The sequence below is a fragment of the Gallinula chloropus genome (assembly GCF_964237585.1).
Source record: "Gallinula chloropus genome assembly, chromosome: 12".
NCBI lineage: Eukaryota > Metazoa > Chordata > Aves > Gruiformes > Rallidae > Gallinula > Gallinula chloropus.
In genome coordinates, this window is record NC_140097.1 from 16,440,375 (window position 1) to 16,512,463 (window position 72,089).

At 44.5% G+C, this 72,089-nt stretch overlaps 1 protein-coding gene across 1 annotated transcript; it reads left to right on the top strand.

The window, feature by feature from the left end:
- Window positions 1-13,246: 13,246 nt before the first annotated feature.
- Window positions 13,247-48,154, top strand: WNT7A (Wnt family member 7A; the record flags this gene model as incomplete). The annotated part of the gene is made up of 4 exons (XM_084269665.1): window positions 13,247-13,317; window positions 14,288-14,514; window positions 25,890-26,161; window positions 47,675-48,154. The coding sequence occupies 4 exons, from the start codon at window positions 13,247-13,249 to the stop codon at window positions 48,152-48,154; spliced, it is 1,050 nt and encodes a 349-aa protein (XP_084125791.1).
- Window positions 48,155-72,089: the final 23,935 nt, after the last annotated feature.

Here is a 72,089-nt window from a genome sequence, read left to right on the forward strand (position 1 = left end):
GAAATTTTCCAGCATAACAACAGAGGCACCGGTGTCATCGTCCCCCAGCCCCACGTGAAACACAAATGAATGCTACCTGACCACCCTGTGCAGCCCCACAAACCTTCACCCACGTGATAGGCACATCCCATAGGTGATGCACGAAGCCTCCCGCGTAACGTGCCGAGGTTAGCCAGCCTGGCTGTGTCTGACCTTTAAATCCATCTTGTCTTGTCTGTGTGCCCAAGAGGAAGTCACATGTGTGGCACGAGCCTGACCCAGGAATATTGCAGGGAGCAGGATATTTTGTGTGAATAAGGAAGGGCAGGGTCTGCAAGATGAATCACCGAAACAATAATTATCCTGAGGAAAAACCTTGGAGGGTGGATTAACCATGATAACTGCCCTTTCAAGGTAACAACAATGCGAGCCGTCAGCTCTTCTCAGTGGTGAGGAGGAGCAGAAAATGCTTCAGCACAAAACAAAAATAAAAATGATGGAAGTTCACAAGAAGAGATTGACCAAGGCGGCATCCTTCACTTCCCAACCACTCTGACTTCACCCCGCGATTGTTTTACAATCCAACACATGAATTGCTCCAAAAATTATTTTTAGTGCTCCAGTGGCTTTCAGTGAAAATAAATAAAGGGACAGACAGTTGCTATAAAGACAGGAAATAAACTTTAGAAGCTATTTGGCTTTTGGCTGAGCAGGGCGACTGAATTACACAGTTCCTGAGTGTGTATGATAGTCTCAGATAAGATGAGCTCCAAATGATAATTTTCTTCTCTTTCCTCTGATCAGCCCAGTTATAACGTTGCAGTTGGTGCTTTGCAATAGCTCCACACCTGGGGCAACCCCCAAATCTGGGAATGTCAGGGGCTGCAGTCTTTGCGTCATGGTGTGTGGGGATGGTGTGCATTTCCCTTGGCTGCATCAAATCCAACTGCAATGCACTGGCACGGCATTGGTGGGCAGCATCTCCCATTAGCAGTATCTGTAGCACCATGCTGCTCCCTGTCCTGTGGGCAGCCCCCCTGGCCATAGCTCGTTCCTGGAGCAGCAGCAGCATCCTCCTTTCTACCTTCCTTCCTTCCTTCCATTAGTGCCACCGGGAAGAGTGGGATAACTATGATTGTGTTGCACTTAGGCTGCTCAGAGTGGCTTCAAGCATCCCAGGGAGAGGCAGAGCCATGGTGGCAGCGAGGGACACGGGACATGTTCTTCCACTGGAGATGGGAAGAGTGACAGCAGCTCTAGGGCTACGTTATGGGGAGCAGGGGCTGGCAGAAGCCATCAGTAAAAATGAGCTGCGGGTACTCAAACATTCCCTGCACTGAGAGAGGCAAAGGCCCACCTCAGTCTCCCAACTGGACCAATACTCCCATTTTTGTTAACGAACCAGCCTTGTGCCCAGCTCCAGTTACCTCAGCTAGGAGCTCCTGGATGACCTGCTGCCAGAGCTGGCGGCCAGGATGGCATTATTTTGCTGCCTTTCAGTTTTTCAACCACTAACTCTCTCAAAACTCCTCTGAGCATCAGAGCAGCTACAGACTGGTTGGTGCTTCATCCCCAACTGCCCCTCAAGGGCTTCACCCCCCATCTGCGCCCAGGTTGGTGACAGCATTGGCACTGCTCCTACACACGCTGCAAGGCACAGATGCCTGTGGGTGCTTCTTGGTGTGAAAAAACTCATCTGGGGGTCATTCAGTTCCCATCTGAACAGAAAAGCTTGCTGCAGTGACACCGTTTGGGGTAAATAAGCCTGAATGTGGAAGATAAAACCACAGGCAATCCGTGCTCAGCAAAGGTTGCTATATGCAGAGCATGAGTGCTTGGCTGTCCATTCCTTGCCAGACAGGGAAGCTGCTGCCTCGAGCGCGCTGTCAGGCTCGCACCGGGTGTACGCGGAGGAAGGGCTCTTCCCCAGACCAGCTGAACAGCTGCCAGCAGTGAACGCAGAGACGGACACCGAAAGTGAAACCACAGCACCATGGGGAGAGAAAGCTGGGAGGAGGAGAAGGTGCTGCTTGGGCAATGCTCTTTTGCTCTGGTACCAAGGGCTTGAGTTACTGCAAAATGGTGCCCTTTGTGATTGGTGGAACAACAACAACAACAACAACAACACTATCCTTGTTCCAATGTTCATGGATGCCTTTCCAGCTCCCTGCTCCTGAATTATGAGAAAGTAAATATGATGGTTGAAACTTCCCATTACTAGAGTGGTTCGCTGTGTTACATACCTCTGCCACTGCTGCCCGACCCAGGCAGCCAGTGTCCCCTCGTCTCTCCCCACAAGCCTTCTCCAAAAGCTTCGGGAGGCTGTTGTTTCCAGATGGGTCCATCAGCCTTTGAAGGGTGGTCTAGGGGTAAGGGGAGATGAAATTACTTAAACACTCTATGATTCTATTTGCTTGTTTAGCTGTATACGGGGTTCCCTACCGACCACAGCAACATCTCTCCCTTTGGTTTTCAATTTCAGGTTTAACAAAAGGATTTTCATATTTGTGTGTCCCCAACACATAATAAAACCACGTTCAGCCTGGACTCAGTCATGCCTCTCTGTGACAGAGCAGGAGCAGAGCACGTTATCAATTTGAACAGATCAGTTTCCTCTATGGTGGAGTTGTTTTCAGCGTGCCATGATCTGTATTACAAAAGCCAAAGATATAAATGATCAACTGGAAGCTTGAGTTAATTTTTCCTCGTGTCTAAATTAGGAGGGTGAGTAATTGCTGCAGTAATCACAAGCAGAGCCTGTTTATCAATGCCGGTGAATAATTGGCTATTAAACAATAGTGCACTTTGCTTTTGAAAATTCACAACACTCGAACAGGAAGCATGCTGCCAGTTTTCTATTAGCCGGGTGATGGATGAGAGGAGTGGCAGGATTACAAACGCGGTTTGGGGAAAAAGCTTTCTGACATTTCTCCCCCCAAAAGCATCCCTACGCCTAACAAGTTATCCTCACTGCAAGGATAAGCACACAGTGGGCTTGGATTACAGTGTCTGAAGTCACAGGGCCAAAATAGCGCAAGCCTAATTCCGTAATCAATCACTGTTGATTGCAGGCGGCCAAGCGCCGTACCTAGAAACCACAGGCAGGAGCTGCCTCTTGTTTTCTGTTTTCGTACACACGTCCGTCTGCCACTCAGGCGCTGCTCTGACCTCACCCTTTGTTCACAGCAGCGTCTGCCCCTGTTATCTTCCTTGTGCCTGCCCATTTTCCATGCCAAGCCTATCCTCTTCCCACCATGCTCCTCATCCCTTCCTTTTACAACTCTGGACCAAGTCCCTGTCCTCCTGTACCGCTGCTACACCCAGCTACACCGAGCCCTCACCTCCACCTGCCTATCAGTGCCACCACTGCATTTCTTCCCTCTCCCAGCTGTTTCTGGGCTCTGCATGCTTACCCCAGCACTCATAGCTCCTCCAGCTCTCAGGACCTCACCCGTCTTCTCGTCCTTTTCGATCCATCTTCCTTTCTCTGAACTCCCTGAATGAGGAGCAGATATGGTGGTATCAGTTAGCCATCCCTCCCACTCCTACTGCTTCCAAGCCCTTTCTCTTACCCGGCCTCTCCCCATCCTCCCCCTCTGTGCTTGATCCAAAGCTTTTTTTCCTCCTCCCAGATTCCCATACTCACTCTCAGTGGTGTCAGCTTCTGACGTGACAACCCAACCAATTTCTTACATTGGCATCTCCGTACCCTTGTGCCTTCAGACAGTCTGCAGCTCCTGTCTGACCCAGTCACTCTGAAGTGGTTCACCTGCCACGTTTCTCTTCTAGCACTGCTCTTCCTTGCCTCTCCGCTCTGCAGATTCCCCCTCTGGTCACTGCTCATCCAGGTAATTCAATTACCTTTTCTTTCCTCCTCTGTTTGCAGACCTCTCCTCCCCGTCCTTTTCTCAATTTGGAAATTGCTCATTTGCTTTCAGGCTTCATTTCAGTCTGGTCTAGACTGCCTTCCCAGAGGCTGGCCCACTGACTTCATTTCACTCCCCCGCCCTGAGCTATTAACACAGCAGCAGATTCAAATTCATTCTCTCCACCTCTCCATGCTGTCACCTTCCCAGTGAAGCAGCCGTAAGATCCCTGAGTCTGAAGAAGGGTATCTGCAGCTCTGGCTGATGCAGCTTCTCAAACGCTTTCTTCTCCTGGTTCCCCTGTTCTCACAGGAAATACAAGCCAGCTGGTTTCCATCCTCTCTGTGGCAGGGTACCAGTCTGTTTTCCCTTCCGACAGCATCACCATGCCATCTCATTTTCTTTCATCCCTTTTAATTCTGATTAACCTTAACCCTCTTCATTTGACCTTTAATTCTGCAATTTCCCCTTCACTGACATTCTTAGACCACCACCACCCTGACTGAGACCCCCCAAAACAACCCCAACACCCTGTGGCCTGATATTGAGCTACCTCCTCATTACATCTTTCCAACTCTACAAGTACATGCTAGAACACGATCATGCTGCTCTCTAGATCATTAGACCCCCAACAGTTCACAATTAGATGCCTGATAACTTTATTTACTCCACAATTACTGTTAGGAAATACATATCTGAAGACATTATGGGGCCCACAGTAAACAGCTGTGCTCTAAGTGTCTGTACAGGCAGCATTTCCAAAACCACAGATTAGCTCAGTCAAGCATTTTTGACAGATCAGTTAATATTGTTTACATAATTTAAAATGAAATATTGAATGAAAACCTGTTTTGCCTTACATCTTGACATAAAATATAACTCTGCCTAGGTGGATAGGGAAAAGTTCCTGGTTCTGCAAGGAGATAGGGAATTATTGATCAGAGCTCTGATAGCTGCAATACAATCCTCTTTCCTAGGGTTCGCAGAAATCCCCCAAAGCTCTCCTATTAGCAAACACTGTTTGAAAAAAAACTTGGCCAGAAAACAAAATCTTTCAGTACTTTTCCTTTTATTTAAAAAAAAAAAACAAAAAGCACCACCCCACAGTGCTATTTTAAGACCAGTTTTATGGTTTAGGCAAAGGCTAAAACAGAAGGGGGAAAAAAAAAAGGACAATATTTCATAAAGTTTATGTGCACTGCTCATAACTCTCTCTCACACCATGATATCACTGTGGCCCCATGCGTTTCTAGTGATCCCTTTGACATCAGCCATGTAAAAGCACATCTCAAAACTCTGAATAGAGAGGGGGAAGAAGGGAAGCTGAGTTTTGGAGGAAGGCAGGTTTTGATTTCTATTGTTTTAGCTGTAATCATGGTGATACAGATCTCATCGCTTGTGGTAATAGTCTCAAAACGCCTGCTGCTGCCTGTCAGGTTTGTAAATATGCACCAGCCCAAGGTCAGTCTTTGTCAGAACAAAAAGGGGACCCGTGTCTGCCTGTGCCTTCCCCCCACCACTCCACTTTCTCCACCCTTTCTCTCCTTCCTGCCACGGACACGAGCTTGCTTCCCCTCATCTCCACATGATTTCCTCATGCTGTTTGTTACCCCTTCCCATACACGATTTTGTGACTCCGCCCTGCGCCCATTCGGGGAACGGACAACACCCTTGTTGTCCACGCTGCTGCTCCCCACCCAGCCACACGAGCTGCCCGCTCCGTGCATCACCGTGCTCCTCTCGCAGCGACTGGTCCCACGCACGGCACCGCTCCATCCCTTGCTGCCCCAGTGCTGCGAGCTGCTGGTACCCAGCAGGTATCACCACCGAAAGGTACCTGGGTAACTGCGATGGCGTTTGACACCTGGTCCCGTGACACCGCTCCCTTCCCTTCCATTGCTGCTCCACCTCGCTGTAGACTTGGGGAAAACTGGACAACTTTGGAAATACCTTCTTTTAACTGCATCCGCGGTTCTCCAGTCCTTGTGCTGCCTGGAGGCCCATGTCCTGTTTTCTGGATCAGAGCCGTGGTGTTTAAGACTTTTCTTTGGCAACAAATAATCTGCTTTAACAGTTCATCTTTTCACCTCTGTGTCCATTAATAAATGCTTAAAGGAAATGTCAGTTGTTTTTTTTTTTTTAAAAAAAAGCAAAAAATAGCATTTGCCTGAGCACACATGGTGATAACTGGGGAATAATATTTTTTGCAAATGCAACATATTCCCCAGGGGGTTGTAATTAATAACTTGTTATGGGGTAGGCTCAGAAGATTCTTACAGAGGAAAGCAAGAAGCCTGGATGAGCAGCATCCCTATGATCACATAGCTGTGTTTGTGTGTTTATACCTGCCATGGGACAAAAGGTTAAAAAAAAGAAAAAAAAAGAAAGAAAAAAAGAGTTGTGGTAGAACTGGAGGTCTTCATGTGACATGCAGCAGGTCCCTGGTGATACTTCACAGATTCACAGAATTGTAGGGGTTAGAAAGGATCTCCAGAGATTGACTCCAACCCCCCTGCCAAAGCAGGTTCCTTAGGACAGGTCGCACAGGTAGGCATTCAGATGGGTCTTGAATACCTCCAGAGGAAACCCCACAGCCCCCGTGGGCAGCCTGTTCCAGTGCTCTGTCACCCTCACTGTTAAAAAGTTCTTCTGCATATTGGTGTGGAACTTCCCATGCTCCAACTTGAGGCCATTTGCCCTTGTTCTGTCCCCACAGACCACTGAGAAGAGGCTGGCTATTTCCCTCTGTCTCCCACATTTCAGATATTTATAAACATTAATCAGATCCCCTCTCAGTCTTCTTCAGGCTGAACAGTCCCAGCTCACTCAACCTTTCCTCGCAGAAGAGATGCTCCAGACCCTTAATCATCGTCTTTGTAGCCCTCTGCTGGACTCTTTCCAGGCCCAAACTCGAAGCAGCTCAGGTGATATCAGGGGGCACAGGCAGCAGCCGTTGGGATGCAGCCCCAATATCAGGCACGGTCCACACTGGCATGTGGCTGCAGGAACACAGGAAACACTTGTACAGCAACAGTGAGTTGCTTACATAAAAAAGATGAAGGCATTTTCCAAACAGCTACAACCAACCTCCCAGTCCCACTACCTGTAGCTTTTTCATGCTCAATAGCATCAACAATCACATCTTTGCATGGGGGTTGCTCCTCAACTCTGAGACCTACAAATTTTGCCCCAAAACTGGACTCAGTGGGATCCAGCAGCTGAGGCTTCAGGCAGCTCCATCAGCCTGTTACTTAGTTGTAATGTAAAGTATTCCTTCATACACACCAAGATTAGAAAGCCTGAGCAAACACAAACACAAAGAAATCCTGGACTTGCAGACCTTGGTTTCAGAAGCTCCTCAAGCAACATCTAACTCCAAAACCAGGAGACAAGTTGGAGGCTGCAGCAGGGAAACAAGAAATTCCCATCTAGGTCCTGACACAAAGACACAGCACTGCAACACATTAGCATCAAATCACAGCCATCTTCCAAGTCACCAAGTACCCAGCAGAGCCCTGAATGATCCAAACAGCACAACTCCTTCCTTACCTCAAACCTTCTACTGACCTCCAGTCATCCATCTCTCCACCCAGCTCCTAGAACACCCTAAGCCCATCAGTTACTAACTAGATGAAGCTGCAGATCATTAGCTCCCAAGGCCATGGTGCTTGCTAAATGACTTTCACCAGCTGGTTTGCCTTAACTGCTGAGTTCATCATCTGCCTGGCTTGGATGTACCTCACCTGGAGCATCCCTCAGCAGGACCTGGACAGTTGAGCTTCCCCTGAAGGGCTGCAGTCCCCCCTCCCCCTGGATCTCTCAGACCCCCACCCTCAGCTTGCCAGACACTGTTTAGATCACCAAGGTGATCGATCACAAGGCGATCGATGACAGCAAGGGGTGTGTTGGCTTTATATTGCCACAAGTGTTCAAACCCAGACAGGACTTACTCTGGAGAGTGGCGCGGTCAGCCCTGCCAGGCAGGGAAAGCGGCTCTCGCCCTTCCTGAGCTACTTGTGTAATTTACTCCTCGTGGAGAGAAACTCAGCAGTGGGCTATTTATTGCTCGTTTGTGTGGTCCTGTTAATACATCTGTAAGCTGAGAAGTTACTGTGGTTGCTGATGTTATGAGACATTGCAGGAGCAGGACAAGAAGGGCCCGGGAAATTAGCTAGTGTTGTGGATGCTATTTATTTATTATAATTCCAACCCCAACCCCCACCCCAAGCATCCTTTTAGGAGGTAGGAGATTCTTAATATGAGGAGTGTTGGTATATGAACCTCACGGTTTTGCCACTGAAAGGACTCTCTGGTCTGATTTTTGCAGAAGATGTTTTGACAACAAAACAGTGCAGCTATGATTAGCCTGATAAAAGGGAGCTGGAGTTGGAGCACTGATGGTATGTGCATCTAGGATCTAGTTACAAAATGGGCTTTTAACCACATTCTCCCTCGTGAATTTGTGTTATCAGAGACCATCTTAAAAATAAAGGAAAGAAAAAGAGAAAAAGAAAAAGAGAAAAAGAAAAGGTAGCCAACCTTTCTTTTTCATTTTATGTGGGCATGTTTCTTGTATTTCTTTATGTTTATGAAAAATGAGACATTAATAACCTTGACCAGAGCCACACAGTGAGCAGACAGGCCTTGTGCAAACTTCAGCAACTCACATCAGTGCAGAGACTGAGAGTAGTGGTGACTCTCTTGCACCAGGGTGAACTGCTGGATCCGGCTGTGGGTTTGCAAGGGAGTCCAGAAAGGTTGTGTTGAGATCCACAGACAAGCTTGGTGGGGTTTTTTTTCCTAATTTATTTTGAGAATACTTTTTCAGAGCCGATTAGTTAGCGTACTAAATCACTGCACCGCCTAACCCCAAAAAGAAGCCCTGACAAACAATTAACAATAGAAACACCATTGTGGCAATGCATGATGGATGGCTCAAGGGTGTAGCTTGGGCCTCGTCTTTGTTCAGAAGAAAGTTGCTGCTGCTAAATAAAGAATTGGGCAGTAAAAGGTGAGAGTGAGGAGATCATATCTGGAATAAAACTATTCGCTCTGCTTGCAGATATGTTTCCTCAGAGCAGTGAGCATCTTGGGATGAAACAGCCTGTCGAGGTTTCTCCTCTTTCACTGTGGCAAAATAAGCCATCTGCTTGCCTGCAGGCTGGTGCTGAGGTGGGGTGACTGTCCTGGGATACGTTCACCTCTCTGCCTCCCTCGGACCTCTGCCGCGAATGCCTGTCTGGGTATCTCAGTCCAGCTGCCAGCCCACCCCTGCCAGAGCCACATCTTGGTCCAGCTGGGCTGCCCGGCATCTGCTCCGTGCACTGGGTACCTTCCCCACCAGCAGGGCAAGCTGGGTGCTCCTAGATCCCTCGGACCCTTGGAGAAAGTAAGTTCCTGCAAAGAGACCATGCTGTTCTCCCAAGTGAAGGGTCCAAAGAGCTGGATTTTTATGTGCAGGCATCTTATGAACCAGGAGCTCTGGGATGTCATCTTAACCCACTCAAGAGCATGGTCTCAAGTTCATTTCTATTGCCACAGGAGACTTCCCGATTCCTAATTTTCTGTCATTAATTTCTAATTGTTGTTCCAAGTTTTGTATTAACTTAACAATTTGCCTGTAACTTATTGCTGTACTCTGTTTAAAGAAATAATCTATCATAATGCCTCCTATGGATTTCATTGCTCAGAGATGAGAAAGGAATAAATATAGAGTGGGAAAAAAAGGAGGGTGGATACCAACGCACTGTAAAACAGGCGTTAGGTAAGCATGAGTTACTACAGACCACTGGAAAGACCATGTGGTCGGAAGGACCATTTAAGGTCTACAGCACTTTCAATGGTGATTAAAACGTTGGAGAAACTTTGCCAAACAAGACAAACTACCCTTCAGTAATCTGCACAGGAATGTTATTTTATGTATGCTTCACGTGCGCATGCACACACGCACACATGCTCACAATGTATCTAGGTCACAATTTCTTTAGGAGCAAGCAAAGGAAGAGAAAGTCATTGATTAGTCTGGTAAATTATTTATCTGCATTTTCTGAGGAGGCTTTGCCATTTTCTGCTCTTACTGAAGCCTAAGACAATTTACTCAGCCTTGACCTATCCCATACCCCTCTGCTGTGTCAAACGGCCGACTCATTGAGGTTGAATCAGACAAAATATCTCTAGCTTCAGCATCAGAAGTACAAAAGAAGCAAACCCAAGGCTGCACAAGCTCCTTGACTGTGTTTGATGTGCCAGATCACCATAGTGGGGAATATGGACCGAAACCCTGATGGAAATTTAAAATGACCTCCCAGTTCTTTCAGTGTTCAGAGGTTCACTTTGGGGGTAGATTTGTTCTTTGGAAAGCAGGTTTAGCTTCAGGATGAGACTCCTGAGACTGTGTCCATTTATGTCCAAGGACTATCGAACCGTCATGACCAATCATACTAAGAGCAACAAAAAAAGCAGCAAACCCCACCTCCACCCTGAGGCCTCTCCAGCAGCAGCACTACTGCTCACCTGCAGGGTTTTGGTGGTTGTTTTGGTTGCCCCAGCCCTCCAGAGCCCAGGTGGCAGGTCAGAATGTCATTGTACTAAGCTATACATGGAGCAAAAATTAAAAACCCCCACCCTTCATTCTCAAAATCTGAACAGGCAAAGTGTGTGCTTTGGTGATGGGCTGTGATGATGGGAATGTTCTGTCACTTGGGACAATTCTGCTTGCTGTGCAAAGGGGACAGTGCATTGAGCATGTCCACGCTTCCCAACTCATCTGATAAAACTTATGCTGTGGTGATGCTTCATGCAGGGCCATCCCACCTCACCTGAACCGACAGCCTATGTACCTCACAAGAGCTAGGGGAACATCTCTGTATGTATTTGCTGTAGTTGTGTGTGGGGTGCACCAGCTCTCCAAAATCCTCTGGTTGTTACATACCTATCCCCATTGCTTCCCCAGGCGTACAGTGGTGGTGGTGTGGGTACTCAGTGCAGGGTGCCTGTCCCAGCGTGATGTCTGGGGCTGGACTCACTGCTAGCATCAATGCCGGGGATGATAGGCACATGGGAATAGCGCCTTTCTGCCTCTTGTAATGGCACTTTCCTGTTCTTGGGGGTTTCCACCCCACCCAAAGAGGATACGCCTTGAATTCCCTTCTCCTGAGTGCACATCCACACGTGCAGGCTGTGCCCTGCCGCACTGGTCTGTGTCTGGTGCGGGGTGAGCTGCAGGGCTGGGCGATGGCTGTGCCCCACTTCGGGATGCAAAAACCTCGGGCGGCTGCTCCCACCGCTCCTGAACGCCTTGGAGGTGCCGGGGGCTGCCCGCGCTGCCTTATCCGTCCTCCCTTGCCCTGCCAGTCCTTCCCTGCCCACCCTGCCCGCTCTGCCCTGCCTGTCCTTCCGTGCCCTGCCCGCTCTGCCCTACCTGTCCTTCCCTGCCCTGCCCGGCCCTGCCCTGCCCGGCCCGCCCGGCGCCGCAGCTGGTGGCCCCGGTGCCGCCCGCCAGGTGGCGCCCTGACCAAGAGGTAGCGGCCGCGCTGCCCGCGGGGCTCGCGTCGCTGCCTCCCACCCCGCAGCCCCAGCGCCACGGCGGGCCCCGCACACGGCCGGCCGCTGGCTCCGGGTGCCCGTGGGGAGGATGGCCCGGCCCGGCCCACGGCGGGAGCCGGCAGGGCGGAAAGGTGATGTGAAAGCATCTGCTGAGCTGGGAAAGCTCTGAGCGGTGGGGAGGGGGGTGGAGGGCGAGCGGCCGGGGGGGGGGGGGTAGCCCTGAGAGCTCTTGGCAGCACTGCTCCCCGCTCGCCCGCCCTCCAGGGCCGGTTGTCCCCCGATCACCCCCCCTTCTGGGGCGGTGACGGGGAGCGGCGGCGGGTCCGTGCGGACGCACCGGCGGGGTCTGGCCGCCGCTCCGCTCCGCTCGCTGCCCCGCGAGAGGGACTCCACACCGGGCTCCTAGGAGGGGTGCCGCGTGCCTGTCACCGGCGTTTTGTTTTCAGGCAGACACTATCAGCAGAACAATTCCCGCACCACACCCCTGTTATCATTTAGGTAACCTCCCTGTTTGAAATATTTTAAGTGGATAATAAAATAGTCACCATATCCGTGCAAATTCCCGCAACGAGGAGCTGGGATACTCCTCTCTCGGCCGGGCCGCCCCCCTTCCTCCTCCCCCGCGGCAGGAAGGCGGCCCGGCAGCCGCAGCCGTTTGCTTCCCCCGTGGGGGTCGGACCCGTGGCGGCCAAGTCCCACGAACACCTGTTGTGAGCCCACTGCCACGCAGGGTCCGGCGGGACACCCGGCTGCGAGCGGCAAAGCGTCCCTGTCTATGCCGTTGGAAGGCTCGGTCGAAAAATAAGCGGTGAGGGCACCGCAGGTACACAGGGCAACGCGCTAGCGGCCGGAGGTGGGGCAGCGGCCGCCCCCCCGTACCTGCCGGTACCCCCTAAGCCGCGCCGGTGCGGGACGAAGCGGCTGTCCCTCCCGGGCGCACACGCTGCGGGCTGCCCGGGGCTCGCCCCGCCGCGCCGGCTCGGAAACCGTGAGGGAGAGGAGCAGCAGCACGTTCCCCGCGGGGAGGCAGAGCGAGGGGAGGAGCGTCGGGGCCGGGGCAAACGCATAAAACCAGCCCCAGGTGCTCAGCAGCCCCGGCGAACGGACGGCAATCGCGGAGTAAAAACTTCAGCCCCTCACCCCCGCCCCTCCGCGGTACCTGACGGCGCGGAGCAGCGCGGGGTGCGGGAGGAGCGCGGCGGCCCCATGCCGCCCGGCGGGCCGGGGCCAGCCCCGGGGGCACCCCCCGGTGACACCCCCCGGAGCCCCTGCCGCTTTCCCGCGGGCTGCGCCCGCAGGAGGAACCGCGCTGTCCTCCCGAGCAGGATCGCCGTGAGCCTTCTGGCAGGCAGGTGATCCGTCTGCCATTGCTGGTTACCCTTCTTCCCACCTCCCCCGCCTTTCTTCCCCCCCGGCTGGACAACTCCCTCCTTTGGAGAACACGCCCAAGTAGCTGAAGAAGAGGAAAGGGGGGGAAAAAAAAAAGAGGAAAAAAAAAAAAAAGGAGAGAGAGGGAGATAGTTAACATTGAACCTGGGGGGAGCGCCCGGAGCCGCTGCCGCTCAGGAGGATCCCGCAGCCCGCAATAAAGCGCTCCGTGTGACAGGCATACAGATCCGGGAGAGAGGGGAAGGAGAGCCAGAGGGGCAGGCGGACAGGCAGAGCGGAGAGCCCCGGAGAGGGACATGGTGAGTGCCTGCGGGGGCTCGCCAGCGCGCAGCGGCGGGGCGCGGCGGGGGCTGCCCCTCTTGGCCGCGCTGCCGTGACCCGCGGCGGCTCCGCCAGAAACGGCCCCGGGCCAGGAGCGCGGCACGCATCGTTTCGCATGTTGGGCTGAGACACGGCAAGCAAGGAATATGAACAGGAAAACAAGGCGCTGGATCTTCCACATCTTCCTGAGCCTGGGGATTGTCTATATCAAGATCGGGTAAGTAACTTTTTTTTTTTTCTTTTATAACAATTGAGCTCTCTCTCGCTCTCCGCCCAACCTGCCCGGACCTGTTACTATTTAACTCGGGAAGTCACAAAAAAAAACCCCAAACCAACAACCCAACCCCCCAAAAAAACCCCAACAAAAAAGACGACGGTAGTGATCACGATTATTTCTTAAAATACAGGTAGACTCCCCGCCTTCGAGTGACCCTCAGGGCTGCAGCCTCTGGCGGGGTGAGGCGTCTGCCCCCGCGATGAGTGGAGCTTTGGGGGGCCGGGCGGCGGCCCCTGCCGCCGGAGGTGGGAGGGGGACACGACCCAGGGGGACCCCGCGGGGCAGCCGGCCCTTCTCCGCCCCGGGCTGCGGTGCCGCGGCCGCCCTCGCCCTGCTCCCGCAACTACCTGCCCGGGCTCGGAGCTGGCTTCCGCCTCCCCTCTGGGAAATCCCTCGGCGGCTGCAGCCGGAGGAGACACCGCCGCCTGCACTGAAAGGCCAACGGGGAGGGTGGCGGCTCTCCGGCCTCGCAGCATCCCTGGCCCGGCCCGAGCCGCCGCGGCGCTGCCCGTCCAGGTGCGCCCGGCTGCGGGGCGGGGAGGAGGCGCAGCCCCGGGGCAGAGAGCGCGGGTCGTCCCCTTCCCTTCCCTCCTGCCTCCAACTGCTCAGCTGGAGAGGGAAAACCCTCCCAGCCCGTTGCCTGTGCGTGGCCCGGGCACGCAACGCCGCTGCATGCGCTTTAATTCACGAACGAGGAAGTCGGGTCCCGTTTGGGCAGGAGCCCGAGCGCTCCTTATCTCTGCTCTGGCTTGCGGAGAGAGGGAGAGGGAAGCGGTAGGGAGAAAAGGCGGGTGCTTTCCGGGGTCACCTGCCAAAGCTGGACCCCGCAGCGCGGGAAGGTGGTGGGGGTGCTATGTCTGCTTTCGGAGCAAGTCTCCCCCCAGCCACCCCTGGTGTCTTGTCGTTGCAGGGGTTTTTCCTCTGTGGTGGCCCTGGGAGCCAGCATCATCTGTAACAAGATCCCGGGTCTTGCCCCCCGGCAGCGGGCGATCTGCCAGAGCAGGCCCGACGCTATTATCGTCATCGGGGAAGGGTCCCAGATGGGCATCAACGAGTGCCAGTTCCAGTTTCGCAACGGGCGCTGGAACTGCTCTGCCCTGGGAGAGAGGACCGTCTTCGGGAAGGAGCTGAAAGTGGGTATGTTGCCTCTCTGCTTGCTACTGACCAGCTCCCACCCGCGTGATGCCAGAAGGGGGGCACATGGGGAGCATCACAGGGCAGAGCTGTTGGTGTTGGGAAGGACCAGCTAGCTCACGCAGCTTGTGCCAGCTCAGGCAGGACCCTCACCTTGAGGGTGTTCACTTGGACACTACGGCTGTCGTCACCAATGTGACGGACGTCTGTGCTGTCCCCTGGCAGGGTGCCTGCCACAGTCCTTGCTGTGGGTCAGGAGAGCGCTTCCAGCACAGTATTTCACTGTCCTGCTCTCACAAATCCTTTCTGAAAGATGTTCCATCTGCATGTGCAGGACAGCAGCCTTATTTGTGTGTGTGAGGATGTGAAAAAAGTGTTTGGTTCTGGTTAAAGGTGGTGGCCAGAGACCAAATGGGGTTAGAATTATGTTTCTGGGGTGCAGACACCTCAGTGATACAGGCCTGATGTCTCTACCTGTTGGGATTGAGGTCAAGCAGTCAGTCTCATTAGAAGAGGTTCCCACCATATGAAGTAGTTACAGCTGCTCTCTCTAGTGCCCTCTCTCCTGTGTGTGTGCTCAGACTTGAGGTGTCAGGGCATTTGGAGGTGGGCTGCTCCCACCAACAGGCAGAAGATCCCATTTCCAGTTTCCATTTTTTTTCCTTTTTCCATTTATTGCAACACTACAAAACACATTGCAATTCTTAACTAAAGCAGGCATTAATAGTGACAACCACCAATACCTCAGGAAACAGAGCTGAGCTTAAAACTCTCACAGCCCTGTATTGCAAAACATGTAGTAGTGGAGCCTACTCAGCGTTTGCTGATTCCACAGCACTTAAAGCGTGAGAAAAAGTCTTTTCCAAATATGGGTATGGCCATTTTTAGAGCCACCACTGAAAGCCAATTGCTCACAGAATGGCGTTCTGCATCCAGAAGTCAAAGTTGAGATCTGCGGTTTCCAGCCTTCGGGTCTTTTTGCCTCCTCCCCATCTAAAATGTAGATGGAAAACCCAAAAAGTAAACCAGCAAAATGCTGCTCAGTGCGGTAGGAAACACGGATGTTTCATGAGAACGGAGGAAGTGACCAAGGGCAGAAGCTAGAAGAGCCCCGAGCAGTGGTGCTGTGCACCACTTCTGGCTTGTTGGGAAAGCCTCTGGACTGGCCTGGCTCCAGGTGCCGTTCAGTTATAGACAGACGGCAGGGTACGGCTCTAGTGCCTCATTCCTCACATTCCCACGAAACGCAGAGATACAGCACTGCTGCTCCGCTCCGGAACTCCCGAGAACGCCTGCTCTTGACCCAACGTATGCTTTACCACGTGGGCACGCCAATGGGTGTGTTTTCCAAAACTTGGAGGTGTTTTAAGGAAAGACCAGAAAAAGAACAAGACGACTAAATTCGAAAGCCCCGCGTGAATGACCAGGTCTTTCAACACCTTTGATAATCAAACGCAGCCAGTCAAGTAGGGAATGTAAAAACCACCCCGTGCAGCACTGCGAAACATCTGAGGACGGACCATTTATTCAGATTAGCTCATTGTTTCTATTCCTTGAGCTGAGCTGTTCCTGTCAGTGATCCGTGCAAGTGTTTGCCACTTATGTCAGTGAAGAGTCCATTTGGACGGCTGACAGGTTTGGGCTCATTTAGTCTTAGAGTAACATTTCCTTAAACAGAAAATGTGAGAAGAAGGATTTCTTTTTCTCCAACAAATCATAAAACTGCAGAGTTATTGTGGTCTGTTGTACAAACATGCACTCAGTTCTTCCCCCCCCCCCCCCCCAAAAAAAATTGAATTATTTAGCTAGCAGGTTATATTTAGGACCTTTTAAAGAAAGTCAATATTAAAGGAAGTAGACTTTGATCTGTCTTTGAGGTGATAAGTCTTAATACGTTCTATCTGTCCATTACGAGGCTAAGATGGATAGGGAAAATTCATCGCTGGTTTCAGAACACTGAGAAGCATTGAACGGCATCCAAATGATAAAGCTAATTTAAAGAATAACTGAAAACTTCAAATTTAATCAGGTCATACATTTATATTTGAAAATAAACTTCAATGAAAATCATGCAGCTTTGAAATCTGCAATGGTGACTTCCGCTTGTGTGCAAGGCACAAGTGGTGTCCTGAGGATAAAAATACTCAAACACCATGAAATACTAACTAGCATAACCGCTCCTGCTCCTTGTTCTTCCTCTTCTTCCCTGTCAGCAAGTATAGAAACCTAGAATATCCGGCACAGCTCACCTTTTGATGGATATGGGGTAAAAGCATCTCTCTCCTACGTTCTCTTCTTTTTGCCGTTGAAGGAAATACTTTGTTCTGGTTAAAAAGGGTAAAACCTGTGTGCCAGAAAGCTCTAAGCCAAATTTGGTGCCCACAACCAGGCCTGTGTGCCTTACCCTGATGGGAAGACAGAGAGATGTGATGTGAAGGATCGTATAACCTGTAGGATGTGTTTTAATGTTGGAGCAATCTGGGTTAACGTCAGGGCAGACACTGTACCCTCATAGCTTCTTAATTAGCAGTGCCACCTCTAGGTTCTTCATCTTCTGACACCTTTCAAACAGCATCTAATATATTAGTACCTTTGCTATCTCACTGTATTTCCTGGCCAACGTCATCCTTAAAGTTATTACCTCAGAAGTACAGAGGGCACCTTCGTCTCACCCCTTGCCATAAAGTCAGTGGGACCACACGTGACCCCATCCCACTCTGTCTATTAGAGGCTTGGCTCTGGAGAGGCACTGGTGGACTTGGTCTATGATTGGGGTATGACTTTAGAATGACAGCGATGTGGCTGGCCTTGCCATGGCACTGCTGAACATGTGTGGGGAGCACTTTTAGTGTCAGTTTGGGGGGATGTGTGTAAGTAACTCTCACGGCAATGGATTTGCATGGGTTAGTTCTCATGGATTCTTCTGAACTGTTTCCCAACCCGTGATTTTGATGCACAAAAGCTAAAGCTCTGCAAAACCCAGGTTACATGGCTTTCACCTTCACTGCCTAATCTGTATGATGGGTGTTATGCAAAAGTACCTGGGTTATTTAGATGATCTTGTTGATACTGCAGGGTGATTCAGGGGGATCTGAGTTCTCATGGCTCTGCCGGTGTGTGGCCAAGGGACTGTGGCACCTTCCTCCTCTGTGCTTCTCCTTTCCTATTTTCAAAGGGATGCTGCCTTGGTGAAACACTCCCCAGTCAGTAGAAGGAAAGCACCAAACAGAATTTTCCTCTTCTAATCTGTAGCATGTGCCTACCCATATTTTAACAAATTTACATTTAATTAATCTTCCAGGGATAATTTAGTTGTAGAACTATAGTTAGCACCATTTAAATTCAGCCATGCTTCATACGGCGCATTCATGGTCACAGACTTGAGTTTCCAGCACCTTACAGGATCCTTCCAACCAATGCACAGCAGGTATTCTCCCTTCCTTGTGTAATTTCACCGAGTCTGTCCTTTGACAGAGGGATTCCTCCCTACTGACATACCATGGATATCTGTCCTGGCTAAACCACAACAGTATCTTATCGTGACAGCTGGTGACAACAGCACCAATAACACAGGAATAACAGTTCACTTCAGCTGAGGACTTGGTCCAATTACGACAGGAAGTGATAAAACCACATTCAGGATCAAGAGAAGGATTTCTTTTCTAGACAGTTCTGTAGACACCTTATTAATAATGTAAAGTCACAAAGAGAATTTCTAAACCAACTGTGGAGATGACGCAACGCTGCAGTTACGGACACTTTAAAAACAAGTGTGTTTGTTACAGTGGTCAGCAGTTTTGTTCCTGGAGATGGCCACAAACAAAACGGAGGTTTTAAAGCAGGATAGACCAAAAATCTGCTTATGTCCTTTCAGGTGTAATGTGGTTCAAGCCTAAATATCTGAGCACCCCAAGATGCCTTTGATAGAATCTGGAAATGAGATTTGGGCTCTGATGGATGCAGAGCAGCTATTTCTGCAGTATGGCCCTTGTGAACAGGTGGTCAACAGCAACTTTGCTGTTTGTGGTAGCTGGCAGCTAAGGGGTAATGATCTCAAATACTTCCCTTAGGATACAGACTGTGTTAGGTAGGCAGGGACCTTCAAAGGCCGTAGAGTCCAGCCCCCCTGCAGTGAGCAGGGACACCTTTCACTAGATCAGGTTGCTCAGAGATCCATCAAGCCTGCCCTCGAATGTCTCCAGGGATGGGGCCTCTACCACCTCTCTGAGAAACCTGTCCCAGTGTCTCACCAGCCCCAGAGTGAAGAACTTCTTCCTAATGTCTGATCTAAACTTGCCCTACTCTAGTTTAAAGGCATTGCCCCTCGTCCCATCACTACATGCCCTTGCAAACAGTCCCTCCCCAGCTTTCCTGTGGGTTCCTTTCAGTGACTGGAAGGGGCTCTGAGATCTCCCCAGAGCCTTCTCTTCTCCTGGCTGAACAGGCCCAACTCTCTCAGCCTGTCTTTGTAGAAGAGGTGCTCCAGCTCTTGGATCATCCTCACGACCTCCTCTGGACCCACTCCAAGATGTCCATGTGCTGAGGGCTCTGGAGCTGGACACAGCACTGCAGGTGGTGTCTCACCAGAGCAGAGCAGCATGGCGTACATTTCATGATATCTAGAGGACAGCACCATTTAGGCATCATAGGGCAAAAATACAAAAACTTGTCCCTTTGTCGTAATGGAGCCACAGTGCCGTCATTAAATGAGACTTCCCAAGTAAAAATAATGCAAACTGTTTTGCTGCATCTCTATGAAGTGCCATGGCAAAGTGGAAACTCATTTCAGTGCAGATCTTTGAAAAGAAAGGTACTACAGCCTTGCAGAAGCCATTGTGGGACCTGCTAGTGAGAGGATGGAGGGAATCAGGCAAGGGGTGTGAAGAGAATTGGTGGTCTCCAAAAAACATTATAGCAAAAGTGGTTTTAACCAAGTTTTCATCCTGGTCTTACTAAAACGCACCCATTCTTTAGCTGCTTCTACACTGAGGGATGTTTCAGTGTAATCGCATTGATGTGGTGGCCTGACCCTGGCTGGAGGCCAGATGCCCACCAAAGCCTTCCTGTGGCTCCCCTGCTCAGCTGGACAGGGGATTTCGGGTCAAGATGCAGACAGGGAGGGATCATTCAGCAATTAACATCACAGGCAAAACAGATTCAACATGGAATAAAATGCATCTCATTTATTATCCAACCAAAAGGGAGCTAAAACCCGTGAGCATGGCAGGCCGGCGCGGCGTTGTGTGCAGCGCCTCTGACGCGGGATCCTTACAGATACACGGCTGTTACCTTGCCTTTCTACCCGGCACTATTAGCTCCGCGCTGCCCGCTGCACTGAGCGTAGCAGTGATTTATTTTCCATACATTAAAATCAGCTTTTCTTCCACGGCTTCAGCAACGTAAAGCGAGAGGGGCCATTCCCACGCTTGCCTATTGAAATGCGTGACAACTGTCCTGCAAGCTGAACTCTTAACTAGCCTGTCCAGCAGCTCTCAGGAACACTGTCTTTTGGTAGTATGCTAAAGAGAGGAAGATGTAGCTCATTCTTCCATCTCGTCTGGTGGATTTAAAAGAAGAATACTAGAGTTAAGCTTTGTTTTGTCACTGTGTTAAAGACAAATGCTTTTGAAATCATCGCGGTGTGTTCAAGAGAGGATTTAACCTTGAATAATTTTCTAGAGCTTTTTTGTAATTTTAAAACCAGTGTGTTTTAAATCCTCTCATGTCAGGTTTTGAGTCTGTGAATTACAGACCAAGTAAATAACTGCTGGTAGATCACCATGAAAACACGTGCTGCTTTGGCATCGTGTGGAAGATTCTCCGCCTGAGTCTGTGGGAAACTAGGCTTGAAGTGCTGCCACACCACTCAATGCAGTTGATATTAAGAGGAAAGGTTGATAAATACTCTGTTTGCTGAAGCGGTGGTGTTATGACCTGTCGTCCCCCCCCCCCCCAAGATACACAGGAAAGAAATCCTGCAGGTAACAGAAGTCTTGCTATCTACTCACGCCAGGTCAGAATTTGCATCTCTGCACTAAGTTTACAGCCCTTACAACTGGTTTTTAATGTCAGGATCTTGCATGAGAACAGTTGTTTGCAGGCAAAACAGAGGCCAGGCTGAAATGTGGCCTGAACCTCCAAACCCAGCACGCTGCTTTATGCCAAGAAGTCAATCTTTCTCGGCAGGGACTGTCACAGGAAGATAAAACATTGCCCCAAGGTCACTGCAGTTGGAATTCCCATCAGGAGGTTTTCATACCTGCCTTCAGAGGTGTCTTGTGAATACATGTTTCAGAGAAACAAAAAGATCACAGTCAGAAAGGTAGAAGAGCTATCTCCTATTGCCTTCCCAGATAAAGTGTCGGTGTGGAGGGATCAGAGCCCTCTGAGGAGGGGAAGCTGTTGTTTGAATCCCAAAGTGCTGCCTGTGACTTCTGCCACGCACATGCCTGGAGTAGTGACTTTATAAGTTTGAAGAAGGTATTTTGAAAAATACACCTGGAGTGTTTCCTCTCCAGGAATTGCATGTATTGACAAAACAACATTTAGCTTCTGAAAGTGGGCAGTGACTGAACTCCCCACAGTTTCAGATGCCTCCTAGAGCAGCTCTGCTTATTTTAGGTATGGGTCCCAATCCTTGCAAAGAACAGGCTGTTGATTCGCAGGGAGCCACCTTTTTAATTTCAAGTCATTGCAATATTTTAAGGCATCAAACCCCTTTAAAACTTTGAGCCATTACAGAAGAGGGAAGGAAAGTAGGAGAGGATGCTACAATGATTTTTTTAAAGCTCCCATTTTTATTAATCACACATGGTAGGTTAAAGAAAGATAAAAATAAAAAAACCCTCAACCCTCAAGACCATACATAGACTACCAAGGAAGGAGGAGGCACACCCCAAAGTAGGCAGGGGATGAGTGCTGCTCTTCGTTTTTCCTAGCTATGAGTTATGACCTCTATAGAGAGATGTGCAGTAATGTTAGCTATGGCACATAATTGGCAAGGTACGTTGTATTTTCCATCTTTATATTTTCACAATCATATTTCAGCTCATGTCACTGTGGATAACTCCCTCTCTGACCCTTTGGCTTCAAACAGCAGAAAATACAACCCATCTTTTCCAGAGAGATAAATAGAAATTTGTCTTTTTTATTTCACAGCTTAGTCAATTTATGAGGGGGACTGATAGGGCGGGCTGGGCTGTCTAGAAACATACCTAGATCCTGAGAGGTACCCAGCTGCCAAGCACCTACCGACTTCCTGCAAGTACAGTTGCTCTGTATCTCGTAGGCTTAGGTCCCATTTCCTGTGTGCCATCGAGGTATTGTGCTTGCTTTTAAAACTAAGCTCTTGTTTCTGATCAGTGGGAATGAAGTTTTTATACAAACTCTTCATGTTTTAAGATGAAACTTAAAAAATAAGTTAGCAGTTGAATTAAAACTAGAATGCAGACATAGATAGACAGGTGATAGGCTAGCAGGCAACTTGCTGATCATCCAAAACCCAGCCTCACCAACTTCTCTACACAAGGGCAGAGATGGGCACGTGAATGTATGCAGGGTTAATGTTCCAAGGGGTACACACACTGTGTATGCTCAGTGACTGTGCTGGTCATATTTAATTTTGCACTTACCTGTGATAATCTTAGTGCTTCCACCAGAGTGTCTGCACTGAGCTTGAACATCGCTTATGGCAACACAGTGATTATGCTTGGAAATGCTGCCATGGTTGGAGACCAGTTGAGCTCCAGCATGTTTAGCCTGCATGTGTTGGAGGCTGTGAGCAAAGCCTGTCTTTCAGGAGCTGGAATGACAGTGTACAGTTCTTGTACGCATGTAGCTAACTGCCCACCTTTCTCTACAACTCCTGTAGGTCTCAGGCATTCTTTCTTTGGCCAGTTTATTTGTCACAAGTGGTTTTATGTACACCCTTGCAAGACACTGGCTGTAAAAAGTCTCCACAAAAACCTCTTAAGTGTACCCAGCATCTGGGATCATGATTTACACCAAATCTCCACAAAGACCAACTGATCTTTTCACTGTCTGCATTTTGAAATTGATTTGCTGCACTTTTTTTCCCAAATACTATAAAAAAAAAATCATAGTGTTAAGCCCAGTTTCAGTATAAGGATGGATTCAGTGGGAATTGACTGCAAGTAGATTTACTTCCTGGGTCTCCACCCAATACCTCTAGCAAATGGGTCAGAAAATAGTTCGAGAGACAGTTTGAGTAGCTCATTCCAATTTTATTTAAATGCTGTCCAAAGGTCTTTTCTGATCTCACTGCTGAAAACATACCAGTTTGGTCTTCCAGCTACTGTGTGACCTTTCTAGCTGTCTAGAGAAGGTGATGACTGCAGATTAGCTTTTTCTACACCGTTTCAGTTATGCAGAGGAGCTGATCCCTTGACGTTACTATCAGCTTACTATCTATTTTTGCTAGGAAATAAGTGTTTTGTTTATTCTGGTTATGAAGCAAAGTGTCTCATGGGGTGATGCGTGGCTGGTAGTTCTTTCCTTACGCTATATTTTATGCCAAGTCACCTGCTCTGCTAGCTTTCTTGGTCTTCCTTGAACCTGAAGTGCTGTTTCCACCTATGAAGTATTTTGTCACCATCTCAAAGTCAGTACAAGAGAGTCTCAGTATTGTGTTGATATTAAAGCCTGACCCTTTTCTAAAGTTCTCAAATTTTTTACCTCAAAATTTTCAGAGAGAAACTAAGGCACAGGTCTGAGTTGCCTGGCAGATGAGCACAAAAACTGTAGGGTGAAAAGTAAACAAGAAAGAAAAACATAGGATCCAATTATTCTGGCTTCCACAAATCATGAACAAAGAGTTCATCTTTGGGAACCCTGAAATTACGCAGCTGTGCCTTTCAACCTACCCATATTTTGAGGCTGGACTGAATGTGGAGCAGTACCTCCCTTACCAGGCTGCTTTAGAGCATCAGCAGAAGCTCAGAGGAAACAAACTGTTGCCTGCAAGGTGTAGCTGTCTGAGCGTACCTCCTTGCAGCAGCGTGTGCTTCCCTCTCACATCCTCCAGGAATTTCTGCTGAAATCAGGAGAGCACCAGCATTCAGTATTTAAAAGCAGCAGGAAAACACATCCTCTCGTGTTATCCTACTCAGCTACAAAAGCCCTATCACACTGCTTTGGTATCTAAAGCACGGCTGCAGAAGAGGCTGGAAATGAACCAAGCCTAACCCTACCCTGTACGCTGACATTTCAGTGTGCCAGACAAGGGTAGTGAAGCTTAAAGAAGTGAATCATTTATGGAAAACAGGGATTGCTTGATGCAGATGTGACAAGCCTGCGCCACTTTTATCAATGCTGCACAAGTGCCAAGGAATTTCCTACCTGGATCAATTCCTCCAGACTTTGTTTACCTTGTAATCGCCGAACTTTTAGTTTGAAAAAGCTGATAAACTTCCCCTCCCCCCCAAGACAAACTTATAAAATAACTTACTTTGTGGAATATAGTTTATGATCAAGCCTGACTTTGGATTCTCTTTCTGCCCGTGCTGGTTTTGTACCCCCCTGCATTGCATTTTGTTTCCCTCTAAGAAGCAAGTGTGATCCTTGGAAGTGACGATGCTGAGCACGGCAGATGAAAATGCTCTCCCAGTGGTTTTTATTTGAGATCTTGAAAACAACTTGTGCTAGATCAGAAACCACCTAACCAAAGGGAGAACAGAAGCAGATTTCAACTAAACTTTTGGTTTTGTTGATGATTCCCCATTTTTGCTGCTTCATGAAATGGAAATCTGGTGCAATGCCTTGTTCCCCTCTGAGCAGAGAACCCAGAGCTTCTTGTTGCATCTTCATTTATCAGCACATTTTTCATAGCATTGTATGTAAAATAACAATAGCATTGTTGAGGATAAACTGGAGGTGAAACTAGCAGGATGCCCTGGCTGGTCCTTGTGAGTTTGCTCTGGAGCAGGACCACACTTCCAGCTACCTCCTCTGCAGTGCAGAGCAGTATCAATGGGAATCTTGCTAATGCTAATAAAAGGGCACGAAGTTGCCTATTAACAAATTCTGATTACGTCACCTTGTTTTCCATTTTACTTCCTTGCCATAAGGAAGAGAGTATTTTCCATTAAAAGAACCACTTAATGACAAGTACAGAAATTAGATCATACGTGCAAAATGGATGTAGATGAGAATGAAATACTTGTGAGATTGCTTTCCAAAGTGATTTTTTTTCACATGAGCATCAGAAATGTCCTTGTTTCATGTAGAATAAATGGTTGCCAGCAGTTGAGATCTGCCAGAACTTAACTGGCGGGTGCTTGGATATGGGAAGCTGGGCTTTCCATCTGCCTTTTCCTAACGAAGAGCCTGATTCAGATCGTAGTGTTTTGTCATTGGGGAAACAAGAGTAGGGATGTTTGATATAACATGGACAACCTCTGCCAACCTCCTTGTGTTTAGAAGAGCTTCTCTCTCAGCAGAATTGGTTCCAATAGCTTCATGGGTACCATGGGACCTGCACGTGGCAGGTCCCCGCACCAGCATGCAAGAAGGCTTTGAGAAGATAAAATTAAATTGCAGATTTAAAGTGAGAACCACCCCAGTAAACAGCAGCCTGTCATTACAGCCACGCTGCACAAAACAGTGTTGGCTTCACCACTTCCCCTCAGCCCTCCGGCGAGGCTGTTACTGTGCTTTGCTTTTGCTGTGGTACCTCCAATAGTTGTTTTTTTCTATCCCACCCTGCAAGAAATTTTGAAATTAAACCCAAAACTCATTTCACTGAGTTTGCACAAATGTCCATGTTGAAACCTTTGTGACTCCTACAATGTAAAAAAATCTTCCAGTTCAGCTATAACATTTTCAGAACAAGCTTTTTAATGAGTTGGGTTTTTTCCTTGTAAAAATACCTTTTAGCGTAGAATTAAATTTCTAAATAGAAACCCATTTCTGAACTAATTTAAAAAAAAAATTGAATATGGATCTTTTCTCAACTTCACCCTCAATTCCACCTATTTTCTTTTTTTTCTTTTTGAGCTAGAGCATTTGCCTCCCCACCGTTTTGCTATAAAAATGTTTAGCTTGACTACTGCTAATACCATCTGGAAATACATATATATACACATATATGTGTTTTTCTAAATATATGAAGTTTCCTAACCAATACTTCAACTCCTACTACCTTATGGAGAGCTATCATTTTAGAGAGTGAACATCCACAGAAATCAATACTTAGAAGAGCAGCGTCCTGCTTATGCCTGCAGATTTACAGCACTTCTAATAATAGCCTTCTGATGTTTGCACCGCTGGAATGTACCTATCATAATCTAACCAATGTCACTGTGTTGTATCATGTATTTACATGATATTTGCATGTATTCACAGCACTGTTTTAATTTCAGGTAGCAGAGAAGCAGCGTTCACATACGCCATCATTGCTGCTGGAGTAGCACATGCAATCACGGCTGCCTGTACGCAGGGCAACCTGAGCGACTGCGGTTGTGACAAAGAAAAACAAGGACAGTACCATAAAGAGGAAGGATGGAAATGGGGAGGCTGCTCTGCTGACATCAGATACGGAATAGGATTTGCCAAAGTGTTTGTGGATGCCCGGGAGATAAAGCAAAACGCAAGGACGCTCATGAACCTGCACAACAACGAGGCCGGGCGGAAGGTAAGTGCCTCTGCTCCATCCCTGGTGTGGCTGTCTCCAGCCTAGGATGGGAGATGGGGCTGGATCACGTGCGGTGTGTGAGAGCAACAGTGCGCTTTAGTGCTTCCCTCTGTTTGCAGTAGACAGATAGGCACCTTCGCGAGTTATACGAGCCTGCCGGACCGTCTGTCCGGCACATATTTGTCTAAATGTTACTCTTTACAACTGTAAAAAGGGGAAAAAAAAAGCCAACAAACATTTTATCTGCAAAGCTGAATGGTACTTGTGATAAAAAGCTTTCCTGCTACTGTGTGGGTGAATGGGATTCTCGTCAGGTTCAGACATGAACTTCTCGCTCATTTGAGAAGGGATCATTTTCACCCCACTCTCTAAACCTCGCTCTTTGTGTGAGGACTGCCTCTACATGGAGAAAAATGCTTCAGCAAAAAGGCCACAGCCTAGTTTATTGTTACACCATAGCATGGGTCCAGCTTGTCACTTGGCACAGCAACACCTACCCCCCACAGTTCTCTGGGATGAGGTAGCTGGAAGCATCTATTGCAGGACCAGTGCCCGGGGCAACAGCTCCAGTGCCCCTTCCTGGAGAGAAGGACAAAGCCAGGGCTTTGCTGCCTTTGCTGTTGGCTGCATTTGGCCACTTCTCTGATTGCCCATGGTGGTCACTGTGGATGCAAGACCCAAGGGTCAGGCACTCCCCAGCGCACCTTGGAGCAGGCTCCGTGGCTCTGGCTTACCCCAGCCAGGGGTTGTCTCTGTGCCCACTCCTCGTACAGCTGTGTGTAGGTGCCGTCCAGCACCGCTCTCCACACAGGAGTCACCGTGCTATCGATTGCATCCTGTGGAACGAGTGTAGATCCCTTTGCTTTCCAACACTCTCTATTTCACATTCTCCTCTGTGCTCCTGGGCATTAGTACTGATTACTGCTAGGGTGACTTAGAAGCAAATGGGAGAAGGAAATTAGGAGCAGTGGGTAATTTGTGTAGACTATTTTTGTTGTGGTAATTACCTGTAGGCTCTGAGACATCTCCACTTATGCTGGAGCCGAGCAGATGACATTGAAAAAAAGCCATTTCCACCCCAAACAAAAGCCTAACTTTTCTTTTGCTTAATGCCACTGTAGCACTTTCATATGATGGTGTTTACTCAGCCTGCTGTCCCAAATGCCCATTCCTGGCTCTCTGGTGCATACATGGTACTTCAAAACACCATCAAAATTAACACTGAATTCTGAGAGTATTGCAATGAACAACCATTAATCTTTTAAAATCAAATGACCTCTGGTATCTTTCATACGTGGCTTCTGAAAGCACATCCTGAAGAGCATGGTAAAGCACCAAGGCCCACAGGCTGCTCTGCTATGCAAGCACAAATCCACCAAAATGAAAAAGAGTGGGGGAGTTTCACCTTTCTGGGAAAGCTATTTCCCTGAAAGCTCTGCTTTTATTTGGTAGGTGCTGGCAGTAAAAGATTGCCAGGAAATGACACACCAGCCTATCGAGGGCTGCAAACATAAGTGGAACAAGCTACTATTGTAGAAAATAGTTTCCATTACAAAGCTCACAGATACGGACAAAGAAGAAAGTCCCATTGAGCCACCAATGGGCGCTCGCAGCCCACAAGGCCAATCGCATCCTGAGCTGCATCACAAGAACTGCGGCCAGCAGATCGAGACAGGGGATTATCCCCCTCTACTCTGCTCTGGTGAGATCCCACCTGCAGTGCTGTGTCCAGCTCTGGAGCCCTCAGCACAAGAAGGACATGGACCTCTTGGAGCAGGTCCAGAAGAGGTCATGAGGATGATCCAAGGGCTGGAGCACCTCTCCTATGAAGAAGGTTGAGAGTGTTGGGCTTCTTCAGCCAGGAGAAGAGAAGGCTCTGGGGAGATCTCAGAGCCCCTTCCAGTCCCCGAAGGGACCCACAGGAAAGCTGGGGAGGGACTGTTTGCAAGGGCATGTAGTGATGGGATGAGGGGCAATGGCTTTAAACTAGAGTAGGGCAAGTTTAGATCAGACATTAGGAAGAAGTTCTTCACTCTGAGGCTGGTGAGACACTGGGACAGGTTTCTCAGAGAGGTGGTAGAGGCCCCATCCCTGGAGACATTTGAGGTCAGGCTCGATGGATCTCTGAGCAACCTGATCTAGTGAAAAGTGTCCCTGCTCACTGCAGGGGGGCTGGACTCAATGGCCTTTGAAGGTCCCTGCCAACCAAACAGTCTGTGATTCTATGATCTGCTATCACCCAGATATGGACAGGAATGGAGGAGGAGGGAAACTCATCCTGGAGCTGGCCTGTTGGAAGGCAAAGCATTCAGCAGCCTCCCCTTGAGGACACAAGCTCCTCGAGTTTCTCACCTATGTATGCATTATTTGCTGTCCCAAAAGATCATGCCTGGAAGACTCAGCTCTACACGTTGTTATCTGGGAGAACGGTGGTGTGTCCTATCTCTGGCAATCTGCCATTTTTCCAGCAGGCTCAGGAACTGTTCTGATCTAGAGATATTTCTACGCTTCTTCCTGCATCCCTTACAGAGCAAAATTACTGATCTTTGTTCGAACAAATCTCTGTTTGAAATCTTCAGGGGAAAGAAAGAGCAACGCGACTGCGGAGAGGGCGGAGAGGCATGTTACTCCTGTACAGAGTGAATAAATGATGTTTTTGCTAGAGAGATTCCTTTCAGGCTTCGCTCTTATGTGAAAGATCACAGTATTTAAAGACAATTGGCAGAGGGAGGCCATTATGGGTATTTGGCAAGCTAGGTCTCTCACAACCTAAACCTTTCACAACAAAGACTGTCTTGTTTTGAGGTGGTGCTCTCCCTTTTGGAGCAATATGGATCTTATCAGCCTCTACACAATCTGTTCTTGGTGGCTTTCCTCTGGGCTACAAATTCTTGTCTAGTTTTACTTGCCCATGGCTAGGTTTTTGATGATATTTATGCACCTAGGAGACAGACTGGCACCTACCGTGCTTCCAAAAATAAACCAGATGTTCAATTTGTATTGATTTGCTGTCTTCACCTGTAGGCACCACTAAGGCAGTTCAAAAGTCAGTCCTCTCTACTTCTCTGGCCTTGCCATGTGAAGGGGCACTGTGTGCACTATGCTCATGCCCATGGGTGCTCACAAATGACCCGTGAAAGGGTCCTTCTTTAGGATGATCCCAGCTGCTGAAGATTCAGAATCCACTCTGGTAAATCTAACATGCGTTATTATTTAGTTGTCTTCTTAATAATTGCTAATATACTAACATGTCCCATCTCCAGTCTCTTTGGAGACCTCACTTCAAGACTTACCACCTTCTCCTAGTCTTGTTTTACCCAGGCAGATGTGTCTCAGTGCCAACAACATTCTCTCTGAACTTACTGAATGAGTGACTGTCAGAGCAGTAGTACAAGCATCTGTCAGCTCTTTCTAGAAGCAACTTAAAAACTAGCTGTGTCAGACGTGGCGGATTTGAGAGGTCATAGGTGGAGAACATCCATGCTGCTATTCCCTTTCCTGAACAGCCCAGCCAGTCCAACGCTTGAAAAACACTTGTGTGCACACCCAGGATGCAGCAAGAAGCAGTCCCACCCGAGACGAGCATGTGAAACATCTCTGTTTCCAGCTGCTCCTACACTCCAAACTAATGCCAGCGATGCCAGTGGTTCCTGCAGAGCGAGCACTCGTGCTACTCGATGAGTAGCACTCTTCCTTGCAGTTCAAGTACAGGGCTCCTCTCTCTGTCATGGGACAGACCACCAAGACTCAGGTCTGTAGCACTTCGGCACAACTTCAACGTTACTTGGAGGGGAAGGAGCAGACTTCAAAACAGGGGTCGCATAAACCCTGCAAAACTGGCCCCAAGCAGCCCGAGAAGCCTCACATCATTTGTCAAACAGCTACTTCTGACCTCCAGAAGCAGAGTTTAGGGTGTCTTTCCTCTTTGAATTAGTGTTTCCTGAAATGCTGATTCACTGCAGGAAGAAGCAAGCAGCACAGAGAGCACAGGAGGAGAATTCATAACAGTTGGGTCAGAAGAGACAGATAAAGCTTGAATTAATTTAAAGGCATAATCCTGATTTGCCCTGAAAACATCCATGTGAGGGGTTATAATTGCAAGGCTGAACTGTCTGTTAGCAAATTTGTCTTCTCAAGTACAAAGTTAATTAAATTACTGTAAGTAACACAATAACATATGTCTGAGAGATATTTATGCTCCAGGAAATAAAAATGTTATTCTCTGAGTTACTCTGCTAAAAAATAGTGAAGTGGGTACTGAAAGCTTCTACATATTTTGGCTGTAAACTCTTCATTCTGACAGCACGTAAGGTACATGACCAGATTGCTCTCTCCTCTCTTTTTCTCTGTGACATTGAAATTCCACGAATGGCATCTTGCATCAGCGTTACATCATATTAAGTATAATGCAATATTATGAGTCATTGTTATAAATCACAGGCACAGGCTGCATTAGAAGGCTTTTGCAATTCAAGAGCACATCAAGGTGGATTTTTTTTCAGCATTTCTCTTTGGAGGCTTACCTAGGTGCACTAACTTTGTAATGTATCTTCATCCTCTGCATCAGTAGGACTTTGGTTTTCCCACTCAGCTGTAGGGCTGCTAGGAGGAGTGCAGGACACACCTAAAGGAGTCACTGCACATATCAAGCAAAGCTATGAGAAACCAGAAGGTATTTCTGAGGCTGATCATGCAACGATCATAACAGACTAAAGTGTTTACTGTAATAATGTGGAAGCATTTGGAAAGCCAGGAGTCCAGGAGTTCTCCCAAGCTGTTCTGCAATGTCTACACTGGTGACACTCTTTATTTGCTAGCATCTCTGACCTCAGAAGGAGACTGCTGCTGTGTAACTTTTCCTGAACTTCTTCCAGTGCTTGCATAGCGTGCAGTCACCATGCCACTGCAAGAATTTAACTGTCTGCTGGAGGAAACAGCTATCTCTGTTTCGTTCAAGACATCTTATATGCGGAAGAACTTTTTCAGTCAGGGTGACAGAGCCCTGGGACAGGCTGCCTAGGGGGCTGTGAAGTCTCCATCTCTGGAGATATTCAAGACCTGTCTGGATGCCAACCTGTGCGATATGTCCTAGGGAACCTGCTTTGGCAGGGGGGTTGGACCTGATGATCTCTGGAGGTCCCTTCCAACCCCTATAATTCTGATTCTGTGATCTTTTACTTGAACTAGCCTGTTAGCCTGACTACACTAAGCAGCAGAGAATGCAAGCTCTGGTGGATGAACTCCTTGAAAGGCTGTAAGCATCTAGTGCATTGTTAGATAAGACTAATAAGAGAGACTGCCAAAAAATTAACATTTATAATTTTCCTGAATATAGGCATGAAATTCTGGAGATTTAATAGCATGCACACAGCACAACGGGCGAATCGTAACCAAACCCATGTGCTTATGTATTCTGCTGTGTCTCAGCTCCAAGAGAAAGAATGCCTCTAATGGCATACGCACACCAGAATAAAGCTTGCCCATGTCTGGAGCTGCTGGAAATTACCATAGACTCCAGAGAGTCTAGGAGACCAGCTTCGAGCAGAACAGAACTGGGTGAGGCTGCCCTGATACTCCTGGCACCCGCAATCAAGTGATATTACAGAATCAGCAGCACAGCTGCATGTTCCTTGGAGTTCAGAACTCAGCAGTGTCCTTGCAATTGCACTGCACATTTTCTAGTGGTTTTTCACCTGCGTTTTTTTGGGACAGGCACAATGATATTCCTGATTTTTTTTGTATTCAGAAGCTTCTAGTTCTTAATATAAGGGATGCTCCTTACACACCAACCAGATAAATGACTTTCCTCTTTACTGGTAGATGCTAACTACTGCTGAAGCCATCACAGCTGTGGTAAATTCCTGACCTAGAGTGGCCTGTTGTTGGAAGGTATCTTTTCAGGAGTAATCTTCCACTAGTTACAAGTTCCTGTGAGGTAGAGAAGCGTACCCAGGGCTCGTTGGGATACCTGTTAGTTAAGGAGCTTGTGCATTTGCCTCCAGGTCCCTCACTTGGACCTCCATCTTCAATAGATGTGTTGAGCGTGTAAGAGCAGCAAGCACCACACTTAGCCCAGTGCTGCACCAGCACTGCACATCTGCCTGAGACCTTTCTGAGGTTATTTGCCCAGCTGATAAGAGACCAGGAAATGTTCCCCCATGCATCCATTCCTGTAAGAAGATGGGGAGCTCTGTCTGTTGGCAGGCAGGTGCCCCTTACTGATAGTTGGCAGTAGCAGTTCTGACAGATGAGATTGTTAGACACGTGAACGCAGAGCCTGCCAGCGGAGAATGGGGCAGAGCAACACCACAACTGAATACAGCAGACGGTAATGGAGAGAACCAGGCGGAAAGCACCATGAGAATGTTCTTCAGCCAAAACAGATTAACACAATACTTCCACTCACAAAGCAATAATGGTCTTAAATTAAAAATGTGGCTCTGCTGCTAAAATGTCATGTCACATCTAGAAAATCTGGTGTTAGGTGCACCAAATATGCCTATGTAGAACATCCTGGTAGCTCTCTTGCTTAATTTATCTGAAGAATATTTTGCCCAGTTTAAACTGGGCAGATGGAGAAGGTCTAGGAGAAGGTTTATACATGTGGCTTGTGCCTCCCTGTGAGCAGATGCCATATGTAAAAACCACTACTGATGGGATGTCAAAAAATGCTACTGAGAGATCTCAGGCATGGCTGGCTGGGCAAAGAGAAGGAGCATCCGTGCACAAACCTGTGTCTGGTTAAAACACGTTAACACTGTCCCCTGCTGCAGTGCCAGTGCTTCCCAGCCCTCTTGCTCGAAGTACCTCCGATCACCCCAAGCACTCTAGCCTGAAGGCCTGGCACCACAGCTCTAGCCCAATGCAATTAGAAAAGCAGCAGTAGATGCAACAGGCTTCCCTGGCAACTTTGTCACCGCTCGTTTGCTGGGGGGCAGCAGGATTTCCAGAAAGGCCAAGCATGGAACTTGGAGGAAATCCAATTCAGTGAGTGGGAAAACTCCCATTCAGCTTGGTGGGACCACAGGACACGTCTGAGTGCTTCCAAAAACCCTGTCCCTACTGAGTGTTTGCAGTGCGCAACGAGTCTCTACTGGATAATTTCCTAGGTGTGAAAAAATATATACATCCTGTACACTCTCACAGTGTTTTGTTTGCACTTGAAAGGATCAAAGTTCTATTTTATGGCTTTCCTACTTTTTTTAGATAATAGTCTTAAAACAAGTCCAAACTTGACAGACAAGCTCTGCATCTTCTCAACAGCCCAGAGGTAAGATAAAGGGAACGTTAATGTTAGTCTAAATTATGAGGGGGATTTGGACTGCACAAGGACTGTAATCCACAAGAATGAATTTTCATTCCACTTGTCCTCCACTTTCAGCTAATCAGAAATCGTGATACATGGTCCCACTTGTATTTTGGCTTTCAACTCCCTCCTATATCTTATGTGGTTGAAAACTGAATTCCTGATTTATGCTGAAGATTAGGGAATGATAAATGCTATCACTTACCTGCAGTCGCAATTTTAGAAGATTCTGGCATTATGAGCAAAACATGCATTTCATGTATATGATTACTAGAGCTGACAATCTGTCATGCTGCTGACAAAGATAGCCGAGACCGAGGGCTAGGGTCTGCTAATAAATAACAGAGATCTCAAATTCCAAATTTTATATCGTGCACCTTTTGTAACTGAAATAATCAGATGCTTGCTGTAGTGATTAATTTGCTCAGCAAAGCCACTGGCTGGGTCACATGTTTTTGGACATTTTTAAATTTAATTCAGTCTTTCTCTTTGGACAGTTAGCAACGTTTCCCACAGGGCATATGCTTGTCATTCAGAACATCCTCTGGATGGAAATAGCTGCTGTGTGGATTATTCAGGTCTCCCACTCTTTTCAGCACCTTTGGATGGGACCCTTGGTAGAGTCTTCAGCATGTCTGTCCTGTTGTAGAACAAACCCCTTAATTTCTAAACAAACACAACTGATTTGAAAGGCACACAGCTATCACAAAACATAAGCATTTCAAAGCAAACACGGGCTATGTTTGGGTATTGTAAAACTTCTGCTGATTGCATAACAGAAGTTGTAAGAAAGTGAAAACATAGCACCTGTTAGCCTTAACTTTGACCTATGAACATGTTTTGCCTTGGACCATAACTTTCAACCTGCATTTTTTGATGTTTTATTGAGAAATTAAATGTGTCTCCAACATTTTTTGAGCTTAGTGCCTAAATTCAAGTTGGTGCAAAATTTTCAGAAATTGCTGCGGAGCACAGTTCTGCTTCTCCTGTATTCCCCAAATGACGTTCATCAAACTTCAAATTTAGGTTTCCAAATCTAAAACTGGATGAGTTACATAAAACTAGACACTTCTATAGCCATAATTTAGCAATTTAAGTAAAAAACAATAGAAGACAGGTACTTGTCAAGTTAGCCTGGGTATATTTTTAATTTACAAAGGGGCAGTGTGTATACCACACACAAAGTTTACACCAAATTCTGTTGGAAATCTCACACTGTGCTGTCTCATTTGTTACATCTCTGACTAAGTATCCCCATTCATTACTTACTTCAATGTTTCTGTGGGCAAATCTCTGCAACCATGCTGTGTCAACAGAGATAGAAAAGGGAATCTTCAGCAGTTACAACCTGAACCTCTAAAGCACTATTTCAGTAGTATCCTCAGAGTACCCCCAGGAACACTTCCAAGAGCCTTGCAATTCTGAGTCAGTAACCTGGTTAGTTGGAGCAATCCATAACAGATTTTGCTAAAGACGAAAGTTAAACCAAGGTTTGGTTAAAATACTTTAACAGGCAGAAAACTCTGAAGTCATGAAGCTCTGAATGCTCACCAAAAGCAATAACTGCTAGCATTTGCTGTGCAAATGGAACAGCTGTTTGCTTTAATGGAAAGAATTTCCAGGTATTTTGAAGTAAACAATTAAAAAATCGATTAAATGAAGAACAACCTTTTAGTCCAAGGACACAAACAAGGCCTGTTTTGGTACTGGAAGAATGCAGAATGGATCTATTAAAGGATAAGGGTTTCAGGTAATTGCAGAGAGGATGCTTGGCTCTGCATGCCCAATTAGTGCCAAAAGGCACTAGTATTAATTTGTATTAGAACTGGTTATTGAAATGACCCTGAGCCTTCTGGTGCTTAAAAGTGAGCTGCACCTAATGGACTATACTTGTTCCCCCGGGATAAACAGAAGGAAAGCATCAATATTCATGGACTCTAAGCAGATGTAAACCTAGGTTCTCTTGGTAGCATCGGCTGGTGTCCCACACTAAGGAAACTAGCCTTGCCTTAAGCATACAGGATCTTACTCTAAACATAAGAGCACACAGCGCTATGAGTACAACCATGTATTCTCTTACAGGGCTATTCCCACATGAGATTTTAATTGAGTCACAGCACATATCGTTATCTCTGTGTACATAAATCCTGCAGTCATGAAACAATTAACTGTGGAGATAGCACAGTAGTTAGTGTGTAAATAAAGAAGTTCAATAAGGAGTCAAGAATGTGTCCAAAAGGCTTGAGTTAACACCTTGGTTAAAAAAGCAAGGCTCCAGGAAATATAAATAGTGGAGATGATGTTCTCCTGCAAAAGCATGTCTTACAGGTGATTGCAAGCTCTATGTGAATTGCCCAGGATCTAACAGCAGCAGCCTTCACACTGCACCTGAAGTATTTGTAGAATCTGAATCCTCCACATGACCTTTAATTTCACAGGAGTTTCTTCAAAAAGTCTGTCCTTTGTCATCTTTGCTAGAAAGATGCAGCCAAAACCAATGGGATGTGAGAAGATAGGAAGGCAGAAAGGAGACAGACATGAAGTGAGACAGGCTTTGTTTTCTCAAGAGATCGGCCAGGCTATAGATGGAGCAGATTTAGGCTAAAAAGGGTAATCAAAATCCTAAAATATTTTCCAGAACATTCTAGATTTAATACCTTAGCATTAAGATTTTTTTTTAATTTTGTTATTCTATTTAACAGAATTACACTTTATACATTAAAGGTGTGCTGCTGACGTGCACAGTTTCTTTTATTAACAGGTTATGTAGTAGCGAAGCTGATGCTTAGAAGCGATTGTTACAGGCATCCTATGACCTTCTGAACTGAAGACCTAGAGCAGTCAGTTAACTGTTAAAAACACAAATCTTGATATCAAGACTCATTTATATGTGGCTTATAAAGAGGAACTGTTAATGGTAGTGTTGGATGTTGATATTTAACGTTTCTAAGTAGTAAACAGGTAGAACTATGACCCAAAAGCAACAACCATTATGTGCATCAATATGGTGAACCTTGAGCCCGAATTTTCTGTAAATACATGGCAAAACAAAAGCTTCAACTATCGCTTAAAATACCTGTTAGAATGAAAAGGAGAAGAATTCAATATGCCAGGTAAGCAAGGCAGAAAACCAAAGAGGTTAAGCAAACCTCTTTGCTTAGGCATAGGCATTATGCACAAAATTAGGAAATTCCACTTTCTTCTGTATAGGAGGAAATTTTCATTGACAACAGGCCAGAAGATCCTTGTTAAAATTCTTGGCTTGGATACGGGCATGCTGATCTTGGCAGCTGCTAGGCTACGGAGATAGGCTCTGCTGGTAGGATCTTATCTCTGATAAGTGGAAGCTATTTGAAAACATGGAAGTGTGGATCTATTGTCCCAGCTGCAACTGGAGGGGAAAAGCTCTTATGTGTAGAAATTAATTCAAAAGTAATTTTTTGTGGAATAATTATTCTCATAAGAATGTTACAATTAACACCAAAACCATGCTTCTCTAATAATGGGAATATTTTTGCGTAGTAAACACGAACTGTGTGGAAATACATTCACAACACACAGTGTGTTATTGTGATCAAGTTTCTACCTTTTGATAACTCAAATAATTGCATGTGGATTAGCTAGAGGACCAACAGGAAATTTCTCTTAAAATGACAAGCATAGCCATGACTTTCCTGAGCTTGATGTGCCAGCATGGCCATATCCCACCCAGGCTACAACCAGCCTTGGCAATAGGCTTGAAGCCTCTGCCACAGTCTGGATGGTGTTATCTCTGTGAAATAGCATGACTGAAGGAAATGGCAGTGAGTTTGAGAGAGCTCAGGAGCTGAATCAGCAGCAGGCAGGTACAGTGGGCAGTGGGTACAGCTCCAGGGTCATTTACCAAGTTGTGAGAAGCATGTTAGGAATTAGGATTGAAGCTTAGAGGTGCCTGTCCATGAATCAGACGTGAAGGTACCTGGTGCTTCTTTCCAGACCAAAAGTGTTAATGACGAAGTTAAGCTAAGAAACACTGTGTTTTTATAAAGGCAGTATTGAAGAATTAATGTAGAAGTGCTTGTAAATCACCCCTAAAATCTTGACAGAAAGAGAAAACATCCTTTGCTTACTAAAAGTGCTGTCTTGGGGAAGCAAAGCTTTTCTAAGTTTTTCAGCAGGAGAAACATACTTTTCATAGCATTACTGGCTGAGTACCTAAGGGTTAACTCTCATGGTTTGGTATGCAACTAAATGAGCCTATAATTAACTGTGTGTGGCTATTGGTTAAAAATGTTTGGAAGCAATATGAAGTGATTACATTTTGCAACTAGTACTCATGCCAGTACCTGGCTTTATTAGTTTAGCACATGAGGTGTTTTCTGATGAGTTGTCTGGAACAAGTAAGAGTATTCTTTTGGTTTCTATCACTCTTTGGAAATGTTTCTGTCAGCATTTTATGCATTTGTCAAAATGCTCTACCTGGTAGCTCCCAGTTCCTTACTGCCAGCACCACTTCCTTGAGTTCTTCATCATGAGTGGGGAGAGTTTCGTGGACGATGAAGTTCAGTGGGAATGAGTCAACCCTGTACCATTCCTCTATCTGTGTACATTAGCTGTGGTGAGGATGAATTCCAGTCGTGTCATTTCCTGTTTTGCCTACGTAATTTTACATGAAGAATGACTCAGGCTCCATGACATAGCCCAAAGTGATTGGTCAGCAGTGACATCCCTGCCTGAATAACCCCCAAGACTTTAACTCATTGTGTTCCCAAACTGAATAGCATAAATTTTAGTTCATCTTGCCTGGGAGTACTTCCAATTTCTTCAGAAATCTCATGCTAAAGTATAAGCTATAAGCACAATCACTTTCTTTTTAAAGAAAAAAACCCCAACAAACCAAACCATCACTCCATCCTACGTTTTAATGGCAGCTTGATGCATTGCCATTTGGAAGCCCAGAGTATGGGTGAAGATCCTGATCCCAAGATCAAAACTGAAAACAAACACTGTGGGCATAGAATACTGGAAGAATTGTATTGACTTTGTAGAGGTCCAGGTCGGCAGACCTCACTCAGTTGAGATTTCATTGACTTCATTACTCTGATCCATACATTGACTGCAGGACTGAGCTCCTAGACTGAAGCAGGGATTAGGGAAAGCAGCATTTTTAACAATGGACATTCATCATGGCAAAGTACCACATAGATAACTATTTTAGAGAGGCCTGTTTTAGAACTATCAGTATTTTGAAGCGATATTTCTAATTTGTGACCACAGAGTAGGGAAGGTAGGTAGAATCTAAGAAGAAATGTTATGTTGGTTACGTGTCTAAATCCAGAAAAACTGCTGTCTCATCTACTTTGTAAAATGCCTTAGTGTCAGTAAATGCCATGTTGTTTCTTCATTTTCAAAATTTCATGATCATCATCTTTTATTCATTTCTGGCATCGACATGCTACCCAGTATCTTTTTGGAAAGGAAGATACATACTGTGGAAAACTTCTATAGTGATAGGAAGGTAAATGAGATAATATAACCAATAACTCTGTCTGTAATTCTGTTAACACCATGCCCCTTGCCAGTCTATTTTAGCTGTGTTGTACAAAGTGCCTGGGTAGACCAGACAACAGACTATTCAGTATTTCATAAGCCAAAATCCATCATATTCACAGTGTCAGTTCTGCTTGGACAGCAGCAAATAATGAGCCTAGATAAATTTTCTCTGTCTCAGAATCCTGTGTCAGTAAGGGGATAGGAAATCACACGTTTGCTTAAACAAATCTAGAATACAAAATAACACAGTGAATGTCTTGAAGACAATTCAGCTATATTCCACTGACAGTGGACGAAAGCACATTAAAAGAAACCAGAGGGTATTTTTTTTTCAGAACTATTTTTTCCAAGTTCCTTTATATGACTGATCTTTAAACTTCCTACATGATGACACTTACTTGGCACTGCATGGATCCAGTCTAATCTAGGTGATAATGGGTCTCCCAAAAGTTATTTTTAAAAAACAAGTAGCTTATAAAACACAACACATTAACAAGTTATGTTTTCCAATTATTTCCTTTTGTTTTTTTCCTATTAAAATATTTGCCTTGCTTTTAAACAGGGAAAACACTAACCCAGAACGCAGGCTGATGTACCAGGAAAGTGTCACAGCAGTAACTCCTCAGTACACTGCCAAAGCAGCTTTCAAGTACTGAGCTTTTGTCACTAGCTGCTTGAAAGACAAAAAGCCAGACCACAAGAAGCCCCCATGTCACAGCCTGATTGCCCCTAGTGCAGTAGGAACATACTCATTTCAGTCTATTTCCTGATATAAAACTTAAGCATTACTTTGATAAGTCATAGTTGAAAACCCCAAACTTTCAAAAGAGGACTTCCTGCCAAAAGAAGGAAGGGCAGGTAAGAAAGGTTTTATATCTGATATTACACAGAAAACTTTGTCACCAACCACATCCCTTAAGAGTGTGTGAAACTCAACCTGAAGCTCACAGTTTCAGCTCGTGAATCAGTGGTTTCGATTTACATTTTGATGACCAGAGAGAGAGAGAGAGAGTAGGGCGCAGGTACTTTCTCTCTGGGGAAAACTGGAATGTGTTCATGAGACGTAAAAAGGCAAGGAATCCCACAGACAAGCTCACGGCTGTTATCAGATATGCTGGAAAAGGGAGGGGGTGAGGGAGAAGAGAATACCTGGCATGAGACTTGCTCTGAGGAGGGACTGACGTGGCAGTGTGGATTTCTGCGTGTATCATTCCTCTCACATCCCTATCAGATTTTGCTGAGCTATTAACATCAGGTGTTGCCACATCATGCCCACTATCTCTGCAAGCAGTATCTTGATGAAGATAAATAAAAACTTAAGAACTTTATTCGACTTTCATGGGCCTTGATTAGATTTGCAGAGCTGTCAGGGAAAAATATTGAGGAACAAGTGAGCTAGGTACAGAATCTGAGCCACATACATGGAATCCACTTTCATAGGTGCTTTTGCAAAACAAAGAGGGGTTTGGCAGAAGTTTGTACTAGGAGTGGCCTCTGTGGGATGGAAGGTGTCCTGGAAGGACCCCTCAGTGACCAAAAGCAGAAGCATTACGACACCTTGTTGTATTTCTCATAACAATTCCTACAGTTTGAAAAAAGGCAATGGTCTTTTGAGGTTTAATTTGAGAAGGGCATAATTAGGTTGTGTTGAAAATCCGTCTCATTTTTTTTTTTTTAAAGCAGCAATGTCCTTTTTATCCTAAATCCAACTATTCTTCAGAAATAACAGTTCCAAAAGAATCCCGTGCCATCTCTTTTCTACTGCTCTTTTGGGCTTTTGGTCCCAGAAGCGGCGATGAATTGATTTAGTACATGGCAAGCCTTGAAGGTTATCAGAAGTATAAGAAAAAAATGTTGGAGAAAATACTTTTTGCTGCATTCCTCTCAGCTTTTACTGGCCTTGCCCTCAGACTTCTGCATTTGTTTGCTGTTCTGCACAGTGCTAGTCATTGAGCAAAGGGTAAGAGGTCTTCTGCCCTCTAAACAATACTAGTTACCCAGGAAAGGAGAAGAACTTCTCGTTTAGCTCGTGTGTGCTGGCAAGCATGCACGAGTATGATGACCATACTAGAAGACTAATATTTTTTTCTTTACTCATGTGATATATAAATATAGAAGTTGCATTTAGAAAATAATTACTGTGATGTGGTCAATTTTTTTTTTATAAAGCTGAAGTAAAGGGCAACAAATATTCCAGGACAGGAAGTATAAAAATAATTATGAAATTCTATAAAGTGCCCTTAGGAATTGTAAGGAACCTCCTGTTTTGTGGCGGCATAGGGAGAAGGCAGAAATGGTACACCAAAGGTTAAACTTAGGAGAGTGCAAAATTTCTGAAGTCTACATTTTTAAGGGTATCGTGAGTTAGAATATGGAAAAAAGTATTTCTGGTCTTTCAAATAAGGTATCCATTATTAAAGGTAGATGGTGGTATTGGGAAATAGCACCCGTCTCTGATGTTTCTAGCATTATGTCATTTATCAGCATTCTTCAGCTGTCTTCATAATTACTCCCCAGACCAGCATGTCGCCTGATTTTCTTTTGACAACTATTCTGAGGAAAGTGGGATGGGGATTTGATTGACGTAGGTCACATGCTGTGGTGATTTCCCAGCCTTTATTTATTTGAAACAAAACATTTCTTATAATGAGAAGGATGGTTCAACCTGCCAGGGGTAGCTGTATTTCTGGGATAGTTATGGCTCAGGGCATTCAATGTATCAAATATGTTTGATACCGACTTCAGATATTATTCTTTTGCATGAATTTACTCATCAAAAACACAAGAAAAATAATTCTTTTGGCTGTGCTTAGTAAGGTCTTCATAATACATTCAGCTGAAATATGAAAGACTGGGATTAATCACTCTTCATATGGGACACAATCGGTTCCAAACTCATCCATGGTTAAGTTTGCCATAGGATATTAATGCAAAATACGTTATGTTTCTCCAGAACACATTTTATAACAGCTCCATTAATATAGTAAGTGAACATCCACCAATAACATTTTCTATTTAAATATGCCTTTTCTCACTTTAAACTCGCATTTGGGTACTTTTTTATTATGCTGTTGCTCACATTCCTTGAAGGTTTCACGGGGCTTGTCTTTAATGTCAATGTTTTTCTTTTGTGCTCACTCATTTTCATTTTTGGTTCCTGATGAAAGAGCACCAGGTATTATTTATACTTTCCTAATGTGTCAGACAGTCCTACAAGTTACTTAAACAGTAGCATCCTTTTGAGATTACGGTCACACTTGAATATAAAACAAAAGTGCCAGAGTCATTTCCTAGTCGTTTTAATTAGACATAGACCTTTTACTGCCTGTCAGATCAATCTTACGTATGCATCCACAGCCCTTTCCAATGCCTAGTCTCACCCTAGACCTCACTGCCAATTGCACTAGATAAGGTTTGGTTCTCAAGTTAAGTCTTGAGAGACTGAATAGGATAAAGATTTATTATATTACCGTAAAACATTATTTTTACTTGGTAAATCCTTCCTCAAAAGCAAAGCCTGTACCTCTAATGTTGTTCATGAAGTTTGAGGAGCTTTGTCTTACAGCTACAATTGCATCAGAAAGTAATATAAAATCATAAATCCTAAAATATAAATGATAAATACTCCTCTATCATAAACTGAAAGGGGCAGGTTTGCATTCTGCCCACAGAAATGTCATGACCATTCTCTCAGCCCTCTCTAGAGTGACAAATTCACTCTTGTTTTGCCAATAGCTGTGTTTTCTTTGACCTATAGTGAAAGTATGTGTACAGGCACCTGTAGCAAACAGGTATTTCCTGACCCAGATGATCTGATGTCAGACAAAATTAGGAAAGATTATGGCCTTGGTGGGATAGGAATCAGTGTCTGTTGTCTCCCTAATTACATCTGCTTCACATGTAGGCTGGAGCCTTAGTTACTTCTGAGGAAGCAAAGAAGAGTCCCTGGCCTTGGGGGCTATGGTGTTAGCAGTGCACTGACTGTGCCACAGGATCCTGTTGGTTGGTGAGGGAGAACGCACATGCTGGAGGTGTGATGGTCACTCCATTTCATGCTGTAGGTCCTCCAGGACAGCTTTGGCATCGAGCATGTTAGCGTTCTGCTGAACAAACCCAGGGCTGTGCAGTGCCTGAGTGGGCGTGCAAGGTCCCACACAGCCCTGGCAGATGAGTTTGCAAAGCCAGCTGACTTCAGATGCTGGAAACGGAGGGAGGTACAGACCACTGACTGACTCAGCAGAGACATAGCCAAGAAAACCCACCGCACACAGGTGTCAGTATTCCTGAGCACGCCAGCCCCACAACAAGCTCTCCATTTGCCCAGACGTGAGCACCCATGGCACCCATCCCACCCAGGGTGCACGCCTCTGATGAAGCTGCAGGGCAGCCTTGGCCACGCTCATAAGCAAATGCCGCTCCAGCACTAAGTTGCACCAGCCAGCACGTCCTGCTGGTTTCACTGGAAACCAGGACAGTTAGCCCAGCCAGCCCCTAGCCAGGGTATGGTACCTTGTACCTCTGCTCATTGCTGCCCGCTGCAGGACCACGGTGCTGGGACCAGCCCGTACAGCTCCGTGGTCCTGCCAGGTTCTCCAGAGCTTGCCACCCTCACCTGATGCACCCTGTGCATTCTCTGCAAAACTAAAGGCGAAGAAAAAACATGTTAAGTTCCTGATGGCAGTGCCCAAAGGTACTGCATCTGAAGATAACATCAATGGAGAGAGCCAGAGCAAGTTCTCTTCACACAAACTATTTCCCAGAGGCTAATGGCAAGGCAGAGAGAGAGAGAGAGAAACAAGTACTGACAGTTTACTGTAGGAGCTCAAAGAAAAGTGGACAAAGCTAAAAGAACTCCAGCTCTTTGTTCGCATTTAATCCAGTGCAGAGCATTCACTGGCGCATACAGATTTACTTCCCATGGCTGCCGGAGCTGGATATAGTCATTTGGTAAGAAACAGGGGCTCTGGGATTTTAAATTTTGTAGCCTTCAGGCTCTTACATTTTAGAAAAAGTCAATCTGTAACATAATTATGAAGTTTTAGTCTAACATAAAAAGTGTGAGCTGCTGGCTAATACCTTCAAAGAAACAAATCCTGACTTGGTAATGTGAAGAACACTTTCTGATTTTAACAGAACAGGGGCAGAGCACTTCTTTTGGCTCATGGAAACCAAGGGAAAGACCAGGGGCTCCTGTTCTACACAGAGAATACCCTATTTTATTTCCCTCCTTCTCTTTTCAATTCACGTCCTGAATTTATAAAGGCACTGATTTATCAGATGCTATAGTACTCTAATGTAACAGTATTGAAGTACCACTGTCCACATATTTTAATGCAAAATGAATAGTCCAAGCACCTGATATCACAGTACAATAAAACTATCAAGTCACCATCTCAGACCCTTGCTATTGCTGAGGATTGACAGTTCAAGTTACTATTTTCTAAAGGCTACGGAGTCAATTCATCTCTGGCTGAATTTTCAAAATGCTGCGCTGAAAGGTGGCACCAGTGAGGAGGATATATCTACAGGCACAGAACCAACACAAGGGTTTGTGAGGGAAAGGTGAAAGGGGTGGGTTAGAAAACTCAGAACTGGGAGGGAAAGTTCAATTGCAGAGTACAGTGGACCCAAATTAAGGAGATGGGTTGGAGCAATGCACCCCCAACAAGCGCAAAGAGAAAGGGGGAGGTTAGCCTGTAAATCTTAGGGAGTGATATCTATAAAGAAATAAAAATAACAGAGAATGATAAATGTGGCACAACAACTCTTCTGCATCACTCTGCCTCTTCCTGTCCCCCTCTAAGCTTTTTTGGTCACTTAAGAAGGACCCCTAGTACTTAGCTAGTATTGCTTAACTAGTAATTGCCCAAACCTGTCATGTTCAGCCAAACCTAGACCTTGTTATCCTAGCCACTTGTGCCCAGCCTTAGTTGAGACCAGAAAACCTGACACTCGTTCTGGTTGGCATCGTGTCACCCTGAGCAGGAGACAAAGATGTGACATGGGGCCACCTGGTTGCTGAACTGCTCCAGCTGCTTGCTCAGCTCTTTCCAGTGGAACTACTCTTTCTCTCAGAGATCACTGGCTGTGAACAGGATGCTAATGAAATAAACCAAAAGGCAATTTAGGCTGTTTAATTACACTTGAGGAAAAAAGCCCTACCTAGATAGATGACACCAGGCCATGATGTATTTTGTATAAATGCTTCAAGTCAAATCTCCTGATGGCAGGAGAGTTAGAAATATTTTGTTGCAAGTTTGTACGTTGTACCAGGATATAAGCCCAGCAACTTGAACAAGAGCCATGATTGAATTAGGGCTGAGAAATGTATCCCTGGCTAGTTTCAAATTAAAAAAGGAGAGCTTTTTAAAAGGTACAAATGAGGCTAAAAGAATTTATGTTATTTTTCCGGTTTCTGTGCTATAACTCCTTTTCCCTCTCCTCATCTATCTTCTAAGTGTACCACCTTATGAATGAGTGAGCAATAAAAGAAGTATGCAGTGACTGAGAGAGAAACTCAAGATAACAAGATAATGCAAAACGTAAGCCAAAGCTTGAGCAGAGTGGAAGTTAAGATGTTGATCTGAATGTAAAAGTCTCTCACGTCTGAGTTTTAGGGCAATCATTAGACAGTTTGCGTGAAAATATAATTTAAAGACAGTAGCACAAAATGCAACCTAACTTATGCTAAATTCACATTTGCCAAAATCCTGGACTTACACTTTCTAGGGGTTTTAATCCTGTCCTCAGACTGGATTCACTCATAGCCTAAAATAAAAATCAAGCGGTGTGAATGCCTTTGAAATCCCTGTCTTCATCAAAAAGAGGCAGAGGAAGAACGATGGGTGAAGATGCAGCCCCTAACTATCCCAAGGTTAGGCGATAGCAGTCACTGTGACTAGGGGACGTGGGAACGGCCTTGAGATCAAAAGGTATGGCAATAACATGTTACTACTACTCGCAGTCTTTAAATTACTTGTTTTAAGGTTGCCAAGAACAGGACAGACTGCAGGCTGCACACCTTCAGGTGTGCTCTTCCTCCTTGCCACCCCTGCTTAGGCTGACATTAGACTCGAAGTCCCGATACACACGTCTAGGCCTTCGAGCCAGACTTGGCTCCTTCAGTGCAGGCTACACCATTCTCACTTGCAGCCGTTGACGGTGTCTGCGCGGTAAATTTTCCAATCAAAACTGAAGAGCGGGATGGTTTATAGCAAAGGGTTAATTCGGATTCCCGTATCGCTGACCTCCCTCCAGCCTTCGAGGCTGCCCAGGTTTGGAACTCGGGTTTCTCAGGGGAAAAATTATGTGGCCACTCCCTGAACCCAGATAATCCCTCTGGCCGGGCTTTGCACCGCCGCTATCTGCCAGGTTCGGCAGAATTTAATCATCAAACTTTCTCTGTTCTCTTTCAAGCAAAGACCAGTGGGAAATTAATTGCTGGAATTAGGTATGTTTTCTAGCACTAACCCAATGTAGTTGGCTAAGCGAGGTCAGTTCTAGGGCTCAGGACAGACGGCAGGCACTAAGCTGATCTCCATTTTTATCTGGCAAAGATTGGGTTGGTAAACAAACAGCGGAAGGGAGAAGGTGCAAGGATAAAATGTTAAGGGATGTGGAGGTTGAAGGAAAGATGAAGTTTGTTGTCTTCAAAAGGAAAGATATGACAACTCAGGCATAAGCATGAGAGACCTCTACAAAGATCACCAGACAGGGTAGAGCAAGCCATGATGTTCAGGTGTTTGAGATGCTCCCACAGTATTAAGGAGGAAGAAAATTTTTAACAAGAATTGACAAGAAAACATGAAAGCAATTCCTCATCTTTACTCTTCCCCTTTACACTCTAAGACAGGCCTCATATTCTTGCATAGCATCTGGGGCATTTTCTAAGCTCTGTTATCCATCTGAGAAGAGGCAAAGCACTTCAAACCCTCTGGAAAGTCCAAAGAAATTGGAACTATGATATATCAAAATAGTTCTTAGACCTTCAAATCAGAGTATTAACCTGAAATGTTTAGAACAGATAATGCCTGTATGAATAAATGACCATGTGCTCTAAACTGTTAATTAATACGAGGCCAACAGGAGGATAAATGTTGACAGAGTTTGTTTGCATCTTGCACTAGCTTGCGTCATTTTAAGGGGCAAGAATTGAAATGCCGTTACAAAAATCAAGTTCTAGTAGCTGTTGTTGAACTTCCAAAGGATTCTGCATGTGGTGTTTCACATTCTGGTGTGATTTTCTGCCAGTCCCTAATTTCACTGCCATATGCCAAAAACTGCGACAGGAGACAAATCAGAAGCACGCTGTGATTGTATTGCAGATGAACGTGATGAAAAGTGGTGCGTAAGGAGGGTCCCATTTTACCTTTGATTCATGGGCTGTGAAATTAGGCAAAGTTATCATCCCTGCTTAAGTCCTAGTGCAAATGGGCAGTCAGCGTTGCGGGCAGAACTCTAGTGACACTGCTGAGCCTTTGCTACCTGGGACAACAGCATCATCAGGCAAGCGAATCCCACAGCTTTGGTGGCAACAAGGCTCATGTCTGGTGGTGGCTCATGCTGGAGAGCAAAGCCATGCATGGCTGGTTCACAATACACATCAAATAACCCTGATTTATCGAAGAAACTTTAGCTTGTATTAACATGTTATTCTTTGTTCCTTCCAAATACAGATTCTAGAAGAAAACATGAAGTTAGAGTGCAAATGCCATGGGGTCTCCGGATCCTGTACCACTAAAACGTGCTGGACAACCCTGCCTAAATTCCGGGAGCTGGGCTACATCCTCAAGGACAAATACAACGAAGCTGTTCAAGTCGAACCAGTGAGAGCGAGTCGTAACAAGCGTCCAACTTTCCTCAAGATCAAGAAGCCACTTTCCTATCGCAAACCCATGGATACAGATTTAGTGTACATAGAGAAATCTCCCAATTATTGTGAAGAAGACCCTGTCACCGGCAGCGTGGGGACGCAGGGAAGGATGTGCAACAAGACAGCCCAGCAGTCCAACGGCTGCGATCTGATGTGCTGTGGTCGAGGTTACAATACACACCAGTACTCAAGAGTGTGGCAGTGCAACTGCAAATTTCATTGGTGCTGCTATGTCAAATGCAACACGTGCAGTGAAAGAACAGAGGTATATACCTGTAAGTGAGTATGGGGCCGGGCAGGCCGGCACGTCCCTGGCCACGAATACTTTTGCACATGCACTCAACATACCTACACAAGACTTTAGGAAAGACCTGCTCTCCCAGAAGAAATGCTGATGAATGGAGCCCTCTCTTTTCTTCTCATGTTTCATTGCTTATGTGGATACACATTTCAGACTCTTACGAAAGTCAGCCAAGAAACAAAAACAAACAAACCCCACCCCGAGCCACCTGACACACAAAACAGAGCGAAAAAAGATCATCTTGGCTAACAGACACCTCTAGAGCAAGAAGCATTGACCGCCTCGTGAAGAGACACCAGTCAGAGAGAAATCTCTGAGCGTGGCAACTAACTCTTGGTCTGGAAAAAAAGATGGTCAAAAACTTCAGTGTATAAGGAGCAGGGAGGTGTAGGGGAGCGATCCTCAAAAAGGGCTTCACAGGGGATGGGACAGACAGTACCCCACTGCGAATAGCCCACACGAGCATGGGGGTGACACAGATTTAGGCTTCTACGCTTGTGAAAAGCTTCTGCCGGTCTCGCCTGTCTTTCTACTTCATACCATTTGCTACTGCGAGTAGAACTGTTGGACTTTTCTGTAGACACTGCTTTATCTGCCTATTTTGCGTGTGTGTGTGTGTGCTGCAGAATTTAGCACAGGGATTTGGGACACTTGGGCATAATAATAGCAATATTTAACAATTTATTCAGATAAAACTAATATTAATTTATTTAATTAAAAAGAAATCTTCCGACATTTTTGGAACTATTCTGCAACTAAAGTAGATAGCTGGCTTTGTGGAATAATTTTGTAGAAACAGCAAGGAAAAACTGGAGCTGTATATATTATTCTTAACTAGGATATTTCTATTAGTTGGACTTGCAGGATATGTTCTACAGTACTAGATATGTTTAAGTACAAAAGCTGGCATCTTTATATATATGTACATACACAAACACACACTGTTGGTTTTGTTGGGTTTATTTTCTTTTGTTTGTTTTTTTTGGTTTTATTATTTTTTTTTCCTCCTGTTTGCTGCTAGTTGTCTGGAACAAAAGTCAAGAGGTAGGGGTTACAAATCTTTACCAGTTTTGTTTTGTTTTGGTTATGTATTTTGTTTTGGTGTTTTGGTTTCTTTTTTTTTTTTTTTTTGTTCAATTAAAGAAAGAAGCATTAATAAAATCCTGTTTGGAATATGCCTAAAAATAAGAAAATCCAGACAAACTTCCATCTTTTGGAAAAAATCAACCATAGGATAAGAGAGTATATTTTGTAAGAGACTATTTTTATATAAATATTTTATTTATACTACGTCTGCTTGTTCAACCTGTACTTTTTCTCAAAACAGGCATACAATTTGTAATTCTTAGGCTATTTAACAGAGAAAGGGTAATTAGTTTGTGGACACAGCAGTAGCAAGCTGGATACGTTCAGCTGCAACTGTGGACGCGTCAGAAAGCAGAATGAACTTTCTCTCCGGATGTGTGTACAAACTGGCTCTTTTCCTGCAGCTCGATTTGCAGAATATGCAAAACAAGAACAGGGTATGTAGCATCAATTTTGTCACATGGCTTGAATTCCTGATTGGTATTAACTGGATGCTCATTTATCCCATTCAAGGAGAAAAAAAAAAATCCGAATTAGCTTCTCACATGCGTCAGTCATTAAACTGTGGCGTTATGACTAGCAAATGTGCTGTGTGTGCTGTCAGTTAAACCTCTATATTGTGTTACTGTCAAATTGGATTTTAATCACTGGAAGAACGTAGACTATGACTGTAAAAACTAGCATGACACACATCGTCTGATTCTCATAGATGGGATGCAAGGCTTTGTCCAGCTCTTTAGGGCATTTACATTGTTCTTCCCCACCCCCACCGCCCTCCCTGGCCCTAAACGCCCAGAGAGTTCAAAAATCCAGAAAAAAACATCTAGGCAAGTTTAAAGACCGCACACTTCTTTTCTCAGAGTCCAGCCAAGCCACTTCATGTTCCCTTTATGGTATTGCCTTTTTATCACTGCTTACTTCTTCAGATTTTTGTGTGGTAAATATTTCTCTGGTTTTAGAATCATTCCATTCCTCCTAATTGACTCACTTGTGATTGATTTAAAAAAAATAAATTAAAAAGCCAATCTATTTCTTTAATGCTGTTTTTGATCGGGTAAGAAACACGGCCCAGCACGTGACCAGATTCTTCCCTACTTCCAGACTACAGGATTTCACACCTCTAACCGGGCTAAGAAGGGCATCAGCAGAGGAAACTAACCTTGGTCCAGCACACAGTGGCCTTTCGCTGACTGCTGTGCGTACAAGGAGTAGATGCTACAGATAAATGCTGTGCCCATTGGTCTTTCTGAGGCAAAACTCCCACTGGAGTCTGCAAAACCAGAGAAGGTTTTCTGAGAAAGAAAACAGAAGTATCGCAAAAGGCCTTGCAAAGTTTTACTCTTTACTCTAACCACCTAACTTTTTAAGAACTTGCCTGCATGCGGCGCTCTTTTAAGACTCCCCCTCCCCACCTCACTTCTTGTGCACACGTTCTTCATGTGAGAACACGAGCCCATGCAGTACCTGATCCTACGATGTATAATTAGGATTAAATATACAGTTTCTTTGCAGACCTGCCACTTAACACAAAATAGAATTTTAATGCAATCAGACACCAGCACCAGATATCAAAGTAAAATGATTAACATAATTTACCTTCAAACTTATGGCTTGTCAATATAAAGCAATATAATAGCAATTCTGTTGGGTAATTGAGGCACGCGGCTTTTAGTTCTTCTAAATTCCACACATCAAGAATTGGTAAGACATAAAATGCAATTAAGTACATATGGTATTGATGTTAATTACAACACTATGTTATGGTTAAATAATTCAGATCTAACATTTAATTTTGGAATCCCCCCCCTTCAGTTTGTATTGGGTTTTTTACTTAGTGAATACCATATCATAGTCAAAAGTGTGTTTTCTTCACTGAGTAGACTTATTTTACAAATTACTGCCTTTGAAACATGCTTTTAACATGGAAAATAATCTGTAAAACTCCTGCTTCCTGTATATTTCAGTATGCAGTGATGTGCAATGTACAGCTAGCAGATTAGCTATTGAAGAACAAATATCTTTAAACAGTTTTACTCACAATAATAAAGACCTGGATGCACAATAAAATTAATTTGGTACACATTTTCCCTATATTTTCCAATATTGCTGGTGATCAGTACATTAAGTGGAGAAAATGTCGATTTGTTTGATAACTGGAATATCAGTTTGGGAAGTGTAAATTGAATAACCAGGAAAACCAAATGCTGCATTAAACTATTTTGGAAATTTGGCTGTGTCATCTCAGATAGGAGATATCCGACCCATCAGAATCTGTTGTGATGTAGAGTTAATTGGTCAGTCTCTAAACGGGCTTGAGTGGCATGAAGAATAAACAGGAGAAGGAAAAAGAATTATGATTCTGTAGATATTCCTCCCTGCCCCCCCTGCCTGCCCCCACCCCCCCCCCCCCCCCCCCCGACAACAGTTTGTTCTTTGTCCTGGGGGATAGAAGAGCTCTGTTTTAACTTGGTGAAGAACCACACAATGGGAGTGAAACGCACACAAGGGCAGCACAATCCAGCTCTCAAATGAAAATACAACTTTTCATCTGTACTAACCAAGGAAAGCACTCGATTCACATTAATAACCTAGCTGAGGCTTTTACAGAAAACATATATTGAAGAAGCAGGAAGAGGAGTAGGAAGCATAAGAGAACAAGTAGATTGCAAGTTGGGAAGCTATTATTTATGAATTCTCACTTCCTTATTTGATAGCAGAACCGTGATTTGTGGAAATGACACTGTTCTACCTTGGGATTCCCAAGCAAGTTTTTGGGTTTTTACCTTTTGGCCTTTTCAAAGGGACAACTAACCTGAATACAATTAGCTTGAATACTCGAAGTACCTACATAAAACGTGAATCAGTCAATGGTTAAGTTTTTTTTGACATGTATGCACAAACCTAATGGAGATGTGTCTTTCAACAGTGATAATTAAACTGAAAACATCCTTAAAACCTACTCTTAAGTGACTCATTTGGTGAAGTTATTGCAAGGGTACATAGTTACTTAGAAAAAGAAAATAATGGACACTTACCATATTACACAAGGCTCTTAATGAACTCTCTTTTGGATTATAAAACTGGTATTAACCAACCACACTCACAAATCAATTTGTTGAATACAGAAACATTGCAGACTACAGTCAGGGCGCACAGGTGCCAAATTAAGATTCTGCATGAGTATTTCTGACAACATTTTTACATTTATCGTTTACAACAGACACCAGGAAACAGGTGCTGTGAATGTCCAAAATAAGAATATTCACTAACACAGCCCCTTGTCCCCAGCTTGTAACTCCAACAAGCTGCACAAGAAGCCCTTGTAACCCCCCAACTGAACAAGCAGGCCTCCAACTCTGCTGTTGGTAGAAGGACCAAACTGCAGATGCATGGACTGACCTGCCTAGACAGGGCTGGTCAAATCTAGCTACCACCAGAGGCACAGTCTGAGTGAGAGTCGAATGTTCCAAAACTGTCCAAAATTGAACCAAGTACGGAATCTTATCACACAGCAGAACTTCAGGTGATGGAGCTCATCTAGATTCCAAAACATTCTCACTTATTTCATGGTTATCTCAGATAGTTGTCAGAATGGAAAATTGAACTAATTTGCTAACACCACTCACGTTCTTCTGATGATATCAATAATCCCTCAAAGGTGGGCATTTTAATCTTGAGCCTAAATTAAGGGAATTCTGCTTCTGGAAAAAAAAATTAATAACGTATGATTAAGTCAAAACTATTAAGAGTTGTACTTGGATCTATAGGACTCCAGGTGCTTGGAGAAGGACATCAGAACTTTGTGATACTTTAAACCACTAAAGGCTACTTCTGATGCTTTGGAGTTTTATGAAATTGCAGATTCTTTCAACTTTTGGGGTATTATATGTACATTGATTCATCAATAGGACATAAAATGTAATCAGTAGGTCAGAAGCAGGTCCCAGAGAAATCACACTTCTAAGTTCAGCACAACATATTTAGTATTGGTGCTCTCAGGTTCATGTAATTCCTTACCTCGATCTTGTATTTTTGTTAGCCAAGTCACCATATCACACTCTTGTTAGGAAAGATGCCTGCTTTGTATAAAGGTTTGATATCTCTGAGAGAAGATGAGGTTGTATTTACCTTAGAGAAATGTGTCTAGAACTTTCTGTGTACAAAACCCCACAATATTAGGTAAAGAAGATGGTATCCAAACTGCACCACTTACCTACGGTTATTAACACATAGGCAAACACTCTTAGCACAGAAAACTCAACCCCAGTTTTTGTGCTTCCTACACTAGCTTGCCTTCTTCCTTATACCCCCAAAACACTCACATGTATCGTACCAGATCTGCAGCTGATTTTGTTGTTGCTGACACAAACAATTCACTAGACTGATACTAACAGCAGAGAAAAGCCTGTGCAACTCTAATTTATAAGAATGTGCAGAAGTTTTCCTTGGGAACAGCATGGTATGCACAACTTCCTGCTACTTCAGTGCTTCACTTTCCCATCGTCACTAGCATGCCCACTTGCAGTGTGTACATGCTTGTTATTTTATTATCTCTAAGCACTTGGGGTTTTAGCTCACCGCTGAGTGTTTATAAGCTCTCCAATCCATCCCCAGTTGCTCATGGCTTGTTGTCTTGATTTTTGGGCTATGACACAACAGAGGAGGAGGTTCAACACAAAAAAAAATTCATCCTCTCACAGCGTACCTTTAATTTTTCAGACCAAAACAAGAAATACAGAATTACTCCGGGCATATAATACACCAGGTTCTCCGAACTCACCTTTTCAGGTCTCCTGAGACACCTGCACTGGTGGTTATTTAAAACAAAGTTCAAGAGATCGGACAGAAGAGGTGTTCTCGAATCAGCTAAACTCACATAAGAAATTGTACAAAAACCTGTAAAGAGGCTGTGCTGAGTCTTGTCCTTCATCAATTTAAACAGGACTCCACAGGGACTGTACCCTAGACAGTGTTTAGTATTATTCATTGAATCACATTCACCCATTATTCACAACCTTTTCCCAGTCACTCATTTTTCTTACTATCTAAACGTTATTGAGCTTGCTTCACTCACACAGTGTCAGCAAACACTGTTTTAACTATTAAGATTTTACAAATCAGTGTGGCAGATTCTCCAGATCCTTTATACTGTTTCTTCTTTTATCTTGAAATTCATTTATTATTTGTGCAACAAGGGGCCATAAATGCCGTAACGCTCTTAACACCTCAGTGACGAACAAAAAATCCTTCAAAAATTCATTTTTGGCCCCATAGAATTTACAGAATAAATGAAATAAAATCTCATTAGAGATGTTTCTGGTATGGTCCCAAGGGTTGTGTTTTACTGGCACACGCTTTTGACTCGTCCTCGGCAGCAGAGCACAGAGATTGTCCAAGTGATGGCAACAGTATCGCACAGAAAAGTAATTTCTACCGAACTCCAACAGACTGGTTTTTAGTGTGGTCAGAGAAAAGCAGCTCACCAGACAAGAAGTAGTGTAACTAGGAGACAGATAAAGAAACCAGCGGCCTATTACAGGAAGGAAACCCCCTGAACAATTCAGTGTGTGGAAGGCGCTCTACTGAGTCTACCCGGGAACACAGACAGGGCTTGGCGAAACGGGCAGACTTCAGCCAACGCTAAGGCTGCCAAGTTGTTGCACAGCTCACGGGGTGATTTCATTTGGCTCAAGCCAAATCCAAACATCAACTCCATTGAATCAGCAACGAACCTGCTTTGAGAGTGGTTTCTCGCGCTTAATTTCTTTCCTAGCAACTTCTCTTTTGCACGTGGGCCTGTGGAAATGTGCACTATGGGCATCACATCTGTCCTCATGCAGGTTATTCTGAAATGATTTAAATTTGATCTAACTGTTTTAAACTACTCAGGATATTAAATACCTAGTGCCTTGAGAAAAAAGTTAGTGAAGGACAGAGATGATACAGTACAGGTAGTAAGTAATATTAGACCATAAAGCCACCACATAGACTGGAGGAAGATCCATAGTTTATCACTGAAAAATCAACAATAAAAAAGGTTTTTTTCATACATTAAAAAAAAAAAAATCAGGATAAATCCTTCTGGCCTTCTCTAGTGCTTGTGGTGTCAAGTTGTAGAAACTTTCTGCGCTGAGCCTGGCCTCAGTCCGCCACTATTGTCCCCATAAAGACACAGGAAATCAGGAGACACAAAGCACAAGGGGGCTGGCCAGTGGGCACAAAGGAAGCCTGGGAAAGAATTAGGACTATGGCCCAGATTCCTCGGCTTTTGCCATCCTGTTTCAAGGAACTCTGATTTGCCTCCATTTATAAAAATACATATCCAGTTTGCAGTGCTGTGGGAAATACATTCACTGCATGTAGCAGGCTCACTGCGTGCCATGTGCAGCTGAAGTGAGGAGACTCCCCAACCTCATTAAATGCTAAGCACGCAGTAATTAATATAGCCTGCACATTAAGTATGACTCATGCACCAGGGAAATCGTAGAAACCCAGTCTCATGTTTTGTCTCCTTAAGTCAAATGATTAACAAAGACGTGAGGCAAAGGAGGTAGCAGAGTAGGCTTTTTAAGCTAGAAGATGTGGACAGCAGTTCTGCAGGAGAAACAAACAGCCTCTGGCAAGCTGAAATGAGTTCAAAGTCTGAGGATCTCCATAAAGCAGGGAGAGGTTGCTGTGACACTTTGTCACTGAAAGCATATAAAAAAAAGTTAGCAAATATTCTAATGGAAAGCATTTAATAGGACGGGGCTAAAACATAGTGCATTTTCTACCACCAAAAAACGAGGATGTGAGGTGACTCACTCGGGTCAATGAGTTCTACCAACTAAGTACAAATTGTGAGAGTTAGAATAGAAGCTAAATAAATAACTAAATAAATGGATTAAAGCCTTTCTGAGAAGTTAGAAAGGCAATTTATCTGCTTCTGTCTCTCCTTTTGTACTCTGCTTGGGTACCAGTCAGAATATTTTGATGCTTGCCCATCTTCAGTTGCAAGCCACGTGAGCTGAATTCAGATTAAACAGTAAAGAAAAAAAAAAAACAAACCCAAACTTCCCAGAATATAGATTGTGTTTATTTAGGCCAGACCAACTTGGACGAAGGCACAGAATCAATCAAAGCCTAAAAGGAAGCTGGCAAACTGTCAGTGCCTCAGCACATCCTAGCTGTGTTTCTGCCATGAGAAAGACAACGGTGAGGGACAGAGAAATTCTTAAAACATTGGTTTATATAACAAGATGAGATAAGGTGATACGCAGGCCTTTAATTAATGACTGCACACCAAAGTTGTCATTTTGATGACTTGTTTGGGCAGGAGTGGTAGTGGCTGGGTGATAGATTATTCTCTCTTTATCCTGCCACAATGACATCTGCTTTATTCACAGATCAGCCACCAGTTGCTACAACAACGCCAGTGTGCTTTAGAAAATGTTGTTGAGCTGCTGAGAGAATCTTGGCTACCCATTAGCAAAATGTTAACTATGCAAAACCAAATAGCGTTTGGTTTTGTTGCAGGAAAGAAGTCAATGCTCTGCAATAAGTAAGAATGTCAAAAAGAATTTACATTCAAAAAGTAGAGAAGGGGTTTAACCCATGATATCACCATGATTCAAAAATCCCCCTGGAATTCATTAGTGAGACATTAGGCCTGAAGAATAGAGAAAATAAATAACGAGTTTTAAAAAGAAAGAACAAATACACTTTCCTCTGAGCAGCTTGTTGTCTGCAACATTTCAACATGTCCGCTGCCCCTTCACTTTTCCTGTTCATTGTCTTGGAGTTTTACACAGTAATCCTTTGCTAATAGGGCTTTATTTATTTTTATTTCTTTTTTTTCCCCACTTAGCACTTTGAGGAGACACTAGGTGCTGTTACACCATGCTAGGAAACCTATTTGGCTGCCAGGAAAGTATACTTCAGTAGAAGGTAAGAGAACCTTGCTCACCAACATGTTCCTTAGAAAGCCAATTATGGGAAAGCATGTGCAGGAACAGCTTTGTCTCTGGCCAAAGGACGCAGCATCGCAGTGGAGAGCTAAAGCGGGCGTGCCATGACTGAGGAAACAGTCTGGGAGCAGGTGAGTGTCCCCTGGCAAGGTATCTGTGGATGGCATGGTGAGGACAGGGTCAAAAGGCTGAAATCCAGCTGCTCAAGGAACCACTTTGTTGAAGAGGCATCTGAGCTGCAACACTTGGAGTGAAATTCCTCCAATTTCTAGGAAAGGGCTGCTTGTCATCTCCTGAGTGATTCACACCAGGCTGCCTGCCACTGACAGTGGTGTTAATATACGTGGGACGGCACCTAACAGGGAGAGGTGTGCCCTGCTCCCGCTGTGAGCTTCCTTTTGAAACAGAATGGGTCTATCCATCTCAGTCATAATTTTCCCTCTACCTCAAAGTTAAGTGAATATAAGTCTTAATTTGTTTTCCACATGACTCAAACAATTTTCTTCCTTTTGTCTCCCCAGCAAGATCAGATCGATTTTACAATGTGTTGTACTTCAAATTTAACTTCATTAAATGTTTATAACATTAAAAGACTAATGACATAAGCTCTGTCTGTGGTATTTATAGGCTTTATGAAGAGTCTGAGACCCGAAAGGACTGAAGCTCAGGTTGATTCCTTGAGAACTAATTTCAACACCTATTCTTATCTGTCAAAACCCAAAATACTACTACTATTTCAGGGCTATCATGTTGATTTAACTGCAAGTTTACCAACTACACTTGGTGTTGGAGTTGGAAATCTAAGACCAGCCTACGATAGATCATGGCTGTATTGTTTTTCTGTCACAACAAATAGATCCCAAACATTAATCTAACGATCTAGTTACATAACCAGGCTCAAGAAATTTTAAGCTACTGATTATGGGAAGAATAGATGTGGAAAATCATCGGTAGCTGTTTTTGCTGCCTTGTTATAGTCCCCTCTCCAAAGTGGCTTACTGGGTTGCATGTGCCCTCAGTTCAGCTGTTTTTAATAGGCATTTTCATGGTATGCTTGCAAAACCATATTTTTAAATGAAAAAAGCACTAAATGTGCTTGCTGCTCACTGCCATCCTGCCCAACTAACATGCGTCCGGTTTTCTTCCTTTGTCCTGGGCTTTCTGCTTCTTCCAGAAATTCCTCCCAGAACTGATCTTCAGTCCATGGGAATTAAAGGGAAATCTGACTCAGTACTAGATGACCTATATTCCATTGCAATGTTAATTTTCAAGGGAGTACAACTGGGAAGTGGTATTGGTTTTTTGGGTGGTGGTGGTGGGGTTGTTTGTTTTGGTTTTTTGGGCATTCTTTGTTGGTTTGCTTTTGTGTGCGTATATTGGTTTGGTTTTCTTTTAGTTCATATTAGAATCAGAGCTTCTGGAGTGCCAGTGGCAAATGCTGTTCAGAAAGGGATGGCTGCAGGAAGCCACCCGTGATGTCCCCATCCAAGCACACTTCTCTGAGTGCTGCCTGTCCCGATCACCCAGGGATGGTATTTCTGCCATGCAAGAGGAAGCATACCCCTTGCACTGCTCCTGTGAGCACTCAAGACAGTGTAAGCATGAAACAGGGAAACGATGCATAGCAGGTGACTAATGGGTTGCTTGAAGCTTTGTAATGTGTTTGATCATACTTTCCCAGCTTTACCCAGGAATACCAGCAGAGTTTGCAGTGTAACTGAGCAGTAGATTAAATTCAGGTTTCAATAGGAATCTGGAATGAGCCTAAGGGGCTCAGTGCTGTTCTTTTAGACTTAATGTGGTTCAAGACTAAGATCAGCAGCTCAGCACATCTGCCCAGTGCACTGGCAGTTCAGTTGGTATTTCACCTTTTCAGGGGCTGAAGTTCAGTCTCAACTTTGAAGACAGAGCACAGCACAGAAGGTAGTTTTTAAAAGGGCTCTGTGCATCACAGCTACAGTGAGCAAGGGGAAAAGCAGCATTCACCAGAATCATTGTCAAGACTACAAACTGATCTCTCTATCTTCCACACATACGGTGTGTAATCTGGGAAAAGTCAAAAAAAACATCCCTAGAAGGCCCCCAACACCTGCCCACAGCCCATGGTGAGAAGCAGAGGCAGTCATGCCTGCTCAGCCCCGGAGCCGATCTGTTCAGTGATGCAGTGCTGGTGGGTCCTAGACTCACTCAGCCGCTGTCAGCCCACACCAGCAGCCATTCTCCCTTGTCCCCCATGTTCAGGCTGTGGTATTGGCAAAGAGGGACATCTCTTTCAAGCTCTCCAGATAAAAACCAACACATGTCCCTACTGCCCTACGGACTGCCATTTCAAGCTAATTATACACCAGGAACTTTATTTCCTGAAAACATATATTGCCTTACCAAGAGGAATGGATAACATCTTCATCTGCCAGAAACAGGATTAGTTTTGACAGAGTTATGTTTACAAACATAAAATTTATCACTTTTTTTTTCTTTTTCTTTAAAATAGCACCTGTGTACACCTGGAACAAGACAGTAGCTAATGATTTATGTCGGACAGTAACAACGGCTGTTTTTGCTGGAGCTATGCCATAACTTAGTGTCTGTTACTCTGCCCTATTGGGTCAAGACAACACATCAGTCAAGTAAATCACTTAAGTAAATTATTGAGAACTTAAATTGACTTTTTCTACATAATATGTAATTACTTCCTTGAACCAACATTCCCTTACATCACCGATCTAAAAAGCTTTCTATTTATTTTTTAACTGAATATTGATTGAATTTAAATTACAGCCAGCATGTACTATTTTTCTGAAGTTCAGATTCTAGGGAACAAACTTTCCAGCAACTTTGTCAGCCTTTGCTTGTGGTATCCCGCCACCCACATGCCCACATCACTCAGCGCAGCAAGCCTTGAAGCTGTAGATCTGCCCATCACATTCACAACACAAAAAAGAGCCCGATGCGTCTGCTGAAAGTTTTCAGTGCCAAGACACTTGAAATTAAATTAGTGGTAGATGCTGAAAGTAGTACAACAGCACAGGAGAAGATGAAAGATAAATTTGCAGCATTGAGTTCTCACAAGATGCTGTGAAGCAATGAGGATTTTTGCTGTAGCCAGCAAGACAGTCCAAACCCAAAACTGAGAATTGCAAATGTAAAATCTCCATGAGGACTACTGAGATTTGGTGCTCCACACAGCTGTACCTGCTGCTGACTATGCTAGTACACCTATCATGAGTCTAGAAGAAAAAAACAAACACACAGAGATTTTTCATGTCATTACAGAGACAGCAAGAGAGACTTTGCAGATCATGTTCTGGTCCCGAGCTCCCCCCCTTTACTTCAATCACAGGGTGCACATCCATGGCACTGCAATGTGTCAGACCCCAGCAGCCCTGAGAGAAACCTGGCTGGGTCAGCTGCTCCCTATGGAGGTTTGGCCCGTGATATATAGCACGAAGACAATGCAGTTAATAGCATGTATCACTGGAATCATCTCTGATGTTAGGAAAAATACCTCTCTGAGTGCAAATAACCTTCCTGACAGATAGTTGTTGTGTCCTGCCCTCAATCATCCTCCCCAAAACTACCCTTCGAAAACCTATAAAGAAAAATTATCCCTCTGTACAGTATTTTTCCTGCTTTAGGAGATGATCAAGTGGAAACAAATACCAACCATTTTTAAAAATGTCTACATGCAAATTTGGTGGAAGGGAGAAGAGGCAGGAAGAAGGCTCTGGGCTCAAAAGAGGAAGTTTTCAAGTAACCTCTGCTGCTTTGGGCATACATTAGAAGCCCCTTAAATTTAAGTTTGAAACTGGTCAAATGACCCTGGGCTGCAAATATGGCTGGTTTTCAGAAAAGGCCGAGGAGGTGGCTGCCAATCCCAGCAAGGGCTAGCAGGAAATCAAATTTGTCAACGTGCATCATTTAATATTCCTTAGTCAGAATCGTTTCCGGTTAAAATTGGCAGAAGCGGTGAATATAATTCTCTCGGTATTTTATTAGTGAGATGGGAAGTTAATGGGAAAGGGCAGCTAAAAGTATGTCTTTCTGCTAAGGCTAGAAAATACATTAAAGTCAGCACCGTCATGGATTACACCCAAGGTCACGGGATTCAGTCACAGGAATTGATTAGTGATATTTACAACTCAACAAATTGCTTCAAGCAAGTGTGACATCATGCCCCGTGCTATTTACCAGAGGAACTGCATACAGTGAGGCTATAAAATAACTCATCAGCCTGCAAGCAGGTTGATGTAGGTGGGGTGATCTCCAGCTAGAATAAGTATAATTTTGCTCTCCCAATGTAATATTATGATCCAAGGTGCAACTGTGGGATGCTGGGAAAGGAAGAGGGGTGGTGTTAGTGGTTTACACATTCCTGAGCTTTCTGAGGACTGACATTTATAGCAAGCCCTTTTATTCAAACGTGAGACTAGGGAAAGCTGCTTTCTATTTAAATGCACTTAATTGTATTTTAATTAAGAATAGTTAGAAAAAACCCCAAGGTCCTACTTGTATCTGTTGCAACAGCGTCAAGTGAGCCCTCTCTGCAGAGCAGCAGGCAAAGCAGTGTGCTGTGCCCAAGCCAGCTTGTACCTGCATCCTGAGCACTTCTCGTTAGCAGTTACAGATGCCTGGACAGGATCATTGTTTCTCTCTTTACCATGTATCCCCCGTCCAGTTTTACAAGGTTAGTTTTATGCCAGTATGTTTTATATTGGTCGAACATGTTGGTTCAGAAGGGCACCAGGGAAACCTAAACCAGGAGGCATTTTGTGGGTTGTCTATAGTCTGTGTGGACAAGCAGCTGGAGGACAAAATTTCCCACCAGACCCCCATGGGGAGGAGATGTCCCCTCCACACATTCCTCAGGAGAAATCTGAGGCAGGAGCACCCCCAAAGCTCATAGGGAGATGGAGCTGACTTTGGCCAGCTGGCTTTGGCACCAGCATTGCCCGTGGAGGGAACTGCTGGTGGGTGCTCCATCTCAGGCTCTGCATCCCACCCCAGCACCGCACAGCTCTTAAGGAGGCTGTGGGCTGTGCCCCAAGCACCCAATGGAGCTGTACATGGGCGATGTGCCTCCTCAGGCCCCAACCTTCTTGCTCAGGAGGGCACAGTTCTGCACAACTGTGAAAGGGCAATCTTTTCAAGTGCCAAAGGAGGCAAATCCACTTTTGTGCAATTGCATGTGCTTCAAGGTAAACTTGGACTTTGACCAACTGGTTTGTACAATCAGACTTTTTTCTCCTCCCTCTGGAATCAGTCATTTTTCCAACACATTACATTACATAGTAAATTGAATGTGGGTTTAGTTTTGGGTGTGGGTGGTTTGGGTTTTTTTGGGTGGTGTTTGGTGGGGTTTTTTTGGTGGTTGTTTTTGCTAACCTTTAGGAATCCTCTTGAGTGATCTGTGGATGGGATCAGCAAACAAATTTTACTTTAGCTCTCCAAATCCTGACACATGAATTGATTTCAGCAGGACACATTAAGTGAATGATGGATCTCTGCCAAAAAAGCATGTTAGATTTTGCAAGGGGGAGGGGAAGAAGAAAGAGACTTTGCTTTCCCCTTTTTTCTCCTTCTTAGCCTTGTTAAGAAAGGGCAAAAGCACTTAAATTCATTGCTCTCAAAGTAAATTGGTTTTCTATCCTCTCAGAAGTCCTTTTTCTTCTGGGCTTATCCCATCATTGCCTTCCTCATCCTTAAGGCAAAAAAGAGGCAAGATATCTGCTGTCCCCAGAGCCGCATCCGCCCATGAGAGGCCCTAGCGCTGCTCCACTGAGGCATGAGCTTCATGTGGGTTCGGTTTCCCACTGGCCGCCTTGGCATTGCCATCTCTGCCGGTCGCTTTCTGAGGCTCAGCTGACAGTTTCTCAAGCACATTAAGGCTGGCAACAAGAGCGGGGCTGTTGTACTAAATGACAGTAAGATCACAAGCTTGAGGGAGCTTGTTCCTCTCTGTTCGCAGCTCTCTTGGGAAGTTTTCAGAGGCTGCAGTTATCACCCTGTTCTGTATGCTGAGCCAGAGCTTTTGATGCTAATTTGTTGGCACTGCAAACTCCCACCGCCAACGATAGATCCCATGACCTTCTTCAGTTACAGATAACACAAACTACAGTTATATTTAAGTGGCACATTGGTTAACCTCAGTGGCTTGCAATACTTTCGTTTGACTCAGTTTCTGTCGTTAATAAAGGCTTATGTTACAAAGGCACCTTGGAGTTTCTCTTGGGGAAATCTAGCCAACAAGCTCTTTCTTGTAAGCAGATTTCTGCATGGAGCTTCTGTTTTAGCCTGGCTGCGCATTACAGAAGCTCTGAAACACCAGCAGCAATGAAGACATTAACACTGGATTAGGACAGGTATTCTGGCAAAACCCTTGCAGAATGCACTCTATAGCAACTACGACTGCTGCTCTCACTTTCAAATCCTCTGAAAGGCTTTGTGGACAGAAACACCACATAGAACCTGGTCTGGTTTACCACATCCAGTGGGACCACTAAAAAGAGAATGGGATCAGAGTGTGATTTTTGTCTTCAAGAACTCAAGACCGCTACATCACTAAGAAAATCCATGAAACCCAGCTCCCCTTGGACTTTGGGGAGTAGTGTCACATTTAGCAGTCCAAATCAAATTTTCTCACACACATACACACATTTAACGTTTAGTGGGGACACTAAGAAACCTTCGCCACAACCCTTGGAAACTCATTGCTGACAATCATTAACATGAAGACATGAACTGCTCCACGCTGTTTTAGGGTATCTCTCTGCAAAAATACCCTTAGGATCCCACATCATAGAGCAGTAACCAGCAACCACACATCAGGAAAGGCATGTATAGACATTACTTCTGTGTTGGTTTGAGAGGAGAATTAAATGCTTTGTGGTGATCAAGCCTCCTTGAGACCTGTCATAAGGTAGTGGCAGCATTTCAGCTCCTGGGGAAAGAAAAGCTGCAAACCAAACTGTCTGAGAGTCTAGGAGCAGTGCTAATGCCAACAAGGAGTTGTAATTTCTAACCTTTCCGCAAAGGTTAGGGTACAGGGGTACCAAAGTACAGGGTACTTTGGTAGCTCTTCTATTCTTAAAGCCAACAAACTTCCCTCTATTGAGGAATAAATTTTCTTATTGAATAAAACCTGACATTTTATATTAATTTAGTCAAATGATAAGAAAGCAATGAGGCTGCAGAGTTTGGGTTATCACCAATTATACCACAATATCACCAAATATAACACATTTTCTTCTGGATACCAGACACACGGATGACCAAACCAAAACTTGCAATACTTTCCACTGTAAAAGGCTAGGAAACACCATTCTTCAGCACTACTCTAAAAAGCCTAGTTCTTTTCATCCCCAGATTTACAATACACCGTTTTCACAAGAAAAAAACAAATCATAATTTCCTCATCTCTTCTTCCCAGCAACAGAGTAGTGACTTTCTTTTGCTGATGGAGCAAGGCAGCCACCACAGACTGTATATATTGCTTCTGCTTCAGCCCTAGATGGGAAACCAGATGGAAGGGTTGGTCCATCCGAGTTCCTGTTATCATCGACATTTCAAATCAACGTTTTCTATGGATATTTGCTCAAAAATGGCATTCTCAAGAACAAAACTGGTAGCGTCCACAAAGTGTGCTTCTGACCAGCGCTTTATGCTTGCATGGGCTGTTAGTCACCTTTGAAGGAGAGTCATAAAACCGTAGAATGGCCTGGGTTGGAAGGGACCCCAAGGATCACAGAGGTTGAAACCAACCTTCCTTGGGCTGTAAAAGTCAAATTAGAGTTATGTAGATTTTTCTGCTTCTCATAAGGACATTCAATACCAAACCAAAATATTCACTAAGTCTTAAATGTTACTTCATATGGCTGTATCACATATGTAAGTACTTTCACCTGTAATTATCTAAAAATCTACACAGGATTTCAGCAGACAGTGAAAATTTTGTCTTGCTACTCATGGTGGTGTAGGGCCACACATAAAATTTGGCACTCTATGTTGGATAACCTTTAGCTCATAAGTTAAGAATGGTGCCATCTCCATCACAGAAATGCTATTCCACACCAGAGTCAAATCCATGATCTTAAGAAGTTAAAATTTTTCTGAGATACAGCACAGCAGGACCTGCAGGATGTAGTGAGAAAGTCTACATCAAATGCATGCACAGCTGCCAGGTTACAGCAGTGTTTCAGGGTACCATCAGCCCGGGGAAGCATATAGTGTACAGGTAATGACAGACAGCCAAACATGGAAAAACATGGAAAAACGAGTGGCTCCCAAACTGTTGCAACTGTGGGATTCTTTTGGTTTGGTTTTGTTTTTTCTTTTTTTAAATAAGGATGTTCTTTTGCAGTTCGGTCAGCATGGCACACAATTTAGAGCTGCTGCTACAGAAGGGAAAGAAGGTGTAGACAGCTTCTCAGTCCTTCACAAGGTAAACAAATTCTAGACAATTTTCCTTGTTTAAAGATTCATAGAAGAGTCTAAGAAGCAAAAAATGCTACCAAAAGTTTAAGCTTCTCCCTCTTTAAAAACAGATAGGTCTCATTTACAACCACCCATTCCTTTCTAAACCCCAACCCCAGCTCCTGTGTCTTTCATGCACCAGTCCCTTTCCCGTTCCTTTTTTCTCACTTGTACCATCTACCCGTTCATTGATTGACTGTACAGAACCAGGTAAATTCAATCCAGTAAGACAAATCTCCTCCTTGTTTCCAATATATCACATCTAAGTCAACTGTGTGCCAAAATTATCTTAAGCCTTCTAAAAGTTGGTGCAGTTACATAAACAAAAAGTCATTATTGAATTGGCTGCAGATCTGCTCATTCATCTAATTCCTCAATAGCTTGTTCAAGAATGTTAATTGTTATAAGCTTATCATTAACCAGCTTGCTTTTGTTACCAAGATTTGACTTTTGTTTGCCAGGAACAAGACTGCTGAATTTTTTTTCTGTTGTCTGACTTACATCTAGTTGAAGGTTATGAACTGGATTTATACAGTATGAAATGATGAACAGGGATTGAGTCATTTTCTATGTTAGCATTCCATACTTGCTTAAATGAGACAATTCATTAAGATAATTTCTACAACATGTGTAATTGTTCCTATACATCTGAAGAAATACTACAATTTTACTATGTCATAGTAAGTCTGAGCATCCAAGTATCTTTCAATCCTTTCAGTGAGGTTTATGATCACATAGATGATACATCTTCTCCTTATTACTAAAATAAGGCACCAGCATATGAGAGAGATGCCAGCACCTTACATATCTAGAACAACATTTAAATTCACACAGCAATTCACCCACATGGCAGCACGTGCACTTAAACACGTGATGCTCCTGAAAAAGATTTTTCTCCCCGGAAATATTTATCATCAACTCAATATAGTTAAGGAAAGCATTCTGATTTTAAACATGCTAGGTCAGGTTATGCTGCCAGTAAAGATGGTATTTGGGTGCTGTAAGACCCAGAAGAGCTAAAGTCTATCTCTAGGTCTATGTTACAGGACACAGGAAGTGCAGAATCATGGCAGATTACCAACGTAGGAACTGTCCACTGGGGAAGTTATCCAATTCCCTTGCCCTTTTCTCCAAGTCCCTAAAGGTGAGGAGCAGGATATGGCAACCAGTAAGGCAGAGAGGTCTTAAAAACCACCAATGAATAGAAAACAGTCTTTCCCTGTGCTCAGTGCCAGGTGTCGCTCCACTGCTAGACCACAGCAAAGAGAAGAAAAATGAGAGAGATGTCTGTTGGCTTCCACAAAGCGCAGGTAACGCAGGACTCATTCGATGGCACCCATCCCATTATGCGGTGTAGGTAATGTCAATTACCTTTGCATTTTATGGCAATGGCATACTGTTCTGAAGCAGCCATTCAGGGGCCTGCCTTGGCATTTGTAATTTCTGGTGGACATAACCAGCTCCTTCTCCCATGTATGCTGCTTCCTTTCTCCATCTCCACCTCAGATTCTTTCTAGACTAGCTCCATTTCCTTTCTGTAGCAGTTTCAATGTCAAAGGTACCTCCTTGGATTGATATTAGTGGCATAGTATTTTGAGTTAATTAAGTTAGATTGATGCCCTCCTTCAGTTATTTCTGTGACAATATAAAAGGGTTAACTAACAAAGATAGCCAGGTTTACTCAATGACTGAATATATACAATATATTGTACTTTGAATTATTCCTTAGTTTCCAAGAGTAACTATTGTAATGCACATTAATACATTACACTGAGTGCTTCCTCATTAGATTCTAATGTAATGACATAATTTTCTTCCTTCAAGAGTAGTATTTGTATCAACATAGGAGAGAAAACACATCTATTTTTTTTTTCTGTGGACTATTTGGAATAACTCCATAGTCCATTCTTACAACTGGTTATTAAAGCATGGGCACTCAACTATGTGGACCAAAATCATACACAAGTTTGAATAACTAAGGAATGCAATCAAATCATGCTCTGCTATGTTTCATGATTCAACAATTAAAAAATAAACCCCAGATCCCTGCAAAACACATAGCATTAAAAACTATAATACAGTGTAAGACATCAGGGTGTGTGTTATTCAGGACAGCTGAATTCACATTGTCAAATGTCATTACACAATAATTATACTACTTAGGTTTGCATTTTGTGGGGACCTTATTATTTCATGATTTAGAGCACACTGTCTCATTCTCTAAGCTGTAAAGCACCACAAATAGGATTTGCAGGGTGGGTGTTTCAGTTTTTAAATGAAAACTTTGCTATAAAAGAAGTAAAATGAAGATCCATACATCCATGTAGGAAGAGTTGAGATAAGTACGGCCTCACCATGATCAGCTGATGCCTACTGACTACATGTTCAGTGTACAGAATACTTTTGCAGAAAGATGTTCCCTAAAAACAAACAATCAATAAAACTCCTCAGCAAAATGCACCTCTAATGAAAGACTATATGGGAACATTACCCATATTCTCTACAATGGCTAAGGTTGGGCCTGATGAGCACTGAAGAACCATGGCTACATCAAAACCAAGTGCAGGGCTTTTGTTGTACAAGGCGCCTGTGTTCACCTAAACATGGCTTGGTAATTGCTGATAAGAGGCTTGTACTAGACAACTTCATTCTGCTATGTCCCGTCATACAGATGTGATGTGCCATAGTTTCATGCTCTAATTAATGCACAGTGACCTGGACTGCACTCTGGTATGATGTAGGCCCGTATGCTTGATGTAGTATCACACTGAAGCCTAAAAAAACCCTTTCATTTAACTCTCCTTCTGTGCTTCTGAGCCTGGGTATAGCAGCCAAAATACCTGAACAGGATAAGAAGCTCTTCAGATTTTCCAGCCCAGGTTTTGCAGACCAAGTTGGCAGATAGTTGTGTCACAGTTATCATCTGTCCTGAAATGGAGCTTTCAGAGCCACTTCAGCACAAATTCTGAGGCTGTCCTTTGAAACACAGATAAAGTCCTTGGCTAATGCTGCTGTGAACTAAAGTAAATTCAGATTCTGTCAGGGTGTTTTGAAATGCAGGATTTGGCTCAGAGCAGATTATCTTCCAAAGTTTAAACATTTCAGTCTTTTCTTGGATTTCATAATCTTTCATTTGTTGTGATTTAATCCAGGAACAGGGAATGACTGGCTCCTTTCGAACTGCCCCTTCCGATGGCTTCTTTGCCACATTACTCCCTATTCACTCTGTCACTTGTGAAACCATTAAAAATGCCTTTTGATCTCACTGGCCAGATGCATTTCAATAACAGGGACCTCCTTCTGCTTGGTCCCCTTTTGCATCTTACACCCGGACTTAAGTCAGTTTGCCATTCAGAAGATTCACAGAGACAGGAGGAATGGATACACTCCGACTCCACAGATCACCCTGACAATTTCTGAATTCCACAAGAGTCAAAAAACATTATGGGTTGTGACAAAACAAAGCAGTCTTTCTTGAATTTCATGGGTTATATGGGTTGTTACCCTTTTTTTGAATTCCTTAAATATCTTAAAACTTTTCCCACAGCACACGTGTACTGGTTTTGCTGAAGTATTTAACCAGTAATCAGTAAATCACTGTAACATCTGAGAGATGTCCAGGGAGTACTATTCCATGTAGAGTGTCCATGGAATCATAGAATCATAGGGGTTGGAAGGGACCTCTGGAGATCATCGGGTCCACCCCCTGGCCAAAGCAGGTCACTAGCTCATAGAATAGTTCTATTTGTTTGTCACTTCCATCTTGTCACTGTTTAAGACCAAATTAAAGAGTGGAGACTAAATGGGTTTGGACAGAACACTCTAATCACAGATACATTTTGCATGGGAGGGGGCAATGTTGGTCAGGAAAAGAGTTTGGCAGGTCAGTGTAGGGGTACCTATAGTACTAGTGCAGGCTTGGGTGTTACCTCAGGTTCTCCCTGTTCTCTTGGCACTGGAATGATCACCCCAAACTGGGGTGCAGGAAATTGGGTTCCCTTCAGAGTATCTCAGGTTCTCTCCCTCCTTTCTGGCATCTTTGCCCCACAGTCTCCCAACAAATTCTCTGATTTCTGTACTTAGAGGATTGGGCAGAAAACACCTTTTCAGTGACTGATCTGGTCAAATCGTGCTGCTGTATGCTAACCTGATGGTGCTGTCATCGATGTTCATGGTTTGCTTGATCAGAACACTTCTGGACAGGCTTGTACTTCATGATGAACAGGTCACTTGGATAGTTTTGTTATTTTTTTCCTTGAGCAGGCAAATGGTAATCATGGTTCATTCTGTTTGGGACAAGGGGTTGGTCATATTTTGTATGCTTCCATTAAAAAAATCCATGGATAAATTTATTTTGTGAATTTTATGAAGTCTTAAATTGAAGTTCTACATTTCATGAAACCTACAGAAGCATGAACTTGGTATTCAAGGACCGCATATTGATCACCAGCTGAAGGGAAGTGCTCATACCAGGCAAAGCAGAGTCCCACAGAAAATGCAATCGCCCTGTCTGCAGAGTTCCACGTGTCAAGATTTCAGTGAGGTTAATTGCAAAGTCACGACTGGAGTCAAGATTAATCTGCCAAACTACTTTTCACATGAATTCACAATCTGCGCACTAGTGATATCAAACTGCTCAGAGCTCTTCATGTGAGCAGCTGTTAGCTGACTCGGATTTGTAAACACTTAAAAAAATTCTTGCAACTTAAGGAAATCTTATGATGATTGGGGAAAATTCCTATCCTTTCTCCTCATACTAGGCAGCCAGAAAACTAGGATGCTTTAAATTCCTTGAATTTAAAGGAGTTTGAGATGTACATTGAAATGAGAAATGTATTTCCTCTTCCTGTCTCAACTTCCACATACTCTAAAAATAGTTTGTATTTAACAGAAAAATTAACAGCAAACAGATCAAACACAGAAAATTTCAGAACCTAGAGTCTGAAATTATTTTTCCTCCCTCCCCAGCAGCTTCTATGCCAGTTAAAAGAAAGGCAGTGGGGCCATCATGTTGTGAAGAAAGCCCAAACCACACCAGTCCTGCATGTTTATGAGTATGGGAAACATCTGAGAGGAAAAACGGTTCTCATTCCTTCCTGGGATAAACCCCAAAAGTTTTTCCCTTCCTACGCACATAGCCTTGGTGAACGCAGTGACGCTCCCTAGGACACTGAGGCACCCACTTTCATGGGGCTGCATGCTGGATTTGGGGAACAAAGTCACGAACCCCGTCCCTCCACAGCCCTGCCTTTTGTCCCAAGCACATGGCTATTCAGACTCGAACAAACCAGGAGAATCTTTCAGTTTAAATTACCAAATCCTCTTGGTAAGTTTTCCTGAATACACTTAGATCAAGTGAAATGTAATGTAGGTGCATCCAAGCTGTTTAGAGCATCTGGAAAGCCTCGGAGAGGCGGGGAGCTGGAGTGCGGCGTGCTCTCCCCCAGGCATGGCCGTGCCCTCAGTCCGGCAGCCGAGCTGTTTGCTGAGGCCAGGATCGCAGTCCCCAGAGGAGCTCTCATTCCTTGCATTTTTAAGGGGAGAAATTCTGATACTTAACAGAAGCAGAACCAACAGTTGGTTGTTTCTCCTCCTCTCTTCTACCAACAGGTGACTTTGAGCTGAATTAAAATGGGACTTGGAATGAAAAATAGCCACTTTTGCCATGCAGCCTCTAATTACTCAAAGGCATTATGAAGCTCTTGTAGAATGGAAAAGCCGCAGTGTTATTTTCACTTCTCTTTTCCCTTGTTGGTAACCTGTGCAGCATCCAAGGAGCTCTCTTTGTGCATGCTGAGCTGGATCTGTAAAACAAAGTCTGTACAACACACTCCATCTAACGAAGTTGTCTGAGGTAAATAGCTTGCTGACACCCTTTGAGAGTTTTCTCTCCCCTTATTTCTTCTCTTTTTTTTTTTTTTTTAATTCCATCTCAGCAATCGCTAGCGCTCTGGCTGAATGCAGGGCCCTTCCTCTTCAGAAGCTGATTGTAGCAAGACTTAGATTGCTACCCCTTTCGAAGAAAAATGCCTCTTGACAGCTCTTTGGAATGAAGGGGGAGTTACGTGCAGGGGTGACACTGGCAGAAAGAGTTGGCTCTCACCATTTCTTGAAACTGCATAATGAATGAAATGTTTAACAGAAGAGAGGATGTAGGGCTGGCAACACGTATTAGTTAAAGGGCTTTTTGAAGCCATCTGTCCACCAGCTTTAGCCACTACTGAATGAAAATTCGTTTTGAAAGCAAAAGGGACAGACACTCTAATCTTCCAGCTCTTCATCCTCTGCTGCAAGCCAACCAAAGGCACTCGCAATGCTCTGGGGAGGAATGTGTTCCCCAGCTAAGGGAAGGCTGCTTTGCAATCATTTAAAATTGTGACACCGACAATACTTACATCAGTTAACAGCGTTTATAA